The 62,280-nt window shown below is 46.5% G+C and overlaps 3 protein-coding genes across 4 annotated transcripts; all 3 read left to right on the top strand.

Moving 5' to 3' along the window:
* The first annotated feature begins 13,114 nt into the window (after window positions 1-13,114).
* On the top strand, window positions 13,115-13,903 carry LOC115310752. Its single transcript, XM_042290391.1, has 3 exons — window positions 13,115-13,118; window positions 13,277-13,562; window positions 13,657-13,903. The coding sequence occupies exons 1-3, from the start codon at window positions 13,115-13,117 to the stop codon at window positions 13,901-13,903; spliced, it is 537 nt and encodes a 178-aa protein (XP_042146325.1).
* Window positions 13,904-25,440: 11,537 nt separating this feature from the next.
* LOC115311701 lies at window positions 25,441-30,820 on the top strand. 2 transcript variants are annotated; one of them, XM_042290988.1, is made up of 11 exons: window positions 25,441-25,761; window positions 27,285-27,541; window positions 27,603-27,978; window positions 28,543-28,716; window positions 28,842-28,917; window positions 29,030-29,140; window positions 29,227-29,475; window positions 29,533-29,704; window positions 29,890-30,038; window positions 30,119-30,340; window positions 30,793-30,820. In XM_042290988.1, exons 1-10 carry the CDS (start codon window positions 25,453-25,455, stop codon window positions 30,298-30,300), a joined length of 2,055 nt encoding a protein of 684 aa, XP_042146922.1. In that variant the 5' UTR covers window positions 25,441-25,452; the 3' UTR covers window positions 30,301-30,340; window positions 30,793-30,820. The 2 variants fall into 2 exon arrangements, with proteins under 2 accessions (XP_042146922.1, XP_040065744.2); XM_040209810.3 differs by lacking the exon at window positions 30,793-30,820 and having other exon boundaries at window positions 30,106-30,423.
* Window positions 30,821-46,111: 15,291 nt separating this feature from the next.
* Window positions 46,112-46,783, top strand: LOC120839517 (the record flags this gene model as incomplete). Its single annotated transcript, XM_040209806.1, has 1 exon — window positions 46,112-46,783. A coding segment is annotated over one exon (672 nt), but the record flags the coding sequence as incomplete, so codon positions are not given.
* Between the last annotated feature and the right edge of the window lie 15,497 nt (window positions 46,784-62,280).

Here is a 62,280-nt window from a genome sequence, read left to right as displayed (position 1 = left end):
GTCTGAACCAGGCTTTACTCGTAGGCTTCCGTGGAACGAAGCGGAACGCCAAAGTTGGATATGCTTCGTTCTTTATATTGGCTTGCGATGATCGATCAGAATTATCCGATTGGCGTAAAAATCGTTCATTAATGCAACGTTGTTTGAGAGCACAGCTCCCAGGCATCCCTTTCTGAGTTAAGCGGCGTCGGCGTAACCGCACGTTGCATTAAGGGCTATTTCCCCAAATGACGTCACACGTGACGTCACGTGTGTCGTCATGCGTGACGTCACGAGGGTAAACTTTTCCCGCTAAATTTTGCGGTAAAAGTTTTTCTCAGTTTGGCGGAAAACTTTTCCGCTAAATTTAGAGGAAAAATTTTACCCGTTTGACGTCACATTTAAAATTTCAGATCACGTGTCATGTGAGGTCACACGTCAATTCAGCGGGAAAATTTCACGGCCAAATTTAGCGGGAAATTTAGCGAATTTTTTACGCTAAGTGGGATGCGAATAGGAGAGGAGGATGGGAGGGTACGGAGGGGGAGCAGCTGGCATACCCTCCCCTTCGTACCCCTCCTCCCTACTCTCAAGAGCTGCGCACCAATTCGCCATTACAGAGAATTGTAAACGACTAATTTTTTTAACGTGTCTTTATTAAGGGGTATCGGCGGCCGAGTGGGCTAGCGCCCACCAAATCGGAGTACGTGGAGAGAAAGCTCGCGCTGGAGAACCCAGTGATCCTGAGTTCAATCCCCAGCCCTGCCCGGAGAACACACTTCCAATGAAGCGAGTTCGGAGAGCACACTACGCTTGCTCCTGTAGACCGAGTGTGCAATCTCGATAGCAGTGTTCAAGGAGTAAAAATAATAAAAAATTGGGTTGTGTGTGTGTTTATACAGCCTAGAACTTGGTCTGCCTCACAGGGGCGACGAGTCTCCCAGCTGTAGATGAGAAATTTAGCCAGTGCGGTACAGCCGCTAGCCTGGGGTCTTTAACGTGCATCACGCAGTAGTGATACACGACCGCACGCCGGTACGATGCTCATCCAGATCGAAACGGGCAGGGATGGGGCTCGAACCCAGGATCCCTGGGTTCTGCAGCGCGAGCTTTCGCTCATCGTGCTCCGAGCTGGTGTGCGCTAGACCACTCGGCCACCGATCCCCTCTAAAAATAATAGAAGAAATTAACGCTGCGTAAAATTAGTAATATTTTGATACGAGTAATATTAGATGCGCACTTGTTTTTTGTTGACAGGAAAGTAGTGCATTGTAGAAAAACAAGCTGCTAATCTAGTTTCCAGCCTTGGCCCCTGCGCGACGGCCAGCGACGGCCAGGAGGCACCTGCGAGACTCCACCAGGAATCTGAAAATGGCAGGAGAGACGCGAAAGGCTTGCTTGAAATGGAACTCGCCCAAATGGGGCAAGGTGTCTTCGAACCACCGTTCATTCCTCCGGAAAGTCCACCGTTCTTGACTGATCACGGGTAGGTTGTCGGTCATGAGAGCGGCTATGGTGAAGGCATTGGCCTGCAGCTGCTTATCGATTTCACTTGACATTCTTGCCTGTGCGTCGGCATTTAGGTCCAGCTGCCTCTCATCTGAAAGGCGTTGGGCTCTCACGGAGAAAAGTGCCCCAATCACGCGATTCCACTGTCCAACATCGCGGATATCGCCCTCCAGCTCGTCCTCCACACACTCCATGATGTTTCGTTGTGGCGAGTGGCCACCGTGCGAGTAGCCAAGTGGGCTCGCGCACACCAGCTCGGAGCACGCGGAGCGAAAGCTCGCGCTGTAGAACCCAGGAATCCTGGGTTCAATCCCTACTTCTGTTCGCTTCGATCTATACTACGTTTCACCTTATGTTATACCGCAGACAAGGCTAGAAGCGCGAGCTCATAGCGTTGGGAGCTACTCTTAACGCACGAGAGCTTGTGCCGCCGAGATGTGCCCTGAGCAAGGAGCTCGCGCTTGTAGCCTTTCCTGCGGTACATTATAAGGTGAAACACAGTATAGATGAGCATTGTACCGGCGTGCGGACGTGTATCACTAACTTGTAATGGCTGATCGTAATGATCAAGTTGGATTTAAATTTGGATGAAAGCTCGTGACTTAGCGCAACAATGTGTGGTAACGTGTCCCAGGGAACAACTCCCGACACAAACCTTGCTTCGCTCTTCCGCACCATAATACGCGAGGAGCTTCGTACCTTCATCGCACAGCTACAACCATCTAGTGACGAACACCAAACAGATACCGACGTACATGGCATAAAGGACGCAATTCAAAGCGAACTGCGCGCTGCTCTGGGGCACGTCACGCCAGCAGCCTCTCCTTACGCACCAGCAGCACCCGTCCCAACTTCGATCTGTGCTTATCAGTCCATCCCTGCCACGTATGCCGCACCAACCCCTCCATGGACACAACCACAACCAAGGACAAACATCTCGCGAACACCAGATCAGCGACCTGTGTGTTAATATTGTCACACACCAGGACACATCCTCCGATATTGTCGCCGTCGACTTAACAACACGGCTCGCACCTCGCCGACCAGCCGTGTATACTCCACAGACTATACTGACTACCATGCTACTCATCGCACTCCGCCCATCGACGAATTCTTTTCACGTGGCAACACGTCCACTCACGCCGGTCATGAACAATTTCCACAGTCGCCGTCCCTCTCACAGCCCCGAACCTTCCCCACTTCCACGACGTGGCCGCCCATCATCGCTATATATATATATATATATATATATATATATATATATAGAGAGAGAGGCATGTTGGCTTGGAGGCCGAAGGCGTAGATAACAGATGCAAGGTGACGGTAGAAAACAAACCAGGAGGATTTTATTCGACGTTTCGACCTGAGGCAGGTCTTCGTCAGGAGTAGGGTTACAAGAAAAATGTCGTTCTATTTATACAGTTTTGAGAAGGGAGAGAGTACGCATACAACGAAAGTGCATAGGGAGAACAGATAAGAAGTACACCACTTAGAATCTCACACAAAAGGAGATAAGGGATGAGCGCTAAGTCGGAAACAACCGCACAAAGTAAAAAAAAAAAAAAAATAAAAAGGCGGGGACGAAGGTAGGTGACTAACCAAATGACACTTCGCGATTTTTTCCCCTTCTTTCTTTTTTGCGCGCACAAAACACAAAGTGAGGGACGAAATCTAAGGCGGGGGAAGCCGCACATGGAGGTCGCCGAATACATAAGGTGACACATCAAAAGTGGTAGGAACTACGGAAATACAGGATGTACGGGAACTAAACAACACAACAAAAGAACGACAACGCAATGTCCAGTTCTAGCCCTAAACTCAGTACCACGAAATTCTAGGTTCAAATGGTATATTGTTTATGGTCGTTATACTATTTATTGGCGAGCGCCTCAATCGATGCAAGTGTTCCTGGGCTTCTATTTATTCCTTCCCTTATTGTGTTAAATCGGTATATAAGATATGACTCGCGCTGTTCGCGCTCCCGATTTGATTTGAATCCAGACTCTAAAAGTGTAACAGATAATTTATCGAATGTGTGGTTCTGGAGGGTGAGATGTTTTGAAATTGGCAGGCTCGGCAGGGTTTTTGCGTGTGATCTGTGATTGTTGAAACGTAGCCTGAACGCTGTCTCGGTCTGTCCTATATATTGTTTTTTGCACACCTCACACTGTATCAGATAGATTACGTTTGAAGAGTCACATGTAAGCTGTCCTCGGATTTTTATTGAGAACTGGGAATGCTTGCCACTGGCCGTGTTCGTTTCTCGCATGTGTTTCCATACCAGGCACCCTGCTTTCATGCACGGTCGGCATCCGTTATTTGGTTGGGACGAATTCAGTCGGGAGTTAAAGGGCAACTCCGGTCCAAACTTTCGATTTTGGGATTATGGCTGTTTTTAGTGCAGTTAGCGCCCCTGAGTTGCACGGTGTAATTTTTTTCTCGTTATTGTGCGTAGTTTTAAAGATATCGACGTCTCAAAGTTTTGTTTGGAGCGCGGCCGACGAAACCGAAACTAGCCGCTCGAGGTTCCGGCAACACTGGAAATCAGCCAAATGGATGCACCGCCTCCGAAGGCTGCGGGACCGCTATGGTTTCGAACCGATCTGTCTGGAGTCAGCGGGCGAGAGCCGGGAGGGCCCAGCGGATATCAGAAAGGGCATCCGAGCAGTGGAGACGGAGAGATGGAGAGCGGGAGCGGCGGCGAAGCCGTCCCTCGCGATGTACTACGCGGAGAAAGAGGCCATAGGGAAAGAGCCCTGGTATGACAACTCGACAGGCAGTGGACTCCTCGCAGAGGCCCGCATGGGCACATTACGGACCCGGGTGTGGAGGGCCAGGTTCACGGAGGGACAGGAAAGGACGTGCACACTCTGCGGGCAGACCGACGAGACGATGGAGCACCTAGTGCTGCAGTGCCGGCACATTGTACCGGTCCCAAGTACAGAGGTGCTACCTGTAGCACTCGGTTTCCGAATCGGTGCAGAACAAGGAGAGGAAGAACAAAAGAACGTTCGATCGGCGGTAGACGTGACGAAGAGGCGGCTGGAGGTCTGGTGGAGGGAGACGCATCGGCGGAGGGAATGCAACTAGGGATGTCGCGAACCACCCTAGGTTCGATTTCGAAAGGTTTCGATATTTGCGAAGCGAACTGAGGTTCGATTTCGAAAAATTTCGATATTTTCGTACCGACCGAGGTTCGATTTCGAAAAATTTGCAACTTTTGTCCACAGCGGAGTTTCGAATTCGAAAATTTCGAAGCTTTCACGGTTTCTAAAATTTCGAATTCGAATATTCGAATATTTTTTTACTTCAGGTTCGATAAATTCGAAGATTTCGAAATTCTTTGTTAAAAAAATTCAAAAACTTCGAACGCTTCGAATTTTTATAGACATAAAGTTCGAATAATTCGAAGATTTCGAATTTCTTTTGGCATAAAGTTCGAAAAGTTCGAAAGTTTCGATTCTCTTTTAACGCTAAATTCAAAAAAAAAAAAAGAAAACCTTCGAAGATTTTGAATTTTTTTCTAATCTAAGTTTTCAAAGTTTGAAGTCCGATTTTCAAGTTTTTCTACAGTTTCAGTTTCAAATAACGTTTTCACGACTCACTGGTTTTCACAAAATCAAGTTTAGAAAAGTTAGGGTGTGATATCTAGATTCTGCGAAGTTGGTCAGGCAATTAAATGAGACACGAGTGTCCCGGACGTGCTAGAATATTTGCCAGTGCAGAATTGTGACCGCCAGCCCGGGGGGGAGGGGGGGGGGGGGGGGGGGTCTTTAACCTGCATCACGCAGTAGTGATTACACGAACACACTGTTTTACGAGACTCATCCAGTTCGAAACGGCCAGGGGCGAGCAGGAGGTTGAGGCTCAGAAAAACCTGGAAGCGACCTGGCAAACTACCTCGCCACCCCTTGCACGCTGGTAGTAATCCGATTCGGTGAAGTTTATAATTGTCCTGGAGGTTTATTTTCTGGGACGGAGGAATCGCCTCGCAAAAAGCACAAAAGCCGACACAACTCGAGGTCGAGGAGCGTTCTACCATACAAGTGGCGTCGGAAGAGGAAAAACGGGGGGAAAGAGGGTAGCGGGGGGGGGGGGGGGGGGGGGGGGGCTTTAGCCTCTTTTTCCCCCTTGCAGGTATTTCGGACTGTTAAAGAAAACAATACGGGGAAAGAGGGCGTGGTCGAGCTTATTTTAATCTGAAATTATTTAGGCATATGTATAGCTACTGTCGCTCTTCACTGCATAAAAGGTTGCGTAGATGGTCACTGTTAGAAACTCGTTGTCAGAAGGCGCTGCTCGTCACATGCTTAGTGGTTCGGAAGTTCAAAGCTATGTCTTTTCGACCTAAACACCTGTGCCGATAGTAACAAAAGAAAAAAAAGAAAAGAATAAATGCGGGAATAAAAAGCAGGAGAAAAAAAAAACTATCAAGAATTCGTCGGAAGTGTTCTATTCTTGCATATTCAGAGGTTCAGAACTTCGAAACAAGTTTCTTTTATTAAAATGTGTACAGGCTAAAAGAAACACGTCCCAGGAACGTGAAGCGAAAAAAAAAAAAAAAACGTTTTCTTTTAATGACGTGCTGAACTTGAACACTACTAGAAATCTTCTGCAATGAGTTAATTTATTCCTTAACGTGAAAAAGCAATAAATATATTATTTTGTATTCTGCAGATGGCAATGATATGTACTGGCTGTGGTGTTAATTTAAATGCGATACCTCAAACAACTTAGACGAAAATAAATATCAAGTTTAGGTCATAATTGCATGCAGATACATGTTTGGACATTTCTTCGAAACTCACGTTGAATAACAATAATCACATCTTAAGACGGCACTTACCTAGGCTATACATAGATCATTCTTAAAAAAAGTATAACATATCTCCCATAAATAGCTCCGGCTGCAGCGTGCTTCAAATCTGGCACAAACGATAATCGTCAAAAACCCGTCGTCCGTCCTCGCCCCTTCGGGGATTTATTTCTTTAAACCTAAGCATGCCAGAACATTGAAATAAATGACATTGTCTTTCGTAAGAAACGCAGCACCGCGTGTAAAAGTTCGAGAAAAAAAAATTACGAATGTACCCCACTACTTGAAATCAAATGAAACCGTCCGCCGGTCTTTCGAAGTTCGACGAACGTCGAACTTTTACCCTAAAAGTTCGAAGTTAGTCGAACTTCTGACTTTTCAGAATTCGAAAGTTCGAAACTTTTCGAATTTTCTTGATAAATAAGTTCGAAAGTTCGAAATTAATCGAATTTTTTGGTCAGTCAAGTTCGAAAGTTCGACAAGCATCGAACCTTGCAGCGCAATAAGTTCGAAAGTTCGAAAAAGATCGAATTTTTTTGCGTAATAAGTTCGACGGTTCGAAAAGCGTCGAACTTCTTAGCTTAACAAGTTCGAAAATTCTACCTCCGTCGAATTTTACGATATAGACAATTCGAAAAATCGAAATCTTTCGAACCTTTCGAACCGCTTGATTCGATCATCGAAACTTCGATTCGAAAAAAGTTCGCGGCATCCCTAAATGCAACCGATCAGCGGAACATCAAGCGGAAGCGGAAGTCGCGGGAGGCGCGACAGGCTAGATCCAGTATCCTTTGCTGTTGATCGCCCGATACAAAGGGAAGAGCCGCAGACTCCAATCCAATCCAATCCAATCCAATGGACGTGACGCCAAGATCGTTCTCGTTCAACGAGTACGCAGTCCAAGCGGCACCTACCTCTGTTGCGCTAGTCGTCTAAAGATAGAAGGTAAACTGATTTTGTTTTAATTCTGTATATGTGGTAGTTATCCAGGATATGTAGCAAGAGTTAGTGCGTATACCCAAAAGCTAGCGACTAGAAAACCCGTCAACTCATTCGGTGGCGTACTCGGCGGCCGCCGCCGCGCGTGCGCTATGCCGTGCCGTACTCGTTGCTTGCATACCCAAAAGCTAGCGACTGGAAAACGAGTGAACTCGTTCGGTGCCGTACTCGGCAGCTGTCGGCGTGCGTGCGGTCTCCCGCACTCGTCGCTAGGCCTAAATTGTCATCGGGGCTCTGTGGATGGAGCGGCGTTGCTCTACGCCGCGCTGCCAGTGATGTACAGTGCTGGCGCTTTCGCGCGGCGGGTCAGTCCCAGACACGAAGCTTTGAGGCTCTCCGGCGCGTTCCGCAACCTCCGAACAGACGTGTGTCAAGCTGTAGACGTCTGTTTTTTCGTTATTTTTTCCTCAGGCGCGTAAAAGCCGAATTTGTAAGCTACGACACTAATTCACCACATAAGTTCGTCCAGGTAGTGAATCTTTGTACAAATAAAAAAAAAACTTGCCGCACTAAAAAAAACAAAAAAAAAAACAAACAAAAAAAAAAAACAGTTGTTTGGGCAGTCATTTTTTTCTCAAAGCTAGCAAAAGCTTTTGTGGGTGATAAAGGAAAACAGAGAACGTTAGCAAGGTGAGAACACTTTCTTTCCCTTCCGCATTCCCAACCCACCCACAACAATTTTTTTTTTATTAGAATACATAGGATTTTAAGTTTTCCTTCGTAACTTTTGACTAAGGCAAGTGTTTTTTTTGTTTTTTTTTGCATTTTTAAATATTATATTTACCTCCAGCCGAACTCGGGCAAATTAGAGAGTTGTAACTTACAAATCCGAACTTTCGCGATTTCTTTAAAGTCCCTTGTGGTATTCACAAGCGCAATGTTAATTAATACTGCTGCGTAACGGGTTGGAACGATTGGGAGGCGAATGTTTATATCGCATGAGCTTCACGCGCCGGCTGTTCGCTAGTAGTCGTTACGGACCTGAATACTAGAGATTGCGTAGTAAACAAGCAGTGACGCAAAGCAGAACATTATTTTCGTTTTAATTACAAACTTCGGTGTTTGGAGCTAGTTAGTGGTTGTACTCTACATGCCCACCATTCCCCATTCAACAGACATTCAATGGAGCATGAATACTCAATCTTCAACACTGCACTTGACAATGACTGTTTTATTTATTGATCAGGATACTTTTATCATGTTCACGTTTTCTGTACATGTACGATGTGCAAAGAGCGACGGCACGGCATCCTTTTTAAGCCTCGACCCCTTCGCTGACAAGCCACAAGCAACCAACACCCGTAGGTTTCGTTCGTAACTCTCCGGCGAAAAATGATCGGAGCAGAGCTTCGACCTGGGTGTCGACGTCCAAGGCTTTCCAAAGTCCACTCGTCGAACAGCGTTCACCCACACCTTCTCCAATTTCCAATCCGTTGGAAACTTGTGAAAAAGCACCTCCGGGTTGCGCAGCGGCTTGTTTGAGCAGCCCACAGCGCTTTAAGTTGTACTCGGCATCTTTCGAGGAACAGCTGGGCAGTCTTGGGCGCAACGAGTTGCTCGCTAAAACGAGTCTAGGAGACCTCACAAGCAAATAAACAAAAGTCTATACCGAAGCTACACGGGCTACAGGTAAAAGCAACGGCTAAACACGCAATTACAAGCCGAAGTAGCGGTGGTAGCGGCACAAAGAAGCGCGCGCGACGGCTGCGCCGTGCTCCCGCCCGGAACGGAGGAAAAAAAGAGAACGATGTTGACATCACGGCCCAATGTTGCTTTACCGATCGGCAACCCGCTGGCCGCCCGCTAAGGAGCAGCGGCTCGCGGCGGGTCGCGTTTTTATTATCGGCATTAGTTGAGAATGCGGCGTCCCACGGACGTGAAATTTTGGCTGGGGTCGTATTTTGTGTCACTAAAGCGATACCAGTAATTTAATTCATTTTGAGTTTTGGCCGGAGTTGCCCTTTAACTAGGCTGTCTCTAAGGTTGCGTGAACGTGTATAAATTACCCCGAGAGCTGATGGGAATGCACGTTTGAGGCGTTCGCTTTGTTCTAAAATGTTGTAATGTTGACTTAAAATATTATTTACGTTAGGGAAATTCACACTATAAGTTAGACATAAATTCGTGTGCTGCTCGTTGCGCTGAGGAGGGCGGTCCTCAAGAAGGTCAGCGCGGTTTAGTTGGGCGGCTTTTTGAATTGCGTCGTTAATGACCCGCATAGGATATTTTTGTTTTTCCAGTGCGTTCCTTAGGTGATCAGAGCTCGATTGAAAGTCCTCTTGCCGTGAGCATACACGTTTGAAGCGGTGGGCCTGGCTGTAGGGTATACTATTCTTACAATGACGGGGATGGTCACTTTGGGTGGTGCACGAAATAACCCAATCCCGATTCCCCCGTGTCAATATCCCCGCAGCAAATTCCCCGCGTTATCTCCCCTGACCTCATTTCCCCCGGGTTCCAAAAAACCCCGTGCCCCCATCCCCTTATCAGTTCCCCCGTCCTCTGCCCCCAATTCTCGTTACGGGACGAAAGAAAAAGTGCATACCGAGGGTCAACAAGAACAAAGAAACCTCGAACGCGACCCAGGTGAGTTCTATTTAAGGAACTTTCAACATTGGATGCTTCCCAGACGAGGTTGAAATGCAGGAGATGGAGGTCGAATTTTTGAAAACGGAAAAAGGGAAAGAGGCCTTAATACTAGACGAATTTAAGTATTGCTTTCAGCGGAAGAACCAAGATGAGAAAACTGCCTGGAAATGTGCTAAATACTGGACAAATACCTGCAAAGCAGCAGTTCTCACGAAGCACGGAAAAGTCGTCAAGACAACACAGGGTGAGCTAATGACTTTTTTTTTTACTTTCGCAAACTCTCAGATTGCTGTTCAGCTTGAAGGGCACTCAATGAATGAGGCTAAAATCTGCTGCGGCGTTTCATCACCATCACGTCGATGTGTTTCAGAGCACAGCCATCCACCTGATAGCAGCCAACTTCGGGAAGCGCGACTGAAGAATGCATTGACGCAAAGCGTTAGGTCGGAGCCGCATTTGCCAGCACCGCAAGTGTACAGCAGAGAGATCTTGAGCCTTGTGGGTCAAGTAAGCAAAAACATTGTCTCGTCTTTACATACTATGTTTTATTACACGCGTATACGTGTTCATGGTGTCCGCGATTGAACCTTGTTTGTGACGGGACCAATTTGTTCTAGGTTGACGACACGGTGATGGCTGAGCTGCCGACTTTTGAGAGCGTGAGGAGCACCATGTACAGGGAGAAGAGAAAACAGCAACCGAGCCTACCAAGGGACATGGCCGAGATTAACCTTGGAAGACTACATTCGGAGACACTCGACAAGCGAGACTTCCTGCTGTTCGACGTCAGCATAAGTGCAGGCCGTGTTCTTTGCTTTTGCACGCAGGAGCTGCTTTCTCATTTTTCGGAAATATTTGAAGTGTTCATCGATGGCACGTTTTTCTCCTGCCCGTCATTGTTTTATCAACTGGTCACAATAAGCGCCGTCAAAGAGGGTTTGAGCTTCAACATCGCCTACTTTCTTCTACGTGGGAAGTCTCGAGAAGTATGCCCTCCGTGCGACGCGTCTGGCGCGCCGCCGCGCGGCCGTTACCGAAGGTAGACAGTGAGAATGCCAGAGAAAACGAAACCGAAACCACGCCGCGTACGTTGGCATGCATTGAAGTCGGAGCGGTGCGGTTGCCCTGGGTTCACAGAATGAAGTGCTGCCGGTGCTGCGTCGTTAAAGGGAAGCTACGGAGCTTCTTGGAAAAAATGAGTTAGAAGTGAATTCTAGTGTATTTTCACCACGTGAACCCGAATACCCAAACCATTTGCTGCGTAAGTATTATTAAACGCGAGAAAAACGCGAAAGACAGTCGCTGTCCGTGACGTCATCGACGGCTCTTTTGGCTGCCCAAGGCTAGGGAGGCGGGGCTTCAGCCCTATTTTGAAATTGATTTTGTGGCTCTCCGGCGCGTCGCATTGAAATATAATTTTCATATCTGTTATTCTAAAGGCCAAATTAACGCAAATCATGTGTTTTTTCTCAAATGTAGAAGTGCCCCATCTTCCCTTTAAGTACTTCAATAGTTTTGCGTCTTATCTCGTGGGGCCAAAGTTTCACAGTTTTTCACCTCGCCGATGTTTTGTGGGACAGCGGCAACAATGGACCCGTGCCGTACGACGCGAGAAATTTGGTCTCCCCATCATGTCTGCCACTGTGTCGGCACGGCTGACATATTCTGCTCTGCCGCTTTGCGCTCTGCGTTTGTTTTCGTACCAGTAACACCTACATGTGTTAGCGCCGATGGGACGAACTGAAATGCCATCCCACACTCGCGAGTATGCAGTGCCAATTTCGTTGGAGGAATGCCCTCCACAGGTGTTTCGTCCCCATCGTACGTGATCATAATATTTCCGGACCAGTATGGCACGCACTCTGTACTTCATGAAGAAATATTTGGTCGGTAAAAAAATTACAAATATGAATCTAAGGAAAACTACAATGAAACTTGGAATTACTGGACAATCGACGTTTGAGTATGGAAGTTTATGTGGTGTATGTGCTTTCTTTTTTGATCAGCGTCCTTTTAATGTGGAAACGCTGACACCCCGAGTCTTGTAGACAACAATTTTTATACTTGGCTTTACAGCCACCTATCGCAAAGTTGTTCGATCTGGGCGTACAATCCACTGGTCCCTTTCTACCTCTAAAGTGTGCACCTCACGCGATGAGTGGTATTCTCTTGACAGCCTTTGAAGCTCCAAACCGGTTCTCATTTAGTTACGCCGCCCAAACTAAATTTCCACCTGGTTTCGCTGTGCCACCCCTTTTTTGGTATAATAAGTGTTGTGTCAAGTTACGGTCATGTCAAAGTACCTGTGTGCCAAAAATCATCACCTCGCACAACAGGTTACTACAGAGCAGCTGACTGCAAAAGCCCCAAGCCATGTGTTGACCGACAACTTTGTTTTCTCGGCTTGGAACCACCTTTAGTAAAGTTGTTTCAATTGTAAGTGCAGTTCACTAGTCTCTTCCTACCTGTAAAGTCTCCACCTCCCACGACGAGTGGTATTCTCTTGACAGCCCTTTCATGGTCAAAACCGGCTCCCATTGAGTTACGCCGCCCAAACCTAATTTCCACCTGGTTTCCCTATGCCACCTATTTTTGGTATGATAAGTGCTGTGTCATGTTACTGTCAAGTCCAAGCACCTATGAGCCCAAATCTGCACTTCGCATAGCCCGGTTATAACACAACCTTTTGGGTCCAATATTGGACCCAGAAGCTTTATTTCTTTATTCGTGAGAAACATAACTTTCACACCTGCTGTCTTAATGAAACTCGTCACACTTCGTGCACAAACTTGGTGAGCATCTCACTCGCCTCCAAATATCATCGTTCCAGCAATCTTACGTTTACAGCGTCGAGCGAAATGAATTTCCCACTCAAAGCGATTATCGTGGCAGCCGTCTCGCTTTTCGGAACATTGCTCCAACTCCTTTTTCGGCCGCAACTAGAGAAATTACCCCTAATAACGACTCAAACTCAATATATAAGAAGTGGAGAACAGCTAAATGCCCTTCTTAGGTCTGCCCCAGCACTCATGCAACGTCACCTTCAAAGTATCGGCTCAAAAAGCAAAAGTTCGTCCGTGCGCGCTTCCGCCGCCACAGGTTGGCATGCGAAAAGGCGCCGCAGGCTGCCGAACGCGCCTCACTGTCGAACGCCAGCTCCTCCGCTAGCGGTGCTACGCGCGTTTTTCAAAGCGCCCCCTATAGTTGCCGCACGGAGCGTATATGTGTCGGCCTTCACGAACTTCAAGACGGCGTTGGACGCTCTTCGTGCACCTCTGTCACTCAGCGTTGTCCGTACGGACTTTGAACTGGCCCTTATCCAGGCTTTTCTTTTCGTTTTTCCTGGAATCCGGCACCAGGGTTGCCATTTTCACTTCGCTCAAGCAATCTGGAGGAAGGTTCAAGAACTCGGACTTGCCAAGGCTTACCAGGAAGACTCTTCGGTAACGACGTTTGTACGCCAGACAATCAGTTTGGCCTTTGTCCCGCCAGCGTTCGTACGTATTGCTTGGCGGGGTTTGAAGGCAACTGCACCACCAGCCCTTGGAGTCCCACAAGTTATCCTGTACTTCGAGGATACTTGGCTCTTAGGAAACTACGACACCCAGCAGTGGAACCATCACCAAAACAGCGGAGCCCGGACAAACAACCTAAAGGAGGCCTGGCACCGGTCAGTTCATTTTTCAGTATGGTATAAATTTGCTATCGAAAAATGAGAATGCTTATTTACCAGGAGTTGTAATCCTTGTGCTTTTTATTTACAGAAAAATTAACAACGCCATCGGGAAAGCGCACCCCAATGTCTACACTTTCGTGGAGCACATCAAGCGGGACGAGGCCACTAGCAGAGTCACCCTCCTCCAGGTATCCAACGGCGGCCAAGCCCGAAAGCGACAAAAGAAGAGGGAGATGAAGGACGAGGCCATCAGGAAGCTCGAGCAGCGTCTGTCCAATGGAGAGCTCAACATTCAAGAGTTCCTGAGGCTCGTGCAGCGATATTGCGGTATCTAAGTAATGGACATTGCTTCAACAAAACTGTATACATTAACATGTTAATAAATCTCCCATAATTTTCAATATTGTCAAGCACTGAACTGACACAGGATCACGGAATAACAGCGTGCGTTGGTTTCAAAGAACATCGGAGGTGATCAACGGGCGTCCGTATCGTTTCATCGACACCATGTTTCGTGAAAAAACTAGCTTCGTCGCACGTGCATCACAGAAACCCATGTTAATCCAGGCGGACCACCCGTCCACGCCGCCTCGCGGCGACAGACACAGGCGACTTATTACAAAAGGAAGCTAATTCGAGCTGTCGGTGTAATAAACTTTTGATGAAACGATACGTCGATGAAACGTCGTTCGATCAACTGATTGCCATTGGATAGAGAGGCACACAAAAGTTACAATATGGGGGAATTGGATACGGGGGTGCTGGCGCTCGGGGCAGGCAAGACGGGGAATTTGACAACGGGGATTTTGACACTCGGGGGAAATGGCACGGGGCATTTGGAACGGGGGAACTGCCACCGGGGGAATCGTGCTACAACCGTCACTTTCGTAGTGGAGGTATTTTTGCCGATCCGTTGGCTTACGATAAAGATTAGTTGTAAGCTTGCCTTTTTCTAATATTACAGTGGTATCCAAGAAGTTGATACTGGTCTGTGAATACGTGTGAGTGAAGCGGATGGTTGGATGTGCAGTAATGTACTGATTTATAAACTCTAGCAGCTCCTCTTCTGTGTGCGGCCAAATAAGAAAAATATCATCCATAAACCTTTTGTAGATCAGTGGTCGTAAAGAACGGTCAGAGAGGAATTTGGTCTCCAGTTTGCCCATAAATATGTTGGCATAATTAGGTACCATCTTAGTACCCATCGCAGTGCCGTGAATCTGCCTATAATATTCTTTGTCAAATTCAAATGAGTTCAGTTCTAAGACTAGGTGCGTGAGGGTGGCAACGACGGGCGGCGGAGAAAAGCTCACCGGAGAAAAGCTCACCGGAGAAAAGCTCACCGCAAAACCGGCAGATGCGGAGAAAAGCTCACCGATATTTTCTTAGCTTAGCTTGATTCTGCGTCAAACTTGGCAATTTAACACAATTCGCCTTCGTCACTCATTAAAAATATGTCCTCGTTTTTGTAATATTCTTGAGGTTCATTGGGCATATTTACTATTTCCTCAGAAATTAGTAATCACCCATTCTGTAAATTATTGAAGCCGCAAGTATAAAATCAGAACATCGTACACCGGTAAAAAGGGCAACAATTTATTGACAGCTGAGGGTGCGCCGTCGGTACTTCTGTCAGATAAAGAGGTTTATTTTTTTGCGAGCCAATATGAATAGCAGTGTGTGAATCGCTTGAGGTCCAAATATTGTGTAGTGCCTAATAGATAAGTAGATGTTTGTTGATGTCATCAGTGTCGGCTACGTTGTTTTCTTTCTGTTAATTTCACCAACAAAACTTTAGTTGCGAGAACAGCTTCGTCGTGTCGTGTTTGTTGTCTTCACTCCGTCGTCGTCGTTTGAGCGGTTTTCATCATGTATAACGTTTACCAACTCTCCCAATTCGCTACATACCTTACAAAATAAAATAGTTCTTATATAGCTCACGAGTAACAACGGTGACGTCGCGCAGCTCTGAGGGTCATGGGTGGCTCACCGTAGAAGGCGCTATCACACAAAGGGAACGTATGGAAACACCATGCAGCACGAACGGCTAGAAAGCGTGCATGTCCGTGGAAGCACGAACGGCTAGAAAGCGTGCATGTCCGTGGAAAAAAAGAAGCCTCGATATCCTATTGACAGCTTTATCCTGCTTTCAAATGTTAACAAAAGCTTCAAAGAGAATTTCAGGCACCGCGTTGTTGCGCATGCACTTTTGGATTTTCGGCATTTACACCTTTGATTTTTAGGTTTTAGGCAATCATCAATACGTTTTTTTTTTTTTTTTACTTTTTCCTGTTTTTAAGTTCATAGAGATTTTAGTTAGGCTTTCGTTGCATAAAAAGTCTGCAAAAAACACTCTCCCGCAATTATTAACTTGGGAGCAATATACCCAATAAGCTTAACAAATATCACAAAAGAGGACATTTTATTTTTTACAAAGCTGACAAATTTTAATGATAATAAATTGATATATGTTACGCTCGATCCAACAGCCTCCATATAAAAAGAAGAAAAAATATCGGTGAGCAAATTTTCTCCGCATACGCTCAATGGCCGGTGAGCTTTTCTCCGTATCCGCCGGTTTTGCGGTGAGCTTTTCTCCGGTGAGCTTATCTCCGGTGAGCTTTTCTCCGGTGAGCTTTTCTCCGGTGAGCTTTTCTCCGGAATTCGGCAACGACGTGACTATCAGGGGTGTCTACTTGTCTGTGTGGTTCGTACATTTCAATTAGAGAGGCTATTCCGTCGTCATGTGGGATATTGGTGTAGAGAGATGATACATCTAGGGTGACGAGATACGACCCCTCCGGTACAGGCAAATCAGAAATTTCTCTAAAAAAAATGGGTGGTATCCTTGATATAAGAGTCGAAAGTTAAGGGTATGTGCTTGATTAAACTGTCTAAGTATCCCGATATCGGTTCAGTTATTGTACCTGATACTGACACGATTGGTCGACCTGGGTTGCCGGCTTTATGAATTTTTGGGAGCATGTAGAAGCGACCACAAGAAGGATGAGTTGGCTTTATTGTATTGTATTCATTTGTAGTTATTTTCCCTTGTTATAGAAGATCCTTTAGTGCCAATATTGCGACTCGCGTGTGTTCTGCCGTAGGGTCGCCCGTTAATGGCTCGTAGAACTTTCGACCGGTTAGTTGGCGGTGGCCTTCCCGGATGTAGTCGTCTTTTTTAAGAATGACAATTGTCCCACCTTTATCTGCGGGTTTTATTATAATATCACTCCTAGCCGCTAGTAATTTTAGGGATTCTTTCTGAGATCTCGTTAAGTTGTTCCTATTTTTCCCGTGACTGCGATATTCCCGCAAAATATCCCGTTGTACGGCAGCTATATATAAGTCCAGACAATTGTCACGCTGAGTGCGAGGCGTCCAATCACTCGTAGGTCGCGAATGCGGTTTCTGGGGTACGGATGGTTTATCGAGAAAGTACTCGCGTAGCCGTAGGCATCTGGCAAAGTTGTCCAGGTCTTTAAGGATTTGAAATTCGTCGAAATGACCGGTTGCCGGGCAGAAATTAAGACCCTTTGATAGAAGGCTTTCTTCATCCGCGGTTATGGAGATGCCCGACAGGTTTACGATGGCGATGTCGTCTAGCTTCTCGGTATCAAGGGTGTCGCCTTGTGGGCTAGTTCTCACAGAGGTGGATGTCTCAGTATTGGCACTATTTTGACTTGGCATCGAAGGAAGAGCTAAACCTAAGTTTGGAACCTTGTCTCGTTTAAGTTTACGTAGCTTACTAGTTTAAAGTTCTGTGCGTTTCTTTCTCCTAAAGTCAGTTAATGCGTCAGCTTCTTGTTGCGATAATGTGGTGTTTGAGCGCAAAGTGGCCGAGATTGAGATATCTGATATCAGATATCTGATACAGTGTGAGGTGTGCAAAAAACAATATATAGGACAGACCGAGACAGCGTTCAGGCTACGTTTCAACAATCACAGATCACACGCAAAAACCCTGCCGAGCCTGCCAATTTCAAAACATCTCACCCTCCAGAACCACACATTCGATAAATTATCTGTTACACTTTTAGAGTCTGGATTCAAATCAAATCGGGAGCGCGAGCAGCGCGAGTCATATCTTATATACCGATTTAACACAATAAGGGAAGGAATAAATAGAAGCCCAGGAACACTTGCATCGATTGAGGCGCTCGCCAATAAATAGTATAACGACCATAAACAATATACCATTTGAATCTAGAATTTCGTGGTACTGAGTTTAGGGCTAGAACTGGACATTGCGTTTTCGTTCTTTTGTTGTGTTGTTTAGTTCCCGTACATCCTGTATTTCCGTAGTTCCTACCACTTTTGATGTGTCACCTTATGTATTCGGCGACCTCCATGTGCGGCTTCCCCCGCCTTAGATTTCGTCCCTCACTTTGTGTTTTGTGCGCGCAAAAAAGAAAGAAGGGGAAAAAATCGCGAAGTGTCATTTGGTTAGTCACCTACCTTCGTCCCCGCCTTTTTATTTTTTTTTTTACTTTGTGCGGTTGTTTCCGACTTAGCGCTCATCCCTTATCTCCTTTTGTGTGAGATTCTAAGTGGTGTACTTCTTATCTGTTCTCCCTATGCACTTTCGTTGTATGCGTACTCTCTCCCTTCTGAAAACTGTATAAATAGAACGACATTTTTCTTGTAACCCTATTCCTGACGAAGACCTGCCTCAGGTCGAAACGTCGAATAAAATCCTCCTGGTTTGTTTTCTATCGTCACATTGCATATATATATATATATATATATATATATATATATATATATATATATATATATATATATATATATATATATTATTTAGAGATTACTTCGTACCAATGTAGCATGATATTAATAATCGTTGTAAAATCCCTCTGAGCAAATACGTATTTTGAATCGTGATATAAAACCTGTGTCGTTTAGAAAAACGCCATTCATCTAAAATAAATATTTGAGTAACGGAAATATGTGCTGCACTAGTGTACGTTTTAAAATCACATATATTATTATTATCATTATTAATTAATAATAAAATATCTCATGGTTAACAGGGGACGTTTTGACCGCTATAAATTCTAAAGAGGCTCTTTGGGTCCAGTGTCGGCGTTCTCCAACGAATGCCCAGTTGAATGCAGAAACGCGCTTATCCGTTCAGCCAAAAGAAAATATTTCCGAGATCAATTTTTTATATCACGGTCTAATATTTTAGAGACACGGTGTTTGTAACAAATTAACTACGAGACAAGGCGGACAGGAGATCAATTGATGACATGCTTGAGAAAGCGTTCGGTCATTATACGACAAAAACAGTTGAAGACTTTAAGAGTTTCTTCGCCACATTCTTTGGGGTATCCCGTGTCAATGCTCAATTACCAACAGATTCCAATGTTTCCTCTGCTTCCCTTCCTCTAATGACAGAGCACGATCTACACACATGGCTTTCCAGTTTCAAATCGAACAAGGCACCTGGCATAGATGGTAATAACGCGGAAGATTTTCGAAGAAATTACGTCTCCGTAAACCAAGTGCTTTTCAAATGGTTTTATCCTCCAGAGCGCGAGGATCCTGGATGATTTAAAGATTGCGCTAGTGAGACCTTTATTTAAAGGTGGAGTGCGAAGTAAAGTTGATAATTATCGCCCAATTTTAGTATTACCTTGTATAATTCAAATCATAGAAAAATATATTCTTCGAACTAGGACGTCGTTCCTTGAAAAAAAATGAGATCTTCTCACCCAATCAATGTGGTTTCATTAGTGATCGCGGGACCCAGCCATTTCTAGAAGATTTCTCAGATGAGTCGCATCTGGCTTTGGAGAGAAACCAAACCGCTTGCGCCCTCTTTGTTGATGTGGCGAAGGCCTTTTATACAGTTAGTCATGAAATCTTACTAAAAAAATTGAACAATGTTGGTTTTCGCGGTCCATTCCTTTCTTTGCTTCAGAACTTTTTGACTGGGCGTACACATATTGTTTTTATAGAAAAAAGCCGAAGCTCTAAAGTTCCCTTAAAAGCAGGGGTTCCCCAAGGTTCTAATTTGTCCCCTCCTCTTTTTAACATATTCGTGAAAAATATGTCCAAATCTATTTCCACATCCAAGGCATACCAATACGCGGATGATACGGTGTTGTTCTCTATTCATCTTGATTATGCTGCAGCAATCACGTTGCTTCAGTACAATGCGTGCCACTTACATGAATGCTTCAAAGCAATTTGCCTGTCGATGAATATATCTAGAACTAAACTTATTTGCTTTCGCAGTCCTCTGAAAGTTTAACTTCCGATCCTCCACTTTATATGCATACATCTGAGTGCATTACCTACAATTGTTTTCCAATGGCTTATGTCGATAATGTTAAATACTTAGGTATACAGTTTGATAGCGATTTTTTATGGAATTCTCATTTGTCATATATTTGCACAACACTGAGAAATGTCCCTTGCTTACTGTATAATGCCAAGTTTCTAATACCTAGTTCAACCTAAAAGACAATAGTTAAAGCGTTGGCATAGTGTTCTGCGATACGGTATAAAACTTTTTGGTCATGGTTCGAAACTATAGGCTCACACAATTGATTCAGTATTGAAAGGCATTTTTAAAAGTATTGTTTATGGTTTCATACCGCAATCTGAGGAAGAAAAGTTAATAGCTCTGCGTTTACCTTTATTCAAGTTACTACTAACTCAAACTGTTGTGCTAAAGTACTTTTGGAACGATAGGTTCAAAATACCCCATGTTTCATCCCGCTCACTTCGTCGCATTGTGGTACCTTATGTTTCTACAATATACAGAAAAAGGGACGCAATTTTTACATTCCTTCTACCTTCAACGACCTCCAGGATGACATCTACAACGGGGACTTTTTAAAGGGGCCCAGCAAGGACTTTTTACTGTTATTAATTTGCACCGAACCTGAGCGCACTGAACGTAGTAACTTAATTAAACTTTTCTTTTTCTCGAATTTCGCTTTTTCTAGGCAAATTAAAATTACAAAAACAAGCAAAAAACAACCTTCTTTATGACGTCCTTTCAGAGTAAAGTAAGACGCTGGTCCAGAAGCACATACGGCTTCACGCATATTGCACTCGCGAAACACATCCACACGGCGCCGATTCTTGATCGGTATCCAAGCGTACGAAGGCACAGAGACACAGCACTTGGGCGTGCCAAGGAAGCTTTGAGCACGCCGCGAGGCCGGCGAAACTTGCTTTCGATGAGTTGTGCCTTTTTCTTGTGGCACTGCGCTTTCGTAAAAATTTCCACGTGTTCTCAACGGTAAGTATCACGCCTCACACAGGATATTAAAGAACGTCTTTGGCGAATGACGACGAACGAGTAGAAAACGTGTGTTTACCACGTTGCCGCCGGCCTCTGCAACGCTAGCAACACGAAAAAAAAAAAAAAAAAAACGACATGCAAGATGGTTGTCCGGTGGCCGCGCTCGGTCTGCAACGAACAAGCGGGGATGCGCAATCCAGCAATTGTCATTGAAATCAGTGGTCACGACAGTACCGCTTGAATAATCGTGGTGGGTTAGTCCCATCGAGTGCGCTTCTCACCGAGCACCCGCGTACTGTGGAAAACCAATGAACCGCGAGCTTCGGGGGTATTGCTTTCCCGCAGAGCACAGGTGCTCATTGACAAGCGCACTCAACAAATCTAACCCGCCGCGATGAAAAAAAAAAAGAAGTGTGAATTAATTGATAACGCTGTTTGAATTAAGCAGCTTATAAATGCATTAAAAACGTAGCGGGACAACCAAACTTTCTCGATTCGTTTGAATTAACCGGAACCTTGAAATATCCGAGTTTGAATTATCGCGAGTTCACTGTAGTAATATTGACTATCCATCTGGCTTGTCTAATAGCCACCACACTCCAATAATAATATCTATTGATTTCTTTTGTAATTTTGTAGCACTTCAGTTACTTGCTGCGAACAGTAATGATCCTAGTAACCAGTTACTTTTTCTTAAGCCTGAGGTAAGGCTCCTAGTAATCAGTTACATTTTCTTAAGTCTGAGGTAAACTAAAAGGAAAATTTGCTCTACAAGAGGCACCAACCTGTCTGGCATGCTCAACAATGCGGAGGACGTTCATTCTTTCTCGAGCTCGGGACCGGCACGATCTGGCTGTACACGGCGTTAGCAATAAGTTCCAGGTTTGGGAAAATACAGCAGACGACAACACTGGCATAATGCATTCACTCCTTCTCAAGGAACGTCACCGGATTGCTTGTTTCCTCTGCTCAGTGTACGAGAAACAAGCTTTTGGACAATTGTATGCCAAAGAGTGTTTCAGCAGCTATAAGAATTTGAAACACAGTTTTGTCAAGTGCTCAATCATCCCTCGAAAAAGAGGTTTGTGGTTTGGATGAAAGTTGTCGACCAGGGAAGAACATTTTTTTTTTATATGGAACATATAGAAAAAAAAAAACGGTCTTCAATAACACTGCGACTAGATCCTGTCAATGCTTTTGTCTGTGAGCACCGTGGTCTTCCTCACCCTTATTATCTGCTGTGGAACTGAGCCATCTGGGCTCAATTCAGCTCAGTGCTTTAAAGCTTCATATCGTGAGCCTGTAGGTTATCAACATAGCTACTGGATGCAGTTCTGAGCAGCATCCATCACCAGTATGAGGTGACATTGTCACGTACATGAATGAACCCCTACTCCACACTTCTGGAAGATTCGTGTTTGCTTTTAACTCTAAGGATTAAAATCATTTGGGGTAAGAGTAAACGTGAATCTTCCAGAAGTACGGAGCAGCATTCGTCCATGCACGCGGCAATGTCTCATTGATCTTGGGTCAGTTTATTGTTTTTGCGTGTTTATATTGCTTCTTTTAACCATAACTTTTTGATATCAAAGGTCTACATGAGCCACACTTCATTAGAAACAAGGAACAACTGCTAGTATTTTATAATTTAAAATGATAAAACGTGACACAACGAGGGGAGCTTTGGTGGTTTTTGTGACTTAACCTAAACCATAGGTGGTACGGTTTCACAGGGTATGCAAATTCCAAAGATATTCTAAATTTTCATAACAGCTCATACCAAAACGACTTCAATTTCTAACTGCTTAGGTGTTTTACAACAGATAAGACTAACAATAAGGCGCTTAGCCTCATAGAGGATCGAAGTAATATTTACAGTGATTGTTCCTTCGGCGTCTGTTAGTACTGGCATGGTTGCTTCGGAACGGTTCAACTTTGAGGAGTGAAAAATTGGAGACATCGTTGCGGAAAAATGGCATCCTATTTGTCTGCTTGTTTTTCCCGTACCATTCTGCTTTCAATGGAGCAGCCGAGCATGCGCTTTGCATTATTAAATACATGTTCGCTTTGCACGTTCCAAGGAAGGTTATGAGTTGTGTGAATACCAAAATACTTGTATGAGTACACAGATGTTAACGGGAAATTGTTAACAAGCTATGCGGCTGGGTCAGTGTTTTTCAAAAGTCGCGATACGCGCATGCTTTTTCATTTAGTAACGTTAAGTTTCATTACCCAGTCACTGCACTATGATGAGATGATATTGTCACGAATGACAAGGCGAAACAAGGAATAACTGGGGAAAACTGAAATGTTTAATGTGGCAAACTTGTGGCCAAATATAAAAAGGAAACAGAAGAAAGCAAAGTCGGCGTGACAGCAGAGTCGAACGCTGAGGCGAAACTGACTCGACAAAGTCGCGGGCGGCCTCTTATCTAGAGTGAGTCACTATCTCGAAGATTCGGCGGAAAAGGTTCGAGCGTAGCGCGCTCGAGGCGAGAATGAACATGCACTTTCTAGAACAACAAAAGCAGGGATGAACGATAAAAGTTATGTCCGGAGCAAGAATAAACGAGAACCTTCTACAAGACCGTGACCCTGCGCGCGGCATTATTCCCCCCTTTTAAAAGCGCATCGTCCCGATGCAGCACAAACCGAAAACACAAATCCACAACAAAGGGACAGTAGCATCGCGAGACACAGTTTACAGTTTGACGAGAGTCCAAAGTTCTATCGTTCGTAATACGGCTTGAGGCGCACGACGTGGACTACTTCGGGTCGCGGTTGACGTCGTCTTGATGGTCGAGTTCCGTCGGGAAGCACCCCGTAGTTTAAGTCCCCGAGACGGCGAAGAACCTTGTAGGGTCCAAAGTAGCGCTTGAGAAGCTTCTCGCTGAGACCGCGGCGCCGTATTGGTGTCCACACCCATACCCGGTCTCCGGGTTGAAAGTGGGCGTCACGCCGGCGAAGATTGTAGCGGCCGGCGTCGACATGTTGCTGGTCTTCAATTCGTAGTCTGGCTAGCTGGCGGACCTCTTCTGCCCGTTGAGCAACCACCTGGCCGTCATCGCTCCTGTCGTCGACTGACTCGTGCGGCAACATGGAGTCTAGCATAGTCGTCACCGTCCGGCCATACACCAGCTGGAAGGGCGTCGCTCCTGTGGTCTCTTGCGCTGCTTTGTTGTAGGCAAACGTGACGTAGGGCAGCACTTCGTCCCAGGTCTTGTGCTCCACGTCGACGTACATAAAGACCATGTCGGCGATTGTTTTGTTGAGCCGCTCCGTCAACCCGTTTGTCTGCGGATGGTATGCAGTTGTTCGACGGTGGTCCGTGTGGCTTAGACGAAGGATCTCTTGGGTCGACTGCGCCATGAACAATGACCCTCGGTCTGTGATCAGGACTTCGGGGGCGCCATGCCGGAGGACGATGGACTCGATGAACTTGGCGACTTCGACAGCAGTCCCCGACGGAATGGCTTTCGCCTCGGCGTAACAAGTAAGGTAATCGGTGGCGACGATTATCCAGCGGTTCCCCATCGTCGACGCTGGAAAGGGACCCAGCAAATCTATTCCAATTTGCTGGAAGGGCTTGCTTGGCGGGGTAATCGGCTGAAGGAGAACTGCTGGCTTTGACGGCGGTTTCTTGCGTCGCTGGCACCCATGGCACGATCGTGTGTAGAGAAGGACGGTCTTCGGAAGCTTGGGCCAGTAGTATTTTTTACGTATTCGGGCTAGTGCCCGGCTGTAACCGAGGTGACCTGAAGTCGGGTCGTCGTGGCAGGCTTGAAAAATCTATTCTCGAAGGCTAGTAGGGACTACCAGAAGCCACGGCGAATTACTGGTTCCGAAATCCTTCGAAAAAGCAAACAAAAGCAGGGATAAACGATAGAAGTTATGTCCGGAGCAAGAATAAACGAGAACCTTCTACAAGACCGTGACCCTGCGCGCGGCAATATTCAGACTGTAGATATACTGTCACAGGGGTTGCAGTCATCAGCCATCAGCAAACAGTTTAATAGATAAAGTAATTTGCTTAAGAAGTTAAAGGTGCCCTCCGGAGCTTTCTGCGATCGTCTGTTTATGTTGTTATATTGCGTAGTAGGTGCAAGTTAATATGTATACAAAGTTTTAGAGTACAAAACCGTTTATTAAGTAAATGGCAGTAGAAATATATCGTTACTATTTTCTCTTGAAAGACAATCGCCCATTCCCTGGCCATCGCTAAAACTTGACCAATGGAAATGCTGCATCTCGCGGTGAATGCGAACGTTATTATTGCAATACTTTTTAAGCTTGTTGTAAATTAGAGTTTGAGAAAAACGTAAACTGATTGTGGTGCGGGAAACATAGTTTGCAATTATCGTTCCAAAGCCAGCAAACTATGTTTTCTCCCCGCAAGCTTGTTGCTAGGGGGTGATGCCTCGGCGCGTCGGGTCGTCTGCTTCCCGGGGCGTGTGCAAGCGTGCGTTTGCGACACACGTGTTCCTTCTTCTCGTGGATCCCGACGCCGAAGCCAGCTTTGCGATCCTTCCACGTGAATGAGTCAAACTTTTCCTTGTCATCTGTGGAATGCGACTGCGTATTGCAGTAGTTTCTTTTATCCTTTGAGTGAGCGATTTCGCTGAAATGCCGAACGTTTGTTTCGTCAAGACGTGCCGCCGTCAAACTGGGAAGAACGTTCGCAAGGGCTTGCGATTCTTCTCTTTGCCGGAGAAAGAACCACGAAGGACTGCGTGGTTACGCTGCGCCGGGCGAGGGCACGACATCGAGAACCTGCCTCTCATTCCCCGTTTTTGTGCCGAACATTTCGAGCCGACTGCTTTCCGAAAGGACGACCTGCGTCGTTCCCGTCTTCGATCAGATGCTGTGCCGACGCTTCTGCTTCCCGTCGCCAATGAGACCGACGATCCTCCCCCAAAGCGCCAAAAAGTCGTGGTGAGTTTTTCGATGGCTCAAATATTTTTGGGAGTGTCACGAACATGGCATTCTGCGTTGCGCAGTGCGGCTGCTTCTGGTATTTATATTCTGAACTAAGAACTGAGGAGGCATTTGTGTAACATGGGAATCCACATGGCATTCGTCAAGTCGATCAGTGGTGCCTAATGTTCCGGACTAGCGGTTCGAGAGCTTATCGCGCGAATGGTGCGGTGCATGGGGTTCTTCATTTTCGGGTTTTATATTTTTCAAAAATCGGGAGGTAAAAATCGGGCGCTATTTTTCCGGGCGATAATCGGCAAGAAATCGGGTTTTTCCAGAAACCATTCCGAAATTCGGATTTTTTTTCGGGATTTCTTTATCAATTACAAATACGTGCAATGTGTTATTTACATGAACAAAAGTGAACAAAAGTAAACAAAATATATTATATAGGCATGGGATATGTTTCTACCTTCTGATTGGCTCTGAAGTGAATCTTTGCGGAGGTCACGCAAATCGAAGAAAATTGTAACCATCAACTGATGACCAAGGAAACACCGTTTAAACAGATCCAGAATGGTTCATATTTTCTATCAAGTCAGGTGATTTCAACACTGCTTTTCGGGGAGAAATCGGGTTTAACCCGATTTTCATCAGAACTATATTCGGGGGAGAAAAATTAGGTATTATCGGGTTTTACCCGAAAACGAAGAACCCTATCAGCATGCACCACCAGGATCGAACTCATTTGTAAAAAGAAAACACGAACAAATAAGATAAAAGGACATAAAAAGGACAGAGTCATAAATCGCCTCTAATGGTACCACCATCACCACCCCCCTCTGCTATTGACCCACCCGAAGTCAATACATGTTTTCCCAGCTTGTTTACAGACAGGAACCCTTTCGTATCAGCTTAGCAAAGTTCCAAGTGTCCGTGACTACTAACAAGCAGGTTTTCTTTTATATCTACTCTTGTGAGCAAACTCAGTTTTTTTTTTCTTCTCACAATCCTGCACCCACGATTGCGTGCAAACCCGCGTTTGCAAATTTGTATGCACATAGCAAATGCACGCCATGATTTTGTTGCTTGGTGGCACTTCTGGACACTGAGAACTCATGGCAGTTGCTGTATGTTTCCCACTTGCGGCTATAAGTGCTCGTTGGTTGCATTTCCTTCAGTGGTTGGTAAATACATGTCAAGCTGCAGCTTTACATATGTATGTAATGTGACATCATATCGCGACATGAACATTTATTGTTGCTGAGCTAGAGATTGAAAATATAGATGGTAATGTAAGTTATAAAAACAAATATAAAGAGTGAGGCATCCCTTAGATTTGTATTACAGTGAGAGCTTTGGTTGGGTGCATGAAATTCTAAGCTATGGAAAGGCTACAAAACAATTCATGGATGTTTGCCATCAGCTAAAAAACAAGGCATCATGGATGTTTGCCGCCGTGACGGCATTGTGTGGAGTGCTCGAGTTGCACCTTTCAACCTTAAAAATATGAAATGTGTAATAAACAGTGCCCTTTGCAGACTCAGGCCTCGGCAACTGGACTGCCTGCACCCTGCGAGGCAGAAATGACCCTCAGGGACTGTACTGCTGAAACAAACATCCCTGCAGTGGTGCCACCTGTCCCTGTCGCAGACGTGCCTGCAGAGTCGCATCCACCCGAGTCTGCCTTCTCCACTTGTAGCAGTGGGGTGCCATATGAATGCACATCTCCTGTTCCCAGCAACATGCCAGACTCTGACGCAACCTACTCTCCGTCTCACAGCGAGGATTACGAGAGGTAAGTTGTGCATATAAACACATAGAATCTGTAAAGAATGCTTCACATGATCCCATTTCAGAATCGAGCATGGTGCATCAGCTCCACCACCACCACCAGAAGAAGAGCGCCAGTTTCTGGTGTTCGAGAGCTGCCTAAGGGAGCTTGTCAAGACGTGCCAAGAGTGCTCAAGACTGTGCCAAACATCGATCGAAACTACCGGCACACTGATCACAGTCTACAGCATCTGCCCTGTGGAGCACGTGCGCACATGGAAAAGCCAGCCCATCGTCAACGGCAGACCAGCAGGGAACATACTGCTGACCAGCCACTTGGTCTTCTCTGGAGTGAAGATCGCCCCTACGCTGCGGATGCTACGCCATATGAACGTGCAGGTCATCTCCGACTCGAGCTTCTACGAGCATCGGAAGGCCTTCGCTCTACCTGCAATCCACAAGGTGAGCAATATTCCGGAACACTGCAGCTGCATTTTTTTCCCATATACCCAAATTTCCAATGAGGTACAAAACTGGAGCCCCAGTCACACTTCGGTTAAATGAATAAATATCTTCTTGTAGTATGCCACTTCAATGGTATAGTGCTAAGAGATAAAATTTTATACATCATGTTACATATGTGCCATGGGCTACTAAATCCACGATACTTTAATTTATTTCTGCTATGTGTAGTATCCTGGGGCAGTTCCCTGTCTGGCATTGGGTTGAGTGAGTCAGGTTCCCCGTGAGAGTCAAGAGACAGAGGGTGGTTGTTAGAATGGAAAAGGGTAGGGCAGCTTCGAGGTAACGGGCGGCCTGCTGCCTCTTTTATGAAGTACACAAACATAAAAACACAAATCACAACCTAGCACAATCTAAGTCACATTCAAACTCGCTGCATTGTGCTTTCCTTTTTCTTTCACTCAGTCATTCATTCTACAACACTACACTATGCATACATAAACAGATGGGACCATTGTAGTATGCTCCATGCCTTTCTAAAGCAATATTTATCTGCATGAACAGGTCTGGCTGCAAGAGCAACAAGAACTTCTCAACGAGTTGCAGAACAAAGAGGTGGACATCTCTGCTGACGGGAGATTTGACTCCCCTGGGTTCTGTGCCAAGTACCTGACGTACACAGTCCATGTCGAGCAAATCAACAAGATTCTACACTCTGTCCAGGTCCAGCTAAAAGAGGCAAGTAGTCGGATTTACATGAACCAGTTGCAACAATCTCATAATCTTTCTCTTGTGTTATGTCATCAGTTACTTCACTGCTATGCACTATTTTGGTAAAATATTCATTTCACACCTTTTTTTAGTCTGAACAGGCCATGGCCAGTGTCAACATGGAGAAGGAGGGCCTCCTCAAGCAGCTGCAATTCTTCAAGGAGAAAGGTATGTTCATGCTTAGCTCATGTATATCACTACTCGGCAGCCTTTCAGGCACTCTGTTCAAATTGGCATAATCACTTATTCTTTTGCTATCTTCGGAAACCTAATGGTGCAGGTATCAAGATCCTATCGTTGGTGACTGACCGTCACCCTGCCACACGAAAGCACATGAAGACGCACGAACCCGGGATTGACCACTTCTTTGACATATGGCACATCTCCAAAAGTAAGCAATCCTAACAGGCCATTCGTGTAGCTTTTATTTTCCAGCGATCATGCTGCAGGTTTCCCTGACACGACTCTGAATTTTAGGTGTGAAAAAGAAGCTGACAGCAGCAAGCAAACGGGCTGGATGCCAAGACCTGCAAATCTGGATCCAGACAGCTACAAACCATATGTACTGGTCAGCAAGGGCTGCAGGAGGCGACGAGAAACTGCTCATCGACATCTGGCTCAGCATGCACAACCATGTCATCAACAAACACTCGGGGCACGAAGGAACCTATGAAAGGTGCCTCCATGGTGACATGCCAGAGCCAACACGACCATGGATGGATCCCAGTATGTTTTTGTTCTTCCAAATGAAGGTGGTTTTTCTAAAACATGTATCATCCTCAGACTCGCAGGCCTACAACCAATTCAAGAGCATCACTGGCAACAAACTGCTCCTGAAGGACCTTGCACAGATGTCTCCACATGGCCAGACATATGCTTTGGAGGCGTTCCACAGCGTCCTGATAGACTTCGCCCCAAAGTCCCAGGCTTTCAGCCCAGAAGGCATGCTTGCAAAGTAAGTCAACCAATTTACAATCACATTTCCTTCGTTTGGACACTTTCATCCAGTCCATTGGTTACAATGCGACAAACCTGACAGTCTCTTCCTAATGATCAGATAATGGAATTGGATTGATGCCAGAATAACCACTCTTTGTAAGTGGCACACTTTACCATCACTGAAATGTAACCATCTTGCAGGACTCGACTTGCAATCCTCCATTTCAACGAAAACTCAAACCGCTGCCAAGCCGTCACACGAGAGGGCAAGCCACGTTGGTCGGTCGTAACATCAAAAGCACGAAAGGGCCACCACACAGCACGACCAGAGATTACGGATCCCACTTACAGTGAGTATAACACTAACTGCAGTGTGAATGCCTTGTCCAGAGAGCCTAGGAATGTTATCATACAAAGGTTTGAATTCTAGAGTATGTTGGAAAGCTCATCAAGGAGGCAATGGAGAGCAGCAAACAGTGGCGGTCCCTGGCTGCTGCATCGAAGGCCAACACCGTCGTCTTCCCGGCACCGATGACTGCAGCCTACACAAGGCCTCCAAAAGAGGAACTCGTGGCAGCACGAATGTCCAGGTTCGGCCAGAGTCCCCAGTAACGGCATCAAATCCCTGGTCGGGACTTCCATGCTGCCGCAGGTAAGCACACAGGACCTTGGTCCTAATCAGGGTGCAGGATAAGCAGGTGGGGAAACGGCCCATAGAAGCCTACCGCAGCGCCGTGACCGGATTGTGTACTCGTCTGCTTGCGGGTACCCCCGATTTGCAACAGATGGCGCTGCGGCGAGAGGAAAAAAATCGGAATCGGATTTGCATGGAACTTTATGGGAGAGTGCGCAAAATAAACAGAGAGCACGACAGTCTTTATTGAAAATCCACGAGAAACCATCTCCGTCAGTTTAGCCAGTCGCCACCGGTCGCCCACCTGGAGTGAGAGTTTGCGGTGCTCCACATCGATGGCACCACAGAAAAAGAGAAAACCGAGGGGTACACAATCCGGTCGCTCATTTGGCTCTCGTTTCCCCACCTGCCTATCTTACACCCTGGTCCTAATACAGCCTTGCATGGTAAGCAACCGCTTTGTTTTGCAGGACGTACGGCGAATGCAAGCAGACAGACCCAAGAGAAAACAGCCGAGCTGCAAAATGGTTCACCATTTTCCATTAGGACACCCTGACCGACAGTAAGGAGGAAGTTATATCTGTCTGCAATCATTTTTCACAGAAATGCAGATCTCTCCTCATGAGAATGTTCCATTTTAGGGCCTAATCAAGCTGGTCATGGCATGCCTATCTCAAAAGAGGGCAAGGAACTTTAGCCGGTGGCAATGTCGGAGTCACAGAAAAGTCACCAAACAGCGAGACTCAAGGCTACAGCTCAACTTGCGGTGAGGACGACACTAACTTCAGTGTGAACGCCCATCTAGCCCAACTTGGAATGTCTAGGAATGTAATTATGCAAGTCTGAATTTTCACTGTAGGCTGGAAAGTCTGTCAACGAGGTGGACAGCAGCAGGAAGCAAAGACCTGGTTGTATCTTTCATGCTGCCAGTGGTAAGCACACAGGAGGCTCGTCCTAATGAAAACTACCATGGTAGGCAACCGCTTTGTTTTGCAGGACGTACGGCGAATGCAAGCAGACAGACCCAAGAGAAAACAGCCGAGCTGCAAAATGGATCATCGTTTTCCATTAGGACACCCTGACCGACAGTAAGGAGGGCATTAGATCTGTCTGCAATCATTTTTCACAGAAATGCAGATCTCCTCTATTGATAATGCTTGATTTTAGGGCCACGATCAAGCGTAATGGAGAGATGCAAGCATTGGCACCTGCCCTCTCAAGCCGGATTTTTCAAGCCCAGCATGGTGCACCTCTATTGTTGGCACATCAGTGCCAAGAGTAGAGGCATTAGGAGATGAGGACAGCCCAGTGCTATAATTCTTCCCAGTCCATTAGCTGTAATTAGGGTTCTGCGTTCTCAGATAAACCTGATAAACTCCAAAAAACACTAGCCGTTAAAATTTTGCTGATTCAGATTCATTTGAAAAACTCAATTTTTCGGTCTGCCAGCTGTTATAAGCCCCACCAGTCTTTATATTTCCCGGAATCTTCGAACAATTTTTGCAATTCTCCTCTTATTGCAGTGTCAACTTCTGTTGCCATGTAGCCCCTTATAATAAAAATGAGGTAGGCCCTCTACGACAGTAGATGAATACGGCTCTCATATGAAAATACTGCTTTACTAAATTCACAAACTGCTGTTTTCTACCTTTCATTTGCCTCATCGAAAATGCCGAAAGACTCCGAACTTTGCGTACATAAATGGAAGCTCCAAATTGATAGTTAAAAAAAGAAAAAAAAAAAAGAAAAAAACACCCTCTAATTTTGCTAAAAAAAAATTAAATTCAAGAACGCAGGATCCTAGCTATAATTTGTGCAAGCTTTCAAGATCGAGGAAATCGGTGACCGTATTGTCATATTCATTGTGGGCACACCACAATGAAGGCGGATCAAGTGCTATTTTGAATAGCATGTAGTTCTGCACCAGAGATCCCATCCCCAGTTCACAAGCTTAGCCCATCGCAGCAGTTTTAGAAAATTGAAGCATTTTCGGAACCCAACCGACACTTTTCTGAAGACTGTAACACAATGCCTTATCCATCTTTCTTTTCATGTGCTGATGAGCGGACATGCTGTGGAGACTGCACCGAGGCGGGGCAGCCCGCCCGTGTTTCCAATAAATGGGGTTTTCATCCAGGAGGTAGGCTGGTAATGCAGCAATAACATAAGTGGGGTGGTTGCATATAACACTGGAAATATTAACAGAAGTTTTTTATGGCAATTTAAAAACAGTGCTGCATTTTCCAGTCTACACCACGGTTTTCCCCCCGTCTGCAACATTTGTCTTCTGTCATTATTGACCTGCTTGCAAATAGGTAAGGCACATTCGCTAACCTTACGATTGAAATAAACTGCATTAATTTTCCAACAACTTGACTTCTCGGTACCAGAACCTGGAAGGTGTAGAAATTTGCATGACCAAAAGGAAATAATTTCATAATTGAAAACAAGTGATGCCGATGGTAGTACTAATTTTGTGATCCCCTGGATGATTTCTGCATTGTGAGGTCAATACATGGGTCGATGTAACTAGAATATTGCACTATGCCTAACTAAAAACCCGACCGAAATTGTGCCATTTCCTCAAAGTATTTGCATGATGTGAGGGTATACTTGCCAATTATAACGACAATATAAACTAACAATCGTAGTATTCACTGAAATATATAAGCAGATCCTATTTACCACCGGGAGGAAAAATCCAGGGTAACTGGGCTGTGGAGGCATAGAATATTCCATGCAGGGGATCTATTGTGCATGCTCAAAAAGCATTCCACAGCCAAGTAAAAAAAGGATTTTGCAGAAGGCTTGGACTGGAAAAGTCTATACTAGAGCACATGTTGAGAGTACAGTAATGAAATGTAGGTTGGCAATGAATTCTAAATAAAAAAAAGTAAAACAATTTACAGCATGCCTATAGTCGGTGACAGGTCAAGAACGAAGTGGAAGCTCCTCCCACCTCTTTCCACTTTAGTAGAGCGAATGCTGGAGTGGAGGCGACCTCGTCTCCGTCGTTCGCTGCATTGAAGTGGACTATAGTCACCCAAGCAGAACGTCATTTGTTTGTCGTGTTAGCCACGTCGTCATCCAGAACCTCGGAACAATCGACCACGTCCCTCTGAAAACTGCAGCAATCGCAATTCGCCTTTCTTCGCCTCATCGCACCGGCACGCTCAGACGGCTGATGTAGGGAAGCATCTTGTAGCTTCATGCAGTCAGATTTTTCCAGGTTATATGCAGTTTTTCCATTTGAAAGAACAGATCCAGAAGAAAGTAGAAGTACACTGCACAACACTGTTAGTGCGAACATGACATCGGTGCTTTTTCTATCTTTACTTTAAAATGGTATTAGTGGGTGCCAAATTTTACTGCTTAGGTTAGTGTTCCAAATGAGCACTTCTCACGCCCTAGTAGTTTTGATGACAGCCTTTGGATTCTAGGAGGAAAATGAAGCAATCCGGTCGTGCGACTCAAATCAAATTTGGGGGTTTTACGTGCCAAACCAACGACGGGCATCTGGCACGCCCCAGCGGAGGACCGAGGATTAATTTCGACCACCTGGGGATCTTTTGACGTGCAATCGAAAGCTCGATTACCAAGCTGCCTTCTCCGCAATAAACCTCCATCAGATTGCAGGCACCTCGGCCGGGATTCGAACCCGCCACATGGGGATCCGTAGGCCGGCACTCTCGCCTCGGAGCCACCGAGGTGGCTTCGTCGTGTGACTGAATGTGACGTAGGTGCACTGGCTTTGGTTTGACTACGATCATGTGATCATAGTTATGGTCACGTGATATCGTAGATAATAGGTCACGTGATTTAGAGGATTCCGTTCATGGCTACGAGCGACTTCACACACATGCAGGGAGGGTGAAGAGACAAGGGAAGGGGGTTGCGTGGTCTCTAGGTCAACGCAATTTATTCTGCATCCCTGTAGCCCGCATACACGTCCGCAGGGTACCTGCCCCTAATTGTCTTGACCACACAGGATGGCAGGGGCCGCCTATTCTTCTTTCCCAAGTGGCTCCACAGCCACAGGGCACACTGCCTGTAGGCTGCAAATCTGTAGTGCCTGGAACAATGCAGAGATTGGATGTAAGAAGCAAAGCCTATCACTCTGTTGGCAAATTCTACACTTGTTTTCATTTCTCTAGGCATGTAATCATACTCTGCTTTTCTGTTACGTCCACTCCAGCTATCACATAGCAGAATCCCTATTTGGCAGTCCATGTCGGATGGGCTAGACATGGAAGCCAAATTGAAGTGAACTGCTGTAGATTCATTCTAAATGCTCCAGAGTTAAAAAAAAAACAAAAAAAAAACTATAGGCCTTGGTTCTCCTAACGCACCTCCAACTCCAATCGACACAACAACCAGTTATACACCGGAATTAACAAGGAAGGAATATCTGTTGCGTGGTCATGATACATAAAATAAGTTCACAGGGTCCCAGTTCATAATTGTAGATAATATCTGTCATTGTTGTTGGTGACGAATATTGCATCGCTGTGTTTTGGGAAGGACACATGAAAATTATGTGCACTGGCCAGAGGGAATGGGAGCCATTCATCCAGAACAGTGGAAAGCTCCCCATATGATGTTGTTTAATTTGGGACAAAACAGTGCAGTTCGTAAGCCAGTGAAGTAGTGGTGTGCAAATATTGGTTCGAATCAAATAGTGCACTGTCGTTTCTAGCATCAACAGCGCAAAAAGAGCCGGTTGCATCGGCTTCCCTTTGCAGCGCGAAGGTTATGGCAAACATACTATTCAATTTGCACCAATATTCGCACACACCTACTGCATAGGTTTCCTGCACACAAGTGCCAGGGAATGTGAACTCATCAGAGAACGTCCCAATTTAACATTGTCTAAAGTGCTGCTGGCACTGCCGAAGCTTGGCATTGGTACTGGTGATTAGGGATTTGAGAATAGCAGCCTGGCCATGAGTGTTCTATGAAGCTCGCACAGAACAGTTTTGGTGTAAACATACGAGCTGAAGTGCTCATGCAATACTGGAATGGCTCCAGCAGGTGTGATTTCATGTCTCTCCGACACAATCCGTGTCAATATCCGAACATGTCATTCTGACAGCTTCCATTTGCCATGACAGCTGCTACCACCCCCATGTGTTTATTGGTCCTGAATACCTTAGGGCTCAGGGCACCGCAATCATTTGCTATTTGGTCATATACGCATCTGCACGACACATATATCAACATTTTTTCCCGTTTTAGACTGCGATATGTCTTCCATTATGCTGTGTTGATTTAGAGGCGACACTACTATCATCAGAGTAGTGGGGATACATATGAGCACCCCCAGGCCTCCCCATTCTTGCACGAGAAACTTTGAATTTCAGTGTTTATTTCAATGAATAGTGTTGTTAGAAAAATATTTTAACGAAAAATGATGCGATACTGTTTGGTGACCTATTCCAATCTCGAATCCCTTCTGTCATACTCACCCATGTGGGCACTGCAACATCATCTGTTAAAAAAAAAGCATGGATCTCGACGACGACAGCCTGCTTCTGAATAAGCTGTCCAGACATGGCACTCCTAAAAAACTATCCCAGCATAGCGTGCAAAGAATGCCACACCAGCGGTGCAAGTGTTGCTGGCACCACAAGGAACATGTCGAGATGATCATCCACCGGCTTCAGGGTGTCTGGCATCTGCATCCAAAAATAGTGTAAATCAAGACCCAGACACCCAATAATTATCACCCCACCTTGAGATTTTGGCTTTTCAACTAGATCTGGGGATTAAGGGATCGAAGCTAGGAAGGATTGGAGGACAGGACGCCTTGACATGTCTCTGACTGGGGTGTTTACTGCCCTATATACCTCCCATGGACCAAAAGCCGTCCCAAAGTGGCGACAAAATATGTTACGGGAGCCAAAGTGTCATGCTGTCAGATGCCGGCAAAGTTACGACAGAGAAAACGAGCAGATGCAAGTGTGGCTGTTGTCGTGGCGTCCCCCCTTGTGACAATCAAGTGAGCACAAACTATTGTGCAACTCTTGGCACAGCAAATTAGGCAGCTGCCATACGCACATGGACTCTTCTGGCACCGCCAAAATTCTTGACGTGGCAGATTTTTATAAAAAAAGTAAGCAAACGTAAAACAACGCATTGCAAGCGTCCCGGCTGGTGCCTTTGTTGCAATGATGTTCACATGCACGTAAGGGCAACTTCGGCAGGCTTGCAGTTACACGTGCTTCGTCGCGCGGGCGGAGACAACGGCTGTTTGACCGAAACCGAAACCATGCCACTCCGCGCTCCGTCGCCAACTGCATGGTTCCCAAAATAGTATGCAAAATGTAACTGTCCAGCATACGACAATAAACAGTCCAGCGACTTGTGCTTGCCAGGCCGGCAGGCGAGGTACAGGCTAAACACACAGAAAAAAAGAACCTGAGCGTATTGATGCAAGACACTGCGAATCAAGGTCAAAAAAGTTCTTGGAGCGCTTCGTGCAACGACTGAACTCGAGACAAACAAGCACGCTGTGCGGGTTCAGCGTGCAGACATTGCCTTCTTTGCTTTAGCTCACTTCTCTTCACCAACTTTCTTTTGCGGCAGATTTTTCACGTACCGGGGTCCCTCTCGAAAGAAAGCCCACCAGGAAAAACCTAAGTAATCAAAACTTCGCCAAGCAGTCATTGAGTTAGAGAGGGATTTTTATAGCAGCGTATGATTTAAACAAGAGCAGGAATGTCGATGCGTTTCAGTTTAGTAAGCGCCATATCTGCAGCGACGTGGGGACGGCAACACACGACGTCGCGCGAGCGCTTCAGCTCAAAAAGTAACTCCCGCCGCGCAAAAACGTGGTTTTGTCTCAGAGCATGACGGCATGTTTGGCACCCGATACACTAACGTCTGAGAGTCCGCACACGCCCGTGTCTACCGCTAAAAAAAAAGAAAAGACGCGAGACGAGATTCCTGAGACGACGAGTGCACGAAACGCGAGACGTCGGGAAAAATCATGGAAGACCAAATAGACGATTAATACAGGGTACTTTGTGTCGGGTGGCGTCTTGTGCGACCTAGCTTACGCATGCTCAATTACGGTTCTCAGTTTCGTTTCGTTTATGAAAGGCGACCAAAATTGCTTCTTTGGCGCAGGCTTGGCACGGATTAGCCATATTTCGGTGAAATGTAGCAGGATGTAGCAAAGTTAGCCCCTTGGTGCAGTTTGGCGCAATTGGCGCAGCAATCACATCACTGCACTGTTTATAAGTGTGTCTCACCCACGCCTGGACAGATGCCTCCGAGTCATCAATGTCCGCAAAGACATCCTCGCGTGGCTTTCTGAATACGGAGGGCATTATGCTCATTGACTGCATGTAACCGGCCACCACCATCAACATCGCCCCGTATGTGGCTACCCTCAGGTGATTGCGCGATTCACGAGAAGCTGCCAGGGAAAGGGGCGGCAGGTACGCTCTTGCAGCATGACAATGCCCATCCCTACATTCACCGTACTCCCTCAACCTAGCCCGCAGTGACCATCAGCCATTCAGCACCATGAAAAAACCACCTATGAGGACCCTATTTCATGGACACTGGTGAACTCGAAGCGGCTGTCCAGGCGTGGGTGCGAAGCACTCCCAAAGAGTGGTCCCGGAACGGAACGGAAAGGCTGCCACACTACTAGAACCAGTGCGTTCGTCTCTAGGGGTACTACGTTGAGGAGGTCGACACACGTATACCGACCCCTAAGTGGACAATATCTGCGGAAAAATAAATCGTAAATCAGTATGGTACGCCCCCTTATGGCTGCACTGCCTTGACAATTATAGTATGGGAAGGAGGAAATTTTTTATTTTTTTGAGTGCATGGCCTGCAGTGGCATAGCCAGAAATTTGTTTCAGGGGGGTGTTTTACATTGCTGGTGTGTGTGTGTGGGGGGGAGGGGGGATACTTTGCATCGCTGGGCGAATGGAAGGTTTCTAGTTCGCATTGCCATTGCATTGTAAACGGTGCACGAACCAGAGCAATGAGCCTTCAATGACTGCCTTTTTGTGTAGTTTCTTGACCAAAAAGCATGCAAACACCGTCTAAAGCCCCTTCTGACAATTTGGATACTGGAGTAAAGAATATGACTTTTGCCGATAGGGTTGGAATATAAGTCTCCACTTGCCTTCTAGAGGAAAGACGTAGTGGCATCCATGGACTCAACAGCAATCTGTGCCTATGTCATCGTTCTCAAGTTTTTGATTGTTTTGACCAGAGAACATTGCACTCGCTTGGGACACCCAAAAATTGAAAGGATGCATTATCGAAATGCCAAAAATAAAAAATGCTGAAAGAACAAACCGCCGAAATCTCTATAAGCCGAATCACCCGGTACCAGAGACCAAACAATTCCAAAATATTATGTTCAACACGAACCTACAGGGTTCTAGATTGAGAAAGTGGAAGAAACATTTGTTCTGCCAGAGGAATTCTTTGTTTGTTGATAATGATCTAATAGTTTGTGCGTATTTCCCAAAGAAAGCTAAGGATGTTGAGCTTGTCCCAGTTGCCCAAAGCGGCTGTCAGGCTCTCTTCTCGCATGCTTTGCTTCTTGTGTGGTAGATGGCGAGGTTCTAATCTGATTTCTGCCTCGATATCGTCTTCGAGCGCAGCTTGCACATTTTTCATGCTCCTAATTTTGCAGAAGACACTTCCATGATTCCAACACACTGGTGCAGCTAGCATCTGCCAATACCGTACCAAATATGGCGATCAGATATGTACGCATTCTCACCTTTCGGCGTTTTGCTGTTCGGCATTTTATTTTTCGACGTTTCAATGTTTGGCCTTTACATTTTGATTTTCGTCATTTTGATATCGGCCCCTGTTTTGATGGGCTTGAAGGTCACACGCAGAGACTAGACCAGGTAAAAGGACGAGGATGTCTGAGCTGAAGGTGCCAACTGTACTGTCGACGTTGACAGTGCACTTGAAGCAGTTGGTGTTTGTTTCTTCTCAAAAAGATTGCCCAGCATCAACTTAGCTGGCATAGCTAAGCTCATTTTTAAGATAGCAACAAAGCATTGATGCAGGCAAGATAAAGTAGGTGTATGCAGTTTTCTGAACTCTTAGCTCTGAGAAACAAAGTGACTGGAGCATCCTTCCCCAACACGGTTGCGAATTACTGCGTCAATATCATAACTTAGTGCTTCTTTATTTGTTGCTTCGAAAGTGTTGTTCTGTAGTATAGTGCTGGTCCAGTCCATGAAGCTAGCAGGAAAGAATCTGGAAACAGTAATTCTTCGTTTTTCCGAACTTGGGAAAATGCAAAAGCTACGGCATCAGCAAGCCAATCGGGGCGTGTAAGAACAATGCATGTGACAACGTAATGTCTTAGTGTACTCCTCCTGTGGAATCTTGGCACGTGCTTAGCTCCGTCGCTCAGACTGGCCCACAAGGGCAGTAGCTTTCACCCTTTGTTGAGTTATGCTAAGACAGAAAAGCAAGGAAACTGCATGAGACGAATACAATCTCGGGAGTGAGTTAATCTTCGCCTCTCGTTGACAAAGTAGGACTTTCAAGCCTTTGCGGCCACCTGCTCTCTGCGAGCTTGTAGAGGGGCTTCAGGCGCTAATTCGGCTCTGTTCAGAGACACCATTTGAGCAAGCTGCGAGCCAGACTTGGGTTTCTGACACGGACTGCGTTATCTTTGTCGTTTGCGCCAAAGCCAAACGTGTGGGATATCCACTGCTCTCTTGAGAGACAGAGAAAGAGAGAGAAAGGGAACCTTTATTAGTTACACCATAGTCCGGTGCTTGATTGGGGCCACCAGTGCTCACCCGGTACAGCATGGACATGCTGTACCAGTAGGAGCAGTAGTGTATCAACGAGTTGAAGCTGGGGGGGGGGGGGGGGTGAGCCAGCCTGCCTAGTCAGAGGGTCGAGAAGGGTGAAAAAGAGGGAGGTAAGGGAGCATTGGGCATGGGGACAACGCCAAAGCATATGTACATCCAAGGTGTCGCCTTCTATTGCTCTCGACGAGGCGAGGCCATCTCGACAAGAGACGAGGCCATGTGACTGTCATATATTTCATAGTGCTATTGTCGCATAACATTGCATCTAAACAGAGCAAGAAAATGACATATCTAAACTGATAACCGCAAATGCAAGTAAAAATAGCTCTCCATGATGTGGCCTAACGGGAAGAAGTGTAACGCTCGAAGAGGGCGGTCTCATCAGAACAGTTTGTTTAGAACATATAAGAATATGTGTAGTTTATAGTGGGACAGCAGTTGGAAGTGTTCGTGTTTCTGTATTGAACAAATGACTGGGTGGTAACTAGGCAGGCTGCTTCTCATTTAGTCTCTTGAAAGCCTCCCTGGAGCGCTATATTGCGCCTGGACAGTGGGGGTTATGATTAATTTCATTATCGGCAACACAAACAATTCATCGACCGCTTCCCAGGATGGGGCTAAACGTTCATCTAGCCTAACAACAAGTTATTACAAGTACGTATGTACGCTGTGAATCGGACAGTGAACGTAGTTGCCGAGGGCACGGTCCTCACCGAGACATGGTGAGTTTGCTCACGCGCAAAGCATGACATCGTACTCACTCGCTGGCACTTGCGCCCATCCCTTGCTGCCCGTAGTGCCGCATGTTGAGGTAGGCCAACCTCAACACCTCAGGGTTGAGGCACAGGGCCTCGAAGTCCGGGTGGCCGTTACGCAGCCCTGCCGGCCCTGCTGCTTCCGTGCGACGGCCGGGTATTCGCGGCAGCAGACGCACTCGACGACGGTCTCCATCGGCGCGCAGGAACCACATAGACACCTTCGCAGAAAACACGCATCAATTACCCATTAAAGCGGGGTATAATGGAGCGCACCACGTACCAGTCCGTGTTCCCAAGCCGCCCGGTTCCATCGTCGGGTGCGTCTTCCAGCTCTTGCGGACTCGCTTCACCGCGGCGCGGCCGTTCGTCGTTGCCACAGTCGGTGCCCGCGGCGCTGCGTTCGTCGACGTCGCGCATCGGGGTCGAATCATAGGATATGGCACCCATGTCAGCTGTCCGTTCCAGGATTTCGAGCTCTAGAGACGTTAGGTCCGAAAGGTCCATAGCGCGACCGTGGGATGCGACGAACGACGAATGCTGAGCACAAAGTCCGGGCAACTTTGGTCCGGGCCCCTTGACGACGGTCCGCGCGTGTCGCGTGTTGGAAAGATTCCTCCGCGGGTCGGCGGTCGGTGACGCGCAGTGACACTGGAATCCTTCGATTGCCATTGGCTGATGCGTAAAGAGATGCCCCTCCCGTTTTCCGGGGTCATCTCAGAAAGGGGGGCGTGCCGGGGACTTTGATAGCAATTTTAATAGGGAAATCCGCCGCGCATGACTGTAATTTTACGATTTTTAGGATCCTTAGGACCCATAGATTGAGTTACCGCCATATATAGACCATCGCAGAACGCTCCGGAGGGCCCCTTTAATTACTGTAAATTAAGAACAATAAAAGTCCCATAACAAACCCCTGTTGTACCTCAAGACAACAGGAGTAGTAGAATAATCATGTCTGTTAGCAGTAACATCTTGCGATCGGTTAAATAAAAACATTTAATCCAAGCCAAAATGTTACTCTCAGATAACTCAATCAATAAGAAGCAAGTCGCGTAAAAAAAATAAATGCCTCACCGAAATTAAAAAAAAATGGAAGTAAAAGTTAGCCCAGCATTAATAGCACAAAACAGGTAATTAGTAAATGATTTGAGTTGTGTTTCACGGGAAAAAATACTTTTCTAAACCCTTGCTGAGAATTTCTGAAAAATGAAATAGATTCAAGAAAAGCAATAAGGTAAGAAGAGACGACATGTTCAAAAAGTTTAAAAGGGTACGCTGTTCAAAGATATAGGAATATAGTTAAATAGGGAGCGAGTTTTACCTGATTTCTGCAAAGGAACTACCTTTTCTACCTTCCAATAACTTGGTACAGTTCAATATTGTAAGGACTGTGAAACATTTGCGGAAAAAATTGGAGATGAGTATGTCAGTGTGCTTTTCAAAAACTTTGAATTGATACCGGTCAATTCTTGCACAGAAAGAAAGGTTTAAATTTTGGATTAAGCATTCAACGTCAACAGAATTCATAAAGACAGGAAACATCGGCAAAATAAGCGTTTCAAATATTTGGATAACAAGCAGGCTCGCTATAAGAGACGAACAAAACAGAAATATTATTGAGAACACTGCAGCAATCATTGCCTCCTACTGCAACGACGTTTGCATCACACAATTCTAGCGTACTCGACCCTTGCCGCTGATTTTCTTTGAGAAGAAAAAATAGGATACGCAGATAAAGAGCTCTTCCTCTGATTGTGCGACAGTCTGTTTGTATTCATCATCGACAGTATCGTAAACGCACCAACGATCAGCACCTTTCGATATCTTCGTGCTGCGGAAGTAATAACATTTTATTATTGCTTGTAAGTGCGTAGAGCGAACATTGAACCAGGGGGTCGCGAGATAGAGACAACGCGCAGTATAGGAATATACTTATCACTTAAGGCAGTTAGTTATCGTTTGTTTAAACAAAGTGCAGTTTTCTTCAACCGTTCGCGAATGGAAACTTGTTATGTAGTCAGAAATAAGCATTTGTAATTTACTGTATATAGAAACAAAATCAGCATTTTTGGAATCGCCAATAATTTGGGATGATTAACTAGAAGAACAGGTGTCTGCGAATTGCACTGTATAGTACAATGATTACTCAAACCTTGTAAGTACATTAGGGAAGACACAAGTTAGGGCCTTTGCAGAATGAGCTGTACATTGTGTGGGTTGGAGTAAAAACTAAAATATAAACAGTAGTTTATGCACGGAAATTCTTTTGATCATTTTTGATATAAATTTCGGGAGACTTTGTCCTAATTAATTATGGCAAAATTGAAATCAGCAACGAGAAGCAAAGGACAAACGGGAAACCGCGCAGTCAGCCTATTTAGGATATCGTAAAGATCGGAACAAGAAGAATCAGATGTTGGACGATAGCAGGCGCAACAAATGAAATCCCGGTACCCGACACACATACACGAGCGCGCACTAACTCTAACGATGTGTTAAGCACGGTAACGCTAGATATAACTTAATCACGCACAGGAAGTATCAACGTTCCCCCACGATGAGCAATCCGTGATTGAATCGATAACATTTGTAAGCCCCTTCGCATTTATATATTTGATCACTTTGCGATCTACGCGATGACAAGGCATCGCGCTGATTGCAGACACTCCGCGCATTAGAATCGAAGATATAAATAGCGTGGTGGAAAGGGAGTGCGATGGCCTGATCGGCTGGTTCTTTCCGAAGGCCATTCCTTCTCAGAGCGCTCCCTAGCACTCCGTCTCTGGCCGTCAGAGTCCGGAGAGGCGCAGGCGTCACATGCAGACTTGGGAAGTAATCCGTTACTTTTTCAAGTGATTTTGTGATCGCCAAGTTAGTTTTTTCGGAAATAATTTGTAATGTAATTTTGTTACAAAATATTAGTAACGAATTACTTTAATTACTCGTTACTTTTTTAAATATGAGCATAATACAGTAACTGGAGCAATATGAACAAAACATTCAAAGCATAAAGAAAGCAAGTTCAACAACATAAAAAACACCACGAAGGAAAGAATAGCTGAAAAGAAAATACACTTTTTTGTATGACCGGTCTTCAGAACCACTAGAAAAACGGACAAGGCATGTACAAATATACGAAAGACAAAGATCAAGTAAGACAACGCCGAGTAGGCTCTCCGTCGCCTTCCATCGTATTTTTCTTCTTCCCCCGGGCAGGGGAAAGCTCTTCCTGTCTTTTTGTTTTTACACTCCAAGAAAAAAGGGAGCGTGACTTTCTCCCTCAAGGGAGAAAATACGCTGACAAAATCATTGCTCCCCTAGGGGAGAAACGGTAACGGGAGCAACCTTTGCTCCCCTATCGTTAATCCCTCAAAGTTGAACCCCCAGGGCTAACTTTTGCACCCTTGCATTTAGGCCACTGAGACTAAATGTTGCGCTCTTAACTCATTTATTACTAAATTGCGCCCTTACACATCTAGGTGGCGCTAGTCAACGTCAAATTCAAAATTGGTAAAAAATATGTTATCGCTGGGATAGATCGTTTCCACGCTCATTACATTCACATATGAAAAACGCTTATTTCACATTTGCACACGTATTATACATTTTAGCATAGACAAGGAATTAGAACACAGATGACACACACACAACACACACCCGATCACCCACTAATTCATTTTCTTTTATTGTCACACTCTAATTAAATCGCTACCCATGCGCCTTTTATACTGATCATATGAAAGGAGTCGTATGGTCAGTGACCATCTCAATCGTGAGCGATGTTACAAATACGGTGCGGTTTTCGCACCAATATTGTTCTCCAATATTGTTGCTAAACTTTCCAGAGATTGTATCTCTTACTAAAAAGTAACGGTACACACAGTAATTATTTCTGACAGTCTATAAAACAGCGTGTCCATAGGCTCCCAGCAGCCATGTTCTTGCTTCCCCGCATAGACTGCCCCACTTTGCGCGTGCGCGTCTCCGTGGCAATCGCATCGGCTCTTGTGAAAAAAAACAACAAAAACACAGGTTGTAAAGAATACAAAAAGAAAACAGAATGAATCTCTGGAAACGTTTTTAAAACGTTCTATGCGGCTATCCTAGTTAAACCAAAAAGAAAATATAAACGCTTTCAAAGCACGTTTTGAAGCATGCAAAGGAAAAGGACGCCAGGACAACAGTCAAAAGCCGCATGGCCAGCGCATCAACAATGGCGGCGCTCGAGTCAGCGCTAGCTTCCACGACGTGCTGGAACAGAGGCTACGATCGTGATAAAGTTAGCTGAAACCCTTAAACATGGCCCCTCCTGCAATTTTTCATGCAATGATTGTCTGTGGATAGCCCCCCCCCCCCCCCCCCCCCCCCCCCAGCGTTCCGAAACAGTTAGTACGTCGTTAACGCTGGCCATCGGCGATGCAGCAGACGCCGCCGTCATGTCCGTGCATCTTTTGCTTCCGCGCTCTTGCTCCCGCGCCCCTCTCGCTGCTTTTGCTCCCTCGGCTGATTTTTCTCCTGCGCGCCTTTCGGTTAGTCCCGGTCGAGTGCAGTTAGTCCTCAGCATTTGCGCACGGTACCTAGCTCGAACCAGATGGTCTCTTCGGGGAGCAAATTCAGGGGATCAAATGGTGCCGTTAGTCCCTTGAGACCATCTTTTTTCTTAGAGTGTATCTTTTACACCGTTTCACCCTTTCAATCTTCTTCGACGTCTCCCGCCACCTGCACAGACATCCAACGCGGGTCCGCACCCCCTCGATTCGCGGGTTCACAACTCGCGTAACAGACGATGTAGCTGTTGTGTTCACCTAGTTTCGATTTCCACTTCATCTTCTTCACAGTGTTGTAAATAGTTCGATGCTATCATCATACTTCTCTTCTTCATCTTTCTTTGCTTCTATTGGCTCGATCTAATAAAAGGACAGTCTATCAGAACGCTCGGACCAGACTGGTTGCTCACTTCACAGTGTCCCCGTAGCCCGGGACACAACATACATTTCCGGCGACGAAGAGTTCCTGGACCCGATTGTCTTCACCGGCAAGACATCGGCTGCGCCCTTGGTTTCGTCGGCTGGTTCTCGGCGAATTATTCTGTTCGTCCAGCCGCGTCCTTCGGTCATCCCCAGCCACATTCAAGATGGCTGTGCATAGAACGGCCTCCCTCGCAAGCAGAAGGTCATCATCCCATGATGGCGACGTCCGGCGGCAGACTTCCACCAGAGTTCTTGGAAAAACCGGGTACTCCACCCATTCTATGGAAACGTTGGATACGCATTTTTGAGCGATATCTGCTGGCCACTGGCGCTCGAGATTACGACGCCGAACGTCGGCAGGCCATGCGGCTTAACTGTCTCGGCGAAGCAGGCCAACAGATATTCGACTCATTACCAACGCCCGAGAGTGCTGTTGCAACGGCGCCAGCAACGTCGGCAGCAGCAAGCGGCGAACAAACTCGCCGTCCACCGGCGAGAGACATCTACAAAGAGACGGTGCAACTCCTGGAAGCAGAGTTCACTCAACCCGTCGACGTGACTCTGCAACAGCTGCAATTTCACCTTCGTAAGCAACAAGAGGGTGAGTCCCTCAAGGACTTTCTGTCGGCGCTGCGAGCCTTAGCGATTCCGGCAAGTTTTGGGGACCAAGCGCAAGCACAGGTCAGGAAACAGTTCATGATCGGCGTCGCGTCGTCTGAAATGCAAGAGCGAATGGTTCTAGATGCCGCTCTTCCATTCGACGTGGTCCTTCAGACGCTTCTCAACATTGAGCGTGCACGACGTGAAGTTCGGAAATGGACAACGGCATCGACGCCTTCACCGAACTCTTATCGACTTGCAACGTTTCCACCGGAAGTGCAGGCTTCGAAGCAGGATCGTCGACAGAAAGGAGCTTGAGACGGAATCATACACCACCACCGTCTTCAAGAAACTCATCACCTCGAGAGTCTTCCCGTTCGTATACAGTTCTCGCTCTCCCGCAAGGAGTGAACGTGCTGAGAGCCGAAGATCGATATCTCGAAGCACGCGCGACGCACGCGCGCCAGCTATTTCGCCCTGTGCCACCTGTGGCGGTACCGGCCGAAAACAATCGTCTGGAGGTGGACCACGACGGTCTGGACAGCCAGGTCGTAGGTCGGTCCAATTCACGTCTTCGCCTAGCTCGTGGCAAGACCACCCCCCAAGGCGTAACGATCAGAGAATTTATGGACGAACGTGTGCGAACTGCGGACACGGGCTGGAACGTTGCCTGAGTTACGACACGTGCCCAGCCCGGAATCGTTACTGTTACAAGTGTGGTCGTCGTGGTCACTTCGGCGGTGTCTGCAGAAGCACGCCCCCGGGCTATTCACAACGGCCGCGGCGCAAAAAAGTCGAACAGATTCTGTCGGATGACGACGACGACGATGACGAAGACTCAACGCTCGTGAATCACATCACGGGAATGTGCAAACCACGAATCTTCATTACGGTAAAAGTCTTTAAGACGTCACTACCGTTCTTGCTTGATACGGGATCGTCTGTTTCGATAATGGACAAGTCCACATTTATACAGCAGTTCGCAAGCGACGCCAAATTCGTGCCACCCCCTGTCACGTTGCTGAATTTTTTCCGCGAGCCCATCAACGTGTTGGGAGCTTTCACGGCCACAGTTACGTTCAAAACGAGACAGGCACAAGTGCTGTTTTATATTGCGGACAACGGTACGTCGCTACTTGGAATGGACGCTGCGGTAGCACTGGACATTCAAATGAGTGGAGCAGCCAGAACATGCTTCTATACCGACGCTGACGAGCCTGATAAAGCGTCGCGACTGTCAGACCCTCCTTTGGTATCTGAGAAGGCTACTGACAACACGGAAGGTCGACAACCAACACCTTCCCCATCTACAACTGATGTAACCTGCCAGCCCGACGACATGTCTGCGGCGCTGCAAGAAGAGTGGGCGGCGCGTGCCATGCCACAAAAACAAGCGGCAGTGATTCTGCCTACCGCACCCGCATCGGCAACGCAAAGTCCAACACTTCCAGCGTGTTTCGCACGTTTTAATCACCTCTTCACCCCTGGCTTGGGTCGAGTGAAAGGAATCCAATGCAAGGTAAAGATTCGAGCGTCGGTTCCACCGGTTCAACATCGCATGAAGCGAATCCATCAAGCGGCTCGGCAAGCCGTCTCGGAAGAAGTTAAACGCCTAGAACAAGAAGGCGTGATTGAGCGCATTAATGCCTCAGAATGGGTCTCGCCCATTGTGGTAGTGCAGAAGAAAGACGGCACCATTCGGATGTGCGTTGATCTTCGTAGCGCAAACAAAGCGGTTGTAATTGATAGTTACCCGCTTCCTCACATCGAAGAGCTGTTGAACGCTCTACACGGTGCCCATCACTTCTCAAAATTAGACCTCGCGGCTGCTTACCATCAAGTGCCGTTGCACCCAGACAGCCGTGACATAACAGCATTCATCACACACGAAGGGCTGTTCCGCTACAAAAAAGTGTGTTTTGGACTAGCCTCTGCTCCGGCAACGTTCCAGCAGATGATGTCCAAAATCCTGCATGGCTGTCAAGGCGTACTGTTCTACCTTGACGACGTTGTCGTCTTTGGCAAGACTCAACAAGAACATCTGGAACGTATGCAGGAGGTCCTTCAACGTATTTCTGACGCAGGGCTAAAGCTTAACAACAAGTGTGTCTTCGGCGCCCCAGAACTCTCTTTTCTGGGACATAAAATCAGCGGCGCCGGAATTGCTCCTTTGCAACAAAAAGTGGATGCTCTTCAAGCTGCTCCGATCCCAACAGACCTGACGCAGCTAAGGTCCTTCCTGGGCATGGTCGAGTATTACGCACGATTCGTTCCCCACCTTGCGTCTGAGGTGGAACATTTACGCAAGTACCTCCGGAAGGGCACGCCCATTATTTGGGACCAAGCCGCAGACAAGAGCTTCGCTCGAGTGAAGAGGTTGCTTTCGTCTTCAAAAAACACTCAGGATGTTCAATCCAGGCCTACCCATCATTGTGACTACCGATGCTTCGGCGTACGGGCTTGGAGCCGTGCTTCAGCAACTCCACGGCACGGAAGTCCAGAAGGTCGCCTTCGCTTCACGTACGCTGACCCCGGCAGAGCGCAAGTACTCGGCGGGAGAAAGAGAAGCCCTTGCATGCTTGTGAGCGTGTGAAAGATGGCACACGTACCTGCGCGGTCGTCACTTCAAGTTGCGGACAGACCATCAGGCACTCGTTGCACTGTTAAACACCCGAGGAAATGGCCTTCGCCCACTCAGAATTACGCGGTGGTCGACCCGTCTCGTGAAATACAACTTCCAAGTCGAGTACCAGCGGGGCAGTGCAAATCGGGTTCCAGACGCGCTTTCCAGGCTTCCGGTACCAGATGACGAAGGCGGAACACAATTCGACGAAGAGATTGTGTCATTTGTCTCCCTGGACAGTGAATGCGTAACAAAAGCGCAGTTACAAGAGGAAACTGCGGCGGACCCGCTCCTTTCTGCAGTAATGACCTACATCATCTCTGAGTGGCCACCCTGGAGGGCGTTGTCTGCAGATGAGGTCATCCTCCATGATCAGAGAGACACACTCTCGGTGGATAACGGCCTTCTGTTAAGGGGTAAGCAGTTTGTCATCCCAACAAGCATGCGAGCGACGCTGATCGCTAGGGCACACGAAGGTCATGCTGGCATTGTCAGGACGACAACTCGCCTTCGCGAACTTTACTGGTGTCCCCGCATGAACGCGGAGGTGAAGCAGGCAGTTCACGCCTGTGACATCTACAAGACAGCCGACAAGTCCGCGAAGACGGCAACCACGCCTCTGCAACCGGTGCCTCTGCCGGATCGCCCGTGGTCAAAGGTCGGCATCGATATAGTAGGCCCTTTTGAGAGAGCGCCGCCGGCATACCGCTACGTAATCACGTTGGTGGATTACTTCTCTAAATGGCCGGAAGTTCAGTTCTGCGCTGACATCACCAAAAAAACGGTGACTAATTTTCTACATCTGGTGTTTACGCGCGACGGCTATCCCGACAGTCTCGTCTGCGACAATGGGCTCTAGTTCGTTTCTGAGGAATTCAAAACTTTCCTGGCTCATCGGGGAATCAAACACAAGCTTGTCTCTAACTACCATCCACAAGCCAACGGGCAGGTGGAATGATTCAACAGAACCCTCAAGTCCTACATACAGTGCGCAGCACTCGAGAACCGCGCACTGCACGCTGCAGTCCTGGACTACCTTTTCGTCTACCGCTGTACGCCGCACGCCACCACCGGGTTGTCTCCTGCTCTTCTGCTCCACGGTCGCAAGCCAAGACACAGGCTGCACATTTTGGGTCTCTCCTACACAGAGTTCCTCAAGAACCCGTTTGAGGAGGTGCGGCGACTGCGTGACCGTGTAGAGCAGAGACAAGACCGCTGCAGGAGATATACCGATGGAAGACGGGCGGCTAGGACACCGCGTTTCGGAGTGGGAGACCTCGTCAGAGTGAATTAGCCTGGAAAAGTGCCTAAGGGAAGCCCGGCTTTCAGTTCTCCTACGCGTATAAAACAGCAGGTCGGAAGGTGGACCTACCGTCTGAAGGACGGCAAGGTATGGAATGCCTCCAAGCTAGCAACCGTTCCAGAGCCGGAGGTGACTGTGCCTAAAAGCCTCCTCCAAAACAAAACCAACGGCAAAGAAAGGGCGATGTACAGTCATCATGACTGGCAACCAACAGCTGTCGCTCCGACACCTCGGTTGAGACCAGGGTCAGCGGAACCAAATTCAACAGCAGCACCGCCCTAAGTACCAAAACTGCGACGGTCTCAGCGCAGCTGGCGACCACCAGAGCGATTCAGTAGAACTTATATATAACAGAACTGTCATAGTTTATCTCATGAAACCTGTATGTGTGAGGGGGTAAAAATGAGTACATGTAGTAAGTAGTATGTGTTAATGTCTATAGTCCTGGTCAGGAATAACTAAACGTGTAGAGTTGGAATGAATGTGCTGTAAATAAGTCCGAAAATGGGTCGTGTTACCTTGAGCGATGATTTCAAAATTGTTCTTTGTTTCAACGTAACGAACTTAGCATTGTACAGCTAAAAAAAAATTGCCAGTTGTATATATGTGTAATTGTTGTTGTTCACATGCCTTTGGTACTGTATAGTGATCCGGTTGAATTTGTAATTTCCTTGAAATGTTTTTCTCTTCTTGGTTCTCTCTATTAACTATATTCAATGTGTCATTCTTATTTTCCAAATTCAAGGGGAGGGGGGAGAACGTTGTGTTCACCTAGTTTCGATTTCCACTTCATCTTCTCCACAGTGTTGTAAATAGTTCGATGCTATCATCATCCTTCTCTTCTTCATCTTTCTTTTCTTCTATTGGCTCGATCTAATAAAAGAACAGTCTATCAGAACGCTCGGACCAGACTGGTTGCTCACTTCACAGTGTCCCCGTAACTCGGGACACAACAGTAACCTCGCGCGAGGGGGTCGAATTCTTTTAGTTTTTGATGTGCGCTACTTTATTCTAGAATGCTCTTGAGGCAGGGCTCCCGCCGCGAGGCTAACCTTCGAATTCAGAAACCTCACTCAAACTACACTCAAACTGAAGGGCCCCTCCACTTCCTCGAGTAAGGCGCGAGGGCCAGCGCTGGCCAATCGCGAGGACGGATCCGCCGTCGCGATTGGCCAGCGCCGGCCCTCGCGCCTTCCTCGAGGAAGTGGAGGGGCCCTTCAGTTTGAGTGTAGTTTGAGTGAGGTTTCTGAATTCGGCGGTAAGAGCATCGTCTTCGAGGGTATGAACGATACTCAGTTTACAGTCAACTATCAGCATAAAAGGGGGGGGGGGGGGTTAGGCCATTTAAGGACTCCTGAGAGAGAGAGAGAGCGAGAACGCGTAAAAGTGGTGTGATCCAATATTGTTTTGTGAGACCGATGGCCACCGCTTAGTAGTGCAAAACTATCGATAGTACTATCGATAGTCGCCAGAAATCTGACTATCGATAGTAAAAAAACTATCGATAGTCGACTATCAAAAAACTATCGATAGTACTATCGATAGTCTACTATCAAAAAACTATCGATAGTACTATCGATAGTCGACTATCGAAAAGCTATGGATAATACTATCGATAGTCGACAATCAGAAAATTATTGTTAATCGACTATCGGAAAACTATCGATGCACTCTAAGAAAAAAAGGAAGCGTGACTTGCTCCTTCAAGGGAGCAAATGCGCTGACACAACCATTGATCCTTTAGGGGAGCAACGGTGACGGTAGCAAAGAGCAAACCTTGCTCCCCTACCGTTAGTCCCTCAAAGTTGAACCCCCAGGACTAACTTTTGCACCCTTGCATTTAGGCCCCTGGGACTAAATGTTGCGCCCTTACCTTATTTAGTACCCAATTGCGCGCTTACACACCCAGGTGACGCTAGTCAACGTCAATTTCAAAGTTGGTAAAAAAAAAAAATAGCATCGCTGGGGTAGATCTTTTCCGCGTTCATTACATTCACATACGAACAACGCTTATTTTACATTTGCACACGTTATACACATCTTAACATAGATCAGGAATTAGAACACAGATGACACACACAATACACGCACAACACACACGCGACGACACGCTATCTCGATCGTCACATCGAAGCCTACCCATGCGCCTTTTATACTGATCATATGAGAGGAGTCGTTTTGTCAGTGACCATCTCAACCGTGAACGACGTTACAAATATGGTGCTGCTTTAGCACCAATATTGTTCTCCAATATTGTTGCTAAACTTTCCAAGGAGTGTGTCTCTTACTAAGAACTAACGTTACACACAGTAATTATTTGTGACAGTCTATAAAACAGCGTCCTCATTGGCTCCCAGGAGCCATGTTCTCGCTTCCCCGCATAGCATGCCCACTGTGCGCATGCGCGTCTCCGTGGCAACCCCATCGTCTCTTGCGAAAAAAAAAAAAAGATTGTAAAGAATGCCAAATGAAACGAAACCAGAATTTATCTTTTTTGTCTTTGGAAACGTTTTTACCACGTGCTAAGTGATAAAACATTTTTCTACGTTCCATTTAAACCAAAAAGAAAATATAAACGCTTTCAAAGCACGTCAAAAAGTATGCAAAGGGGAAGGACCACTGATCTCGATTTTAGTAGGCTGGATCGCGGATCGGGAGCCCGTCGGTGTCGCCACCGGCGGCCATAGCTTGACACCAGGCAATACACGCAAGTCTATGGGAGAAACGCACAAAAGTAAGAATATTTAAGCATTTACGCTGTGCTCGGAGGCGAGTATTTTATGGTGCGCTGCAATCCTCATGTCGGGTGTTTGGAGATCGATTCGGTATTTGTCAAACGTTCGGTCGCCGAATAAAAAAATCAAACGTACCGGAGCACCTACGGCTGAGCTGGCAAGCTTGTTCTCATAGTGGAGTAAACAGAGGAACTTGCCGTCAATGAGACCGTCCTCGGGGAAACCCAGAAGTTGATGAATGACAAAGAAGTGCCATCTCGACAGCGGCACACATACAAAACTTGAAAGTATAAAACAGAGAGGACGAGGACGGGAACAGGACATCTTTGAAAGATGTCCCGTTCCCGTCCTCGTCCTCTCTGTTTTATACTTTCAAGTTTTGTATCTATTAACCAACACGCTCGTTTTCAATTGTAATCGACAGCGGCTTTCCGGGAGTGAGCGAATTCCGCGGAGCAAAGCCTTCGAGCTTGTCGTCTGCTAAACCCAACTCAACGAAACCGCCACCGACTCCGCTGTAACTCTAGGTAACTCTCGCCACATTAAGCTGCACTACTGAGGAGTCACTCTCGATCACAAAATATTTATTTATAAGAACTGCGAGGGCTGTCAGTTTTAATCTTTCTACGCAAGCTATTTGTCGGTCTTATCGAACAGCATCCAAAAAGTTTCAGTGCCGACAACAACTTAGAAACGGGGGAAAACTTCACTTTTTATCGTTCTTCCCATAGAATCCCATGCATTGGCTGGTGTCAATCAATGGCCACCGGTGGCGACACTCGGCCCCAGCTGCCGAGGCCGCGGTCCGCTATCCAGCCTACTACAATAGAGATCAGTGGGAAGGACGCCAGGACAATGCTCAAAACCGGCATGGCCAGTGCATCAACAATGGCTGCGCTTGAGTCAGCGGCGGCTTCCACGACGGGCTGGTACGGAGGCTGCGATCGTTACAAAGTCAGCTTCAACCCTTAAACATGCCCCCTCTTGCACTTTTTGATGCTACGACTGTCTGTGGATACCTCCCTCTGCGCTCCGAAACAGTAAGTGCGTCGCTAACGCTGGCCATCGGCGATGAAGCAGACGCCGCCATCTTGTCCGCGCGTTTTTTGCTCCCGCGCTCTTGCTCTCCCCCGCGCCTTTCGCTGCTTTTGCTCCTGCGCTTTTGCACCCGGGGCTGCTTTTGCTCCCGTGCGCCTTTCGGTTAGTCCTGGTCGAGTACAGTTAGTCCCCAGCATTTGCGCGCGTTCCTAGCTCGAACCAGATGGTCTCTTCGGGGAGCAAATGGGAGTTCAGAGGACCAAATGCGGGCGTTAGTCCTTTGAGACCATCTTTTTTCTTAGAGTGTAGTGGACTATCGTAAACCTACCGAAAGTACTGTCGACGGTTTACTATCGATAGTTTTGCGACACTAGTAGTTTGCGTCGCTCCCCCTTCTTTTTTTCGCTTTATTTTTTTCAAATGAGACACCAACTAGCCAAGCACTTACCATCCTGACTTTGGTTCAGCTTTCAGTGATGACGAAGACGGGAGTTTGGGCGAATAGAAGGGAGGCGAGCGGCGGTGCGGCAAATGTGTTCACTCTAGTAGTGCACAGCTATCTATAGTATCTATAGTAGTACTATCTATAGTATCGATCGCCAGAAATCTGACTATCGACAGTAAAAAAAAACTATCGATAGTACTATCGATAGTCAACTAATAAAAAACTATCGATAGTACTATCGATAGTCCACTATCGAAAAACTATCGATAGTCCACTATCGAAAAACAATATTACTATCGATAGTCGACTATCGAAAAACTATCGATAGTACTATCGATAGTCAACTATCGAAAAACTATCGATAGTACATCGATAATCAACTATCGATAGTCAACTATCGAAAAACTATCAATAGTACATCGATAATCAACTATCGATAGTCAACTATCGAAAAACTATCAATAGTACTATCGAAAAAACTATCGATAGTACTATCGATAGTCGACTATAGAAAAACTATCGATAGTCCACTATCGAAAAACTATAGTACTATCGATAGTCGACCATCGAAAAACTATCGATAGTACTATCGATAGTCGACTATCGAAAAACTATCGATAGTACATCGATAATCAACTATCGATAGTCAACTATCGAAAAACTATCGATAGTACTTTCGATAGTCGACTATAGAAAAACTATCGATAGTACTATCGATAGTCGACTATCGATAGTTCTGCGACACTATCGATAGTTTTGGAAAAACTATCGATAGTTTTTCCAAAACTATCGATAGTATCGATAGTCAATTTATCGATAGTTTTGCATCCCTACCACCGCTTCTCTCGCTCTTTATGCCCTCCCCTACTCTGGCCTCCACGAATATTGGTATTAAAGTGGGAACCGATGAACTAGGTATAACCCCGTAACCGCCACTTTTTCTCCGACTCGCGAAGTTTTCGTTCATGGAGTGTCCGTCGTCTCCATGGCCATCTCTTAATGAGGTGTTCAAAATTCAGGGCATTAAGGAGAACGGAAACCTAGAGTTTCAGTGCATACTTTGCTTGCCGAAAAAACATACACATTGTCATCAGCAAGAACAACAAACTCTAATCTGCGGAAACACATCAAGGTAAGCTCGGACACCTTCATTCTTCATTGGCTATACATTGTAACGTTAGAACCAAGTTTTTCTTTTCTTGTGAATAACAGGCGAAACACCCGAGTCAAATGGGAGACTTCGTAGATCGCTTCTTTATCTCCGAATCTCGTAGCGGAGGTAGACGCTACTACTGAGCTTGCGCACCGCTAGCTTTGTCTGCACAATTCCAGGGATGATTTCCGGAGGCCGTAAGCTAGCGGGATGGCGGGTGTGGTTGCAGCTTTCAGTGCCTTGTCAGCTTACAGGTGAACGGAGTGAACCTACACGCTTTCTCTTAAATACAATATTTTATTTTTATTTATTTATTTATTTACAAGTACCCTCAGGGCCCCGAGGGGCATTACAGAGGGGAGCGGCGGTTAAGTGAGAGGCGAAACTTGGTGTTATCTGCGATGGTGACGATGTTATCGGGAAGGCCATTCCAGTCCCCAATAGTTTCGGGTAGAAATGAATGCTGGTGGGCTGTAGATTTGGTCTTGGGTCGGGCAATCTTGCCTGTGCGGTCCAGTCTTGAAGAAACATAGTTGGGTGGGCTCAGGAGAGACTGATTTAAAGAGGGAGAGTAATACACTTTATGCAGGAGGGAAAGCCTGGAAATTTTGCGGCGAAGAGAAAGGTCAGGGAGGGTTAATTGAGATTTCATTTCACTGACACTGGAAAAACGGGAGTAATCGGAAAGAATGAAACGAGCTGCGCGGTTTTGAAATGCTTCTATTGCATTGGTGAGAAATGAAAGGGGGGGATTCCAGATAGATGAGGTGTATTCTAGTTTAGGGCGAACAAAAGTAATATAGAGAAGTGTTTTGAGGTTAGAAGGAGCCGTCTTGAAATTACGCCGAATATAACCAAGAGAGCGATTAGCTGAGGATATGATCTTATTAACATGATTATTCCAGGATAAATTATTAGTTAAATAAACACCAAGATATTTATATTCGGTAGTGGCCTGGAGGACGGTGTCATTTAGTGTTAATGTTGTTACGTGGGGGGAGGACGAGCACGTGAAACATACATGCATGCATTTATTAATATTTAGGGACATTTGCCAAGTACGGCACCAGTCGGCAATTTCGTTAATGTCGTTTTGGAGGGGGAGGTGGTCGTCGGGAGATTTTATTAGTCTATAGATAACGCAATCATCTGCGAAAAGGCGAATTGAAAAAGAAAGTTGAAGTGGGAGGTCATTAATATAGATTAGAAAGAGTAAAGGGACAAGTACAGAGCCTTGCGCCACGCAAGGCTCTGTAAATTGGAGCTAAGGAGGAAGGCGAGTCATTAGCGAAAACAAATTGAGAACGGTAGCTAAGAAAAGATTCGATCCATTTTAGGACGAGAAGATCTAATTTTAAGGAAGAGAGTTTGAACAGAAGGCGATTGTGAGGGAGCTTGTCAAAAGCCTTGGCGAAATCGAGGAAGACAGCATTAGTAGGAAAGTCGGAGTCGAGATTTTGAAAAAGGTCGTTAGTAAGAAACAGCAGCTGGGTCTCACATGAAAGTTGCTTGCGGAAGCCGTGCTGTGCTTGGGTGAAGTAATTGCAGGAATCCAGGAAACTGATAAGATGCTTGCAGATGATGTGCTCGAGAATTTAGCGGAAATGCAGGTAAGTGAGATTGGTATGTAGTTGAGTTGAGACGTTTTACTTCCAGATTTGTGAACTGGAATGACCTTTCCAATTTTCCAATCGGAGGGTACCACACCAGTCTCCAGAGACTGCCGAACAATTTTAGTAAGGAAAAGCGCTGATGAGATTTTCGTGTTGGTTAGAAGTTTGCTGTTGATATCATCTATACCACATGAAGAGGACATTTTAAGGGATTCTATAATGCTTACTATACCGTCAAAGTCTACGAAACTAGGATTCATAGGGAAAACATTTGTTATTGGAACGAGGGGGGTCTGAAATATGGGTGTAGATATAGTGAAAGCATCGGAAAATACAGTGTTAAGAATATTGGCACATTCACTATTCAATATTTCATCACCAGAACTACTCACAAGGTTAATGTTTAGAGATGGTTTACCATTTATAATGTTCCAAAACTGACGAGGGTTATTTTGTAACATAGATGGTAGGATGTGGTGCAAGAATGTGTGCTTACGCTCACGCAACAAACACTTGTATTCAGACTAGCAAGCGGCGTGCTTAAGCCAGGCCTCCGGTGTATTTAGTCGTTTAGCATTCCAAAACAGTCTTTTTTTTATTTGAAAGTCGGCGAAGGAACTTAGTACACCATGGCTTAGATGCATGCGATTGGACGTTTGTACATGGCACATAACGTTCGACAAGCTCGAGTAATTTGGCTTTATAGAAATCCCAGTTTTCATTGCCGTTGCAGTTATCAAAGTTTTTGTTAAAAGAGACGAAGAAATCCGAGAGCTGGCGATTAATCATGTCGTAGTTGCCCCTGTGATACAAACGAATTTTTTTAGGAAAAAACAATGACTTCTGTGGCTTAATATCAATAAAACAGTGTAGCGCTTTGTGGTCACTAATGCCATCTATAGGAGACAATAACTTAACTAGATGAGGATCAGCAGTAAGGATTAAATCAAGCACATTTGAACTGCTGTCGGTGACTCGTGTAGGAAAAGATACTACTTGGGAGAGATTAAAGGAAAGGCAAGAGTCAATAAAATCTCGGCTTACATTCGTTTCGCCAGAGCTGGCTGGCGTCAGCGTATTCAATTCAATGCCCGGAATGTTAAAATCACCAAAAAGAAAAGTAGTTTTACTATGTGCTGCCAAAGAAGACAAATCATCACGAAGGCAATCACAAAAGTCACGTGAAGCGTTGGGTGGACGGTAGCAAACACCGAGCAAAATAGAGCCGCAGCAACATTTTATGGAAACCCAAACTATCTCAAGGGCACTTTGGATCGACACGATATGACATGGAATAGTTTTGTTAACAGCGATAAGAACCCCTCCCCCTCGTCGATCCGCTCTGTCACACCGGTAGATGTTGAAGTGAGGATGATCCGGTAATATTTCATGATCATCAATGTCAGGATTAAACCACGTTTCTGGCAGCAAGACAACATCAGCATCACTTGAACTTATCAGTGAAAACAAATCATCACGCTTAGGTAATACGCTACGTGCGTTTGCGTAAAGAACACTTATGGCGCTCTGCGATTTGGCCGCATCAGTAGAAACACTCCCCACGTTCCCCTATCTCATGAGCTCTATTACACTGTCTGACTGGGCATCGTATACGAAAGTCTTGGGGCCAATGTGAAGTTTGTTTAGTCGGTTTAAAAGGCAAAGATTGACGTTTAGCAAAAGTGACGAGGTTACGGCGTGCAACACGAGTATTTTCGCAGAAGTCTTCCGATAGTGAAAACGCGCTACCCTTCAGCCGAAAACTGCTCTGTAGTATTTCACTCTTGGTTAAAAATGACGCAAGACAAGTTATGATTGGTCGTTTTTTTCCTTCTTGAAAGTTGCCAATTCTATGAGCACGTTCGATATCAAAACTCACTAAAGATATGCCAAGCTTTTCTTCTGTGAATTCGAAAACTTTATGTTCCAGCGACGACCATGACTCACCGCGCGTGTCGGGAATACCTCGGAAAAGCAAGTTGCAACGACGGGAGCGATTTTCTAGATCGTCACTCCGAGTGAGGAGCGAGGCTGTTACTAGGTTGCCTGATCGGCAAGAGCACCGCGAATGCTACACACTTCGGCTTTAGTTTCGGAAAGTGACTGAAGCTCGTTCTCAATTCCGGCAATCTTGGTGTTGATGACTGATAAGGAGTTTTCCAACTGGGTTTGTTTATCAAGAAGAGTTCTAATATCTGACTTGATTGACAACTGACCTTCCCCAAGTCTCTTGGAATTGTCCTCAATTTTTGACTAGTACCGCCCACATTTTATCCAACTGAGACTCCGGTACAGTGTCCGGGACAGTCTTCGGGCCAGGGTTAGACTCGACATCACCGGACTGCATTAACAAAGACAAAATAACTCTGGCGCACTCGCAGGTCATGTAATAAAGCACCCTTTGGCACGGGAGCACTACAAGGCACAGGTTGTTAGACCTCTTAGAATGTAAAGAATAGCGTTTACAAACCTGTAACAAGGAAAACATTGTGGTATCAGCCGTGACGGTCGTGACCAAGCTCCCTTGCCCACTGACGCGCCGGCGGTAAGCGTTGCGGTTTTGTACGCAGGAAGAAGGGGGCGTCACTGCGTAGCCCGTTGACGTCATATCCGCTCCAGGACCCGTGATGGTGCGGAACTGCTGATAGCTTGCCCATGCCGCTGGCGGTATAGAAACGGCACCCGTAGATGACTAGCAGATGTCGAGATGACACTGTAGCAATCCGTGGTGTTGTGGACTGCGGTGGACGGCGACAACTCGGCTATCAAGCCGCTCATGAAATTTGGTAGCGTCGGTACAACGTCAGTACGCTGTACATCGAACTGAAGTTTTTGGGTGTCGTAAATGTGACAAGGGGTGTAAAAATATGCCCCTTTTTTAGAGTGAGGGCTCGTGAGAAAACACGTGGCATGGTACTCTCGCACCCTTCCAGGTACTCTATTAGTGCGCGGCTCAGGGTCGTCTCGTTGACGTCGTGCCATGTCGTCGGTGTTCACCTAGGAGGCACTCGTCGTCATCGCCGTCGCTGCTGCCGGAAGGTGTTTTGACGGGGGCTCTGGATAGGCAGTCGGTCGGCGTCGCTGTGCTTGCGGCCTCTCTTGCAGACCACAGTCATGTTGGACTCTTGTAGTCGGAAACTCCAACGAGCGAGGCGTCCTGACGGGTCCTTGAGGTTCGCAAGCCAGCAGAGCGAGCGGTGGTCCGTCACTAAACGGAATGGGCTCCCGTGCAAGTACGGACGAAACTTCGTGAATGCCCAGACGACTGCAAGACACTCTTTTTCAGTCGTTGAGTAATTTCTTTCTGGCTTAGACAGTATCCGACTTGCGTAGGCGATGACTCGCTCGGTGCCTTCTTGCACTTGAACCAATATCGCCAAGTCCTGCCTTACTATCCGTGCGCTTCTTGGTTTCCGCATCCTGGTCGATGTGTCCAAGAATAGGAGGGGTCTGGAGTCTGCTTCAGTTCGTCGAATGCCTGCTGCTGCTCCTCGGCCTATTCGAACTTCTCGGCGTCCTTCGTGAGGTTTATGAGCAGTACAGAAATCCTTGCGAAATCCCGAACGAAACGCCGATAGTAGGAACATAGTCCAAGGAATCTTCGCACAGCCTACTTGTTTGTTGGCGGTGGAAATGCTGCGACGTCGCGAGTTTCTTCTGGGTCTGGGCGTACGTCTTCGTTACTAACCACGTGACCTGGGAAATTCAGTTAATCATAGGCGAACCGACACTTTGACGGCTTGACGGTGAGTCCGGTGGTCCGTATGGCTTGGAGAACAGCTCGGAGTCGTCGCAAGTGCTCTTCGTAGTCACCGGAAAACAATACGACGTCATAGAGGTAGACGAGACAGCTCTGCCACTTCGGTCCTGCCAGTACGGTATCCATGACACGTTGTCAAGTTGCTGGCGCCGTGCATAGGCTGAAGGGTATGACCTTGAACTCGCACAGTCCATTCGGCGTGACGAAAGATGTCTTCTCTCGGTCCCGTTCGTCGACTTCGATCTGCCAGTAGCCGCTCTTCAGGTCCATCGATGAAAAGTATCGAGAGTGGCGCAGCCGGTCTAACGTGTCCTCGATGCGGGGGAGTGGATAAACGTCTTTCTTCGTCACCACGTTCAGCTGCCGATAGTCCACGCAGAACCTAAGCGTTCCGTCTTTCTTCTTATCCAGTACGACTGGAGAGGCCCACGGACTGTTCGAAGGCTGAATTGTGTCGTCGTTCAGCATCTCTTGAACTTGCTCCTGGATTACCTCCCTTTCTTTTATGAGACTTTGTACGGCGATCGATGCACAGGGCGCGCGTCGTTCTCGGTAACGATTCGGTGCTTCACAACGGCGGTTTGGCCTTCCTTGGACGATGTCGCAAAACAGTCGCGATATTCGGCGAGGAGGCTAATCAGATGCCGTCGTTTCGGGCCTCGAAGCTTAGGGTCAATGTTGAGCTCAGCTGGCGGCGTAATGTTTTGCTGAGGTGGCGATGATTCTTCAGCAATCGCGGCGATTTCGGCGGAGTTCCGGAGTTCTTCGACGTGGCCCACGGCGGTACCTTTGGTGAGTTGTTGCGTTTCTTGTCGAAAGTTTGTCACGAGGACCATAGTGCGGCCATCTTGAAGTTGTGGGAGCCACGAGCTCCCCGCATCCCTATCTAGGCCTAGCTCAGGCAGGCCGTGGGGCGTCGCCACGTGGGAGCGCGTCCAGGATGCGAGGGCGAAGCCGTATTCCCTGGTGGACGGCTTTCCCTCGTCCTTCTCGGGTGATTTGCCTAAGGCACACCCCTCGGGATCATGACTTGAACGCGTCCGCCCCTCCGGGGAGCCACCTACATCCGACCCACCCCGGGCGCGTCCATTCCCGCAGGCTATATAAGACGGCCCTAATCCAACGGGCGGGACTCTCGCTGGGGG

The sequence above is a fragment of the Ixodes scapularis genome, unplaced genomic scaffold (genome assembly GCF_016920785.2).
Source record: "Ixodes scapularis isolate PalLabHiFi unplaced genomic scaffold, ASM1692078v2 PGA_scaffold1__304_contigs__length_218370807, whole genome shotgun sequence".
In the NCBI taxonomy this organism is placed as follows: Eukaryota; Metazoa; Arthropoda; class Arachnida; order Ixodida; family Ixodidae; genus Ixodes; species Ixodes scapularis.
Note: the sequence above shows the minus strand (reverse complement) of the source record. Positions and strands in the feature narration are given on the sequence as shown.

Bases quoted from the DNA above. Each gene is read 5' to 3' on its own strand.
- LOC115311701 (XM_040209810.3), top strand. From the start codon at position 25,453: ATGCCGAACGTTTGTTTCGTCAAGACGTGCCGCCGTCAAACTGGGAAG. The intron at 27,979-28,542 runs GTGAGCAATATT...CTGCATGAACAG, and splicing joins CTCTACCTGCAATCCACAAG to GTCTGGCTGCAAGAGCAACA. The intron at 29,705-29,889 runs GTAAGTCAACCA...ACCATCTTGCAG, and splicing joins CCAGAAGGCATGCTTGCAAA to GACTCGACTTGCAATCCTCC.
- LOC115310752 (XM_042290391.1), top strand. The intron at 13,563-13,656 runs GTCAGTTCATTT...TTTTATTTACAG, and splicing joins CTAAAGGAGGCCTGGCACCG to AAAAATTAACAACGCCATCG.